Genomic DNA, 72,089 nt, shown 5'->3' with positions numbered 1-72,089 from the left:
TACTCAACATACAGTAGTGCCCTGTAGGACACCCCCGCCAGTCTGAAAACCACAGCCTCCCTGAGCCAATCCGTCTTCCCTCTGCCCCCCCGTTGGCAGATAACTCTTCTTCTCATTTTCAGCTCACAGCACTGAGCACTGCCCTCAGCTGTTACTGATTATTCTCTTCCCCAGCCTGCTCTCCTCGCTAGCCTCTCATTCATATGGTAAATTACATGGTCACAACAGACCAAAGGGACGACCCAGCAAACATGAGTTCTGCAAGTTCTTGATCTGCCTGAAGAATTCACTTTTCATCGCCTGGCACGTATGTGCCTTTAGACATGCATGATTCCTGGACACTTCGATATTTTTAATAAAACAGGAGTAGCTGCCATTAACTGTATTACCGGATCAGCAGAAGTAAATGTTGGCACAACCAAGAACAGAAATCTTTAGAGGCACACACGTCAGGTGATTAAAAGCGAATTCGTTCCTGAAACATTGCCTTCCATTAAAACAAGCAGTCGGGGGCACTATTTGAAGGAAAGAGGTTTAAAATCCTACAGTTTTAAAAAATAATTTTCCTTACCTACATTACTAACAGCACCTTCAAGGATTCAAGCCAAAGGCTTTAAACATTTGCATTTACTTTCCTCTAGTTATGCTGATTGTTTCCTTTTTGCATTTCTAACAGCTGGGCCAGTGAAAATCAGGAAGTAGTTTCATTTATATATATATATAAAATCAGTTTCTAGTCAATTTCACTTCAAGTCCTTAGGCATTAACACAGAGCTGCATCCTCTGGATTGCCAATGCTGTGGGGCAATGTTTATCTGGTAAAAAAGTATTTCCATTGCAAATTAAAAAAAATTATAGATGGAAGCTTTTTTATTAGCCCTCGGTTTAGTAGAAGCTTGTGAATAAAATCTAAAATGTAGGGTCAACTTCTCCTTCATGGTTATAGAAGCATTTAAGCCAGGGGGCTCAGAACATGAACAGTGCCCCACAGATTATCAGAGGGAACCTCTCAGAAGATGAATCGTTTCCATTAATTGTTGCTCTTCATCTTCCGACATTGTTTTCTGAACAATGCACAAGAATGGAGAGATGCCGTTCAGTCGACCATATTACAAATACAGATTATCTGGAAGCTGGCTGATCCACTGCAGGAAGACAACTGAATGCCAGCTCAGAGATGATCAACTGAGCTATTTATATGCTTCCAGTTTGGGACGCACAGAAAACCAGCAGTCCTCGGGCCTGTCCCCTGGCACTAAAGATTCTCCGTTGGATCCATGGACTGGTTTCTCAGGCAGGAGCCATCTGCCGCTTCTGAGGGTAAGAGTAAGTTACCTGCTTACCCCGCTATCGTGATGGGAATGTTTCGTTTGGGCCGGGGTGCTTTAGTGAGGTACTGGAGCTCTTAGAATACCAGCATGGAAGGTACAATCCATTTCTGGAAATAAATCCGTGCCTGAGGCCCCAGATTGCTCAGGGATGAACTATGCCCAGGTCAAAGGGGGCAAATGTCAGAGTGATCCCCATTCATTGTAGAATGGAATCTGAAAAGGCACCTCCCAATTACAGGGCTGTTGCAATGAGCGATAGCGAGCACATGGGAGGGAGGTTACCTGGCCCGCTGAGCACTATGGATAGTGACATGCTGGGGTGAAGGGAGGATGAGCAACAGGAGATAGGGGATCAGGGGTTGATCTTGGGGGAAATAGGATGGGGAAGTAGGGCAATGACTGGGGTCTGGTGACTTCTGGGTGGAGAAAGGATTCGCTCCCTCGCATTGAGTTCAGAGCCGGAAGAAACAGCAACATTTCAAGGGGAGAGCAGTTCTCATCACTTGGCTGTTGCCTGTCCCTGGAGCCGACTGCTGGGGCTGGAAGCTTGGCTTAGACGTAGGCAAGACGGGCAGCTGTTCCAGTTTTCCAGGAGGTGAACCTGGGGAAGAAAAGGCCCTGCAGACACAGCTAAAACCAGCTCTGGACGGTCAGTTTTGGGCCACAAACCAGCCAGCTCACATCCTTTGTCACACGCGCGCTGCGCTATTGTTAATGATGCTCTTCCTTACCATATGCCTTGCAGTATGGCTGGGTTTATTCAGCTGGTCTGAGTGTGGGGGTGGATACTTCTGTGTAGCACATGGTGCTAGACTCAGGGGATTCTTGGCTGGTGGAAGAAGGCAAAAGCTATTGAGGGGAGGGGAAAATGTTAAAGTCTGGAGCAGTGCCTCATTCTTTTGTTTTACTTGAAAGAGCTCATGAGCCAGTGTTTTGTATCTTGTATCCTTTCATTGGCCCAGTGGTTTCAACTGGCTGCAGTTTTCTTTTTGTCCTGTTCTGGACAGTTTCATGGCAGTGCTGTGTGCTTTTAGAAACAGCTTCCATGTTTCAGTCCAGAGGTGGCTGCATTTCAGTGATGGTTTAACTAATCCTTTCACAGGACCAGAGATGCAGACTTTAGATCCAGTGTTTGGAGGCATTCAATGCCACAGTTTTTGTTCAGCTCATTAGAAACTTAAGAGCTATTCGTAAATCTCATATCTGGGTTTAGACTTCAGACAGGCTGACTAGCTCCGAGGGGTTGAGGAGTGCTCGTGGCTTGCCTTGGATTAGTTTAAAAGTTCTGAGCACGTGCAGTTGGAGTAATGGGTATTCTGCATTTTCAGGGGTTTGTAATTGTCTCAAGCAGCATGATGTCGTGACACTTGTAAAAGGCACTTTCTAAATAAACCTCTCTTTAGGCAGCGTATTTCATAGACAAGCAAATTCAAAACTTTTCTTGCCTTTTCTTTGCCCCTAGGTGGACACCACAAACTCTCCATCAGAATCCGCTTTATAAGAGTCTTGGAAGAGCACAGACCAGCTCCAGCTGAGCTTCCAAGAGCTTCAAACCACCAGAACTTGCTCTAGTGGCCAGCTCTGCCCAGAACACCCTGCAGAGATTTTTTTCCCTTGCCAGTGTCTTATATAGCTGTTCTTAGGGGCATTACACAGCCGCAAATGTATCGACAGCCCATGTTCTTATTGTCACTGTGCCAGAGTCCCAGCTGACAGCAGCGGGATGGAAAGGACAAGAAGCTAAGACTCTTCCAAACTAATACAAATGGGGATTTAAATAACTTTTGGGGGTGATTAATATAAACAAAAATCCAAGGCCTATTGAGATGCAAGTGATCCTGCCTGACTCCTAGTTTGACTGAGTCATGTCATGAAAAGAAAAGCAAACAGAGAAATTGAAGGGGCCAGCCACGAGCTTAATACTGCCACACAGGAAAGCACCTGACAAGACCTCTCCAGCTATTCAACATCAAACGCCCTTCGAGGAAGATATTTCTACAAAGTCATCCTAGAATAATGACTGTAGAAACTGTGCCAGGGCAACATCAATGACCTGTACGTGTGCTAGCCACGCTGCCACAAAAAGCAGGCAGCCCAGTAATTATGGGGCATAAAAATCAGTTGTAATAAATCAAAACCATCTGAAATTCCAAAGTGACAGTCTAGTTCCCAGAATATTAATTTCCCGTTCTGGACTGGGCCAGAGACCGTTCATCTGGCCACCACTGAAGCTGCAAACATTGCAAGTTAACGAGAGGGGAATTGTTTCAGAATCCAGCCTTTATAACAAATGTTCAGGTTAGAGAGCTTGTCTCTCGCGCCAACAGAAGTTGGACCAACCAAAGAGATTTCCCCTCCAACCGTCTCTCTCTAAGGTCAGATGTAGCAGGAGACCAGGCTTGGAGACAGACGCGTTCTGGAGCCAGGAACTCCTGAAGTCTAATGCTGGCTCTACCGCCAAACTCCCTCCTTGGCTTTGGGGAAATCGTTTCAGGCGGTTTACACAGGGGAAAAGTCCAGACTAGCTAGTGCGCTTTAGATTGGCACCCCAGCTGTTCCATACCACATTCCTGCGCAGACAAGCCCTTAGGGTAACAGCCCGACACTGTGAGCAGGTGCTCACACTGCTGTTACATCCCCTCGCATCAGGCCACAGCCCTGCAGAGGGCCTTCATCTCTAGCACTCCCCTGTGACCATGTCTTTGGCTTGCAATGGACTGTCTCCGTCTACATCATCCAGGACCGAGCCCTCCAGTCAGGTCACATTCCCAGTTCAGTCCAACGGGAGAGCCAGATAAATCCCCAACCCTCGGATTCTTCTGCCCCCTGGGGCTACCCTGCAGTTCTCTGCTCTTTCACCCCCGCTCCCAGGCCCTGGCGAGTTCTCCTATGCTGCTTCCTGCAGCAGGTTTCCCCACCACCTCCCCTCCCAGGACTCTGGCAGTTCCCCCAGAGACCTCCCTGCTTCTTACAGGCCTGATCTCAGGGCCTCCCGCAGGAGCCTGGCCTGTTCCCTGATGTTCTGTCCAGCCTGCCTTCACCAGGCCTCTTCACCAGGCTCCTCTCCCCGGGTCTTCTCCCCAGACTCAGTTCTCTTCCCTCTCTGCGTAGCTCCCCCCAACCTTGCCACAGCTGGGCTCACTAACGGTAACTGAGTCCATATCAGACCCAGTGCGGGTAGCTAACTGCTAGGTCCCCCCTTAAAGGGCCAGCCAGCCAGCCAGCCTGCGACAGACCCCTTTACTCATGTTGAGTAGCACCTTCCTCAGTGAGTGGTCCCATTGAGTTTGGTGGAACTATCCTTGGGGTAAGGTACTATTCACTAGGCACGAGGGGATCCGAGTCTGGCCTTTCACGGCTCAGCCTCCATTTGCTACCTACAACGATGGGGATAAGTTGCCTACGGTTACCCGCTGCAATGCTGTGTCACAGAGGTTAATGATACAGAGCCAGATGCTCAGTGGGTGTAAACCGATCTCATTGGAGCCACTCTGATGTACTCCAGCTGCAGTGCTGACCCGTAATGTCTCCGTACGTGCTAAGCATTTCCTCCCAGGCCTTCGCAGTCAAATTAGAGTCTACCAGTTTTCATCTGTGTGTTTTACCTCTAGAAAGCCCTGCATTGCTTGGCCCTCGCCCCCCACCCTTGGAGGGCCCATCTACCTTCATCTGATTGCTTGGTAGCCATGCTGAGCCCAGGGACTTGAGCTAGAACTCGTGTTTCAAACAGGGGGTGTCAGGGTTTCCTTGGCGAGGGGCTCTCGAATCACACTGATGCATTCAGATACCACAGTGCTGAGTGTGGCATGAACACCTAAATAATTAGCTAGACTGGGATTCACTTCTCCCCTTGGTCAGCCCATGTGGAGACCTCCAAAGCCAACTAGAAGCCCCTCAGCGTCCTCGGGCATTTCAGGGAGCGGAAGACAGCGAAGGGGTGTTGCCGGCACAGCGACAGATTGCAGCTGTTCTTCCTTAACTATTGCTGTATTGATTGCTGCGGAACCACCTCAGAATCTGGCCCCAAGGTCCAGTTCTCCCACCTTTACTCCCAACGAGTACCTAACGCTGCAAGCACAGCAAGAGATCAACTCAGAGAGTAAAGATACCGTCAGGGCAGCAGAATGACTAGAGAGAGAATTCTCTCATGTCAATATAGAAGTTTCCTTTTGGTCTAGACCTGTGGCCAGGTTTAATAAGGGAAAAGGCATGAGGAAGGAGCAGCAACAGATGCAAAAGCATCTGGGACACGAAAACATTTCAGACCATAAAGTAGGAGCTTAATAGTAGCAGGCTGTTTTGTATCAAAAAAACCCATTATTTTGATCTGTCGCAGCTCTGCCAATGGGTGTGCTATCCCCAGCATTTCAAAGAAATCTCTCTCATCTCTGTGTACCTGCCTCAGAGAAATCAAACCACCGAAAGAACAAAAAGGTTGAATGTTATTTTAATTGAATTTGTTTTCAGGAGTTTTTTCTAGCCATCTGGGGGAAAACCTTTCATACTCACATTGTTTGATTTGTTTTTAACTTTGGTTATTATTAGCCTAATAATGAGCTTTTGCGGCATTTAAAGAACCTTGTTTATCAAAAAGATATCCATGCTGCTCTGCTCGATACAGACAAAAACCATGGAAGGTGGGAAATAAATCAGAGGGGAAGTCAAATCTATAGCAAAAAGAATGTTTGAGGTGATAAGAAATCAGGGTTGTATTCTAGTGTGAACTTCTGACTCTCTCCAAAAAATTCCACCATCTCTCTCTCTCTCTCTCACACACACACACACACACACACACACACACAAGCTAGCGCTCCAGAAGATTTTTTCCCATGGTCCAGCACTTCATGCAGGCAGCATGTGGTCTACTTTTGCAAGGTGCTCAGCACTTCTAGCGCCCACTGCTTTCAACATTCAGCATCGGTACCCATCTGAACAGAAAGACTCCCGAGTGTGATTAATGGACTTGTCTCGGTGTTCATGCTACAGAAGGTCGGTTTTCCAGATAGTTGGCTAATAGTTCTTTTCAAGTCTATAATAAACACAGACTGTGTGCAATTTAAGCATTAGTGAAATGAGGCTGTTGCATGTGGAGGCTGTGCCCCAGGAAGTGGGGGGAAGACAACGATTGGCTTTGTGCTTTCCCTACCAAGCACTCCCACCCATATATCCCAGTGGAGATGGTGTATTTAGATTTTCAGAAAGCCTTTGACAAGGGCCCTCACCAAAGGCTCTTAAACAAAGTAAGCTGTCATGGATAAGAGGGAAGGTCCTCTCATGGATTGGTAACTGGTTAAAAGATAGGGTAGGAATCAATGGTCAGTTTTCAGAATGGAGAGAGGTAAATAGTGGTGTCCCCCAGGGGTCTGTACGGGGCCCAGTCCTATTCAACATATTCATAAATGATCTGGGAAAAGGGGTAAACAGTGAGGGGGCAAAATTTGCAGATGATGCAAAACTACTAAAGATAATTAAGTCCCAAGCAGACTGTGAAGAGCTACAAAAGGATCTTACTGGGCAACAAAATGGCAGATGAAATTCAATATTGATAAATCCAAAGTAATACACAATAGAAAACAATAATCCCAGCTATACATTTACAAGGATGGGGTCTAAATTAGCTGTTACCACTTGAGAGAGATCTTGGCGTCATTATGGATAGTTCTCTGGAAACATCCACTCAGTGTTCAGCGGCAGTCAAAAAAGCAAAGAGCATGTTGGGAATCATGAAGAAAGGGATATTTAATAAGACAGAAAATATCATATTGCCTCTATAGAAATCCATGGTACGCCCACATCTTGAATGCTGCGTGCAGATGTGGTAGCCCCATCTCAAAAAATATATATTGGACTTGGAAAAGTTTCAGAAAAGGGCAACAAAAACGATTACGGGTATGGAACGGCTTCTGTATGAGGAGAGAGTAATAAAACTGGGACCTCTCAGCTTGGAAAAGAGACGGCTAAGTGGGGATATGATAGAGGTCTATAAAATCATGACTGGTGTGGAGAAAGTAAATAAGGAAGTGTTATTTACTCCATCTCATAACACAAGAACTAGGGGTCACCAAACAAAAGTAATAGGCATCAGGTTTAAAACAAACAAAAGGAAGTATTTTTTCACACAACACACAGTCAGCCTCTGGAACTCCTTGCCTGAGGAGGTTGTGAAGGCCAAGACTATAACAGGGTTCAAAACAGAACTAGATAAGTTCATGGAAGATAGGTCCATCAATGGCTATAAGCCAGGATGGGCAGGGATGGTGTCCCTAGCCTCTGTTTGCCAGAAGCTGGGAATGGGTGACAGGGCATGGATCACTTGATGATTCCCTGTTCTGTTCATTCCCTCTGGGGCACCTGGCATTGGCCACTGTCAGAAGACAGGATGCTGGGCTAGATGGACCTTTGCTCTGACTCAGTCTGGCCATGCTTATGTCCACTGACACCAATGGAGTATGGATCAGGTCCTCAGTCACACAAGGGGAGACTCTCCCACCCATGATGGCCCCACGCATTGCTGCAGCAGTGCAAAGGAATGATAGAAACCCCTGATCTTGCCAGTGGAGAGGGCCCCCAGAACAGGAGCTGAGAAATACAGCGGCATGCTGCCCTACAGGGCCCCCTCTGCAAACCCGCACATAGGGCGGGTGCTAGGGGCGGGCGTGGACTGGGAGCAGGAGGATAGGGCATAACACATGCCATTACATGCCCATGGGTAGCTGGGCTCAGGCTGTTATTGCTTAGGCAGCTTCTCATGGCTGGGGTCACTTCAGCCCCAGGAGCAGCCCTGAATTAAGAAAGTGCAAGGTGGCTTTTAGCCACCTTAGCCCCGTGCCCCCCCTCCCCCAGTCCCCTTCCCCAGGGCTGCGATTTGTGTGCTGCACCTCTTAGAATCTCACCCCCCACCTTGCCCATGAGTTCACTGGACTTTGCATCAGGCCACCTACTGCCTAGAGTGTGAGGCTGTTCGGATCCCAGGGGCCACCAGGTCCTAACAAGTGCCTGAGTGCCTTGCAAGGAAAAGCACAAATCCTACTGCTCTCCTCCATCCCTTCCTTCGTGCACTGCCTCTGGCTGCAATGTACTAAATTATACACCGTTTTTTGCCTCTCTTTTAAGATTATATAAAACTTGTGCTCTCAGAAGAGAAAATGAGGGCTTTCTTGTTTCTTAAAGATGTTCCTTTGTACTGAGACAAAAAGGGTTCAGAGTTGATCATCTGCTCTTTTGTGAGCTCTCTTTTCCAAATGATATATGATTTGTGTTTTGAACAGACTTGGTTCTTGGGGGTTTTTTTAACATTTTGAATTGCTTTTTTATTTAAAAAAGCAACTCAGCCCAAACTTCTAATTCTCAGTTTTTAAAAAAGTTTATTTATATCTCACCTTAATAATAGACTTGGTTTGCATTGCTCAGTGTTGTAGCAGCTTAGCCACAAAAGAGCTTTTTTTATTAAGAGGGTAAAATTTCGTTATCTGGCACGGGGGCTGTAAAACGAAGGTTCTATCCATTTTTATAGACCATTAATTTAATGGAAGCTCTTTAGGGCAGGGACAGTCTCTGAAGTGTTTGTCCAGCACCTCGCACAACTCCTGACATTACACCTTAATGTAAGATAATAAACTTGTGGTCATTAAAAACCCCATGGGACTTTTCATGAGGCTAGGTTTGTTAGAACAGGTGTCCTGGGCTAATTTTCTCATGAAGTTTCCCCAGTCACACACTACCCTACTCCTAATGCATTCTGGTCAGCCTATCCTAGTAAACCCATGGAAGTACTTGAGGAGAAAGATATTGCTCACCATAAGCATGGCAAAATCTGGTCCACCGCAAATGCTAGTGTAATAACATGGGTCATCAGCAATGTTTGAACCTGAGACCTTTCATGCATGAACTAAAGGAGTGACTCCATTAGCTGCCAGCAGTAGTAAGCTATTACCCTGTAGCCGACCAGCCACTAGAGAGGGACCCAAAAACACACTGCCAGCGTGTTATGGTAGCATTTGTGCTAACATGAAATGAGAACCATTTCCTGCTCACCTCACAGAAGTGGTTGTGCTTCTGTCCAGGGACAGAAGTGAGTGCTTTGGAGATTTTACTAGAAATCACAAAAATTTCAGTCCATGCTCCCAGCCTTAAGGCGTTTGAGGCACTTCATCAATGCCTTCATTTTAGACACCGCTCCGAACGGAACCCAGGCTCCAAGCCTTTGGTGCTCCGCCCATCCTGAGTACCACTGGCCTGAGCTAAAATGACGTCAGCTGGAGTCCTGCCAGGCATCAGCAGGCTTTGGAAGAGGTGCTGCATTTCCAGTTCATTGGCCATTGTCCTCTCCTCCAGCTGGAGACCCTCTCTCTTATTATTTTTCCATTCAATCATTTTTAGTCGCCGATGATGGAGGCTGGACGCCTGGCTCTGGCATTGCAGGGCGAGTGTTGCTCCGTCACCCTTATCGTTTCTTATTGCTCTGAGAGCTGCTACAGTTGCTTCTCTTCCGGGCTGTACCGCGGCAGGAAGACGCCATGGCTGGCCTGTTTCTCGGCACTGTCCTGCAGGAGCACTGTGTATTGCCTTCTGCACCCGCTCGACATCTTGTGCAGGCACGCTCAGGCCAAGAGGCAGGACACCTGCATTCTAGCCTCCCCATTCCTGGGGCTGGCGCTCATCAGTTATTGCTGATTTAGATGCTCCTGCCACTGTCCTCCCACTTCTGCTTTAATTTCTGTCCCCTGCTGTTCGGTTAGTGAACAATGATGCATCACAATATTCAGGTGCCGAGAGCTTCCAGTTCTTTTCAAGATATAATCAGCAGAAAATAAGGATTTTTTGCATTGAAAGGTGGTGCCCACGCTGCTGCAGTGAGAACCATCCCTGTATAATTAAAAATGAACGTTTCATAAAATGTCATCTCTGGGCCGTATCTCTGAGATAAAAAAACATTTCCAAGATCAAAAGCAGAGAATTATAATTGGGAAAGGGTGGAGGGGAGGAGGAGGGAGCAACAGCCTCAAGTGGTATTAATATTACCACAAGGCAAAGTTTGCTAAAATGCCAACTGCTAACCCACAATAGAAGGAAGCACGAGTTTATTTGTTAATCTGTTTAACAACTAACTTGCATTGTACTGGATTTCTTGAAGCTGGGCTTACTGTGTCAATTGATTTTAAAGTGCTTCCAGAAAAGAAACCTCAATTTTGCTAAAAGATTTTATAAATAACTAAAAGTAAAAAAGAGTCTGCTTACTAACCCTTTGGGGATAGCTATTGCCATGCTTTATGGAATCACAATTCATCTGAAACCGGAGGCATTTATGAAAAGAAAATAGTAATTAATTACAGGCACTAAACACAAACAAGCTTCTACACAGCTTGAGTTCCAGCTTTGTCTCCTTTGTTTACTCTAGTCCATGCCCTATCTGAATTGTTGCAGAACACAGACACCCCTAGAGGCTGAATAATATATTGCAAGTAAGTATCTTGATAGCTATGACCTTGTTTATATTGTTTTCCTGTCGAGAATTTTAACATGTGAAATACAGATTTTTTTAAAAAATGCATTTTGTGCATTAATTTCTGCATCTCAGACTCTGCCTTAACACAGGTGCTCTCCCCTTACACAGCCTGTGTAATAGCTGGATAGAATTCCAGTCTCTTCGGGGGGTGGCGGGGAGCACAGGGCCTGTACCCATTCTCCTTCTCCCCTGTGAGTTCTCCTCCTATGGAACGGTGGTATAATAAAATATGGACAGTCCTCGTAATGGAAGAGCGTTCGTACCAAGCACGTCCACAAGGGACGTACCAAAAAGAGGCTAGGTACTGAGAAGGATGTTCACCATTTTTAGCATGCTCAGAGGAAGAGGGCTCCCCAGGCAGCAAGCCAGAATCTTTAGCCAGGCTCTTTGAATGTTAACTGGATCATGACTAAGTAACGTCCAATGTAGTGTGTTAACGTGTTAGTATAACTTTGCCGTAATAAAATGTTTAACAAAATCATCACTTGATGGGAAGGTATTTGGGCCATTGCGGAGCCACGTTGAGTTTGAGCTGCTGATCTGCCGGGATAGGGCTCTGTAGCTAATGGCCAGTTCCCCAAGCTGCCCATTCCTCTGAGCAGGTACGGTAAGATGCTAAGCCCTAGATAATATGCTGAGCACTTAGACAAATGCACAGAAATCCGTATAGCCTCTCCCTGAAACGGGGGATTACAGTATTAAACATAATTCTGAAATGTCTTTAGAGCTATGAATTCAGATGGCTCTTTATGATTGGTTTGAAGCCCTGGCACACCAATGTCAATTATCCCCAGCTAATGCAGGATGATATTCTTGGGGGTGGCATTTTCATTTTACAATAACAGTAAGTCACTAAGCCGCGAGCCGGGGCCTCCCAATTTGCACCTAAGGCATGCAGTGATCTCTCAGAAATGCACGCTGCCTGTCATGTCCTATTCCTTAAATAATCTACAGTTTAGATGAACACTTTACCCTAACTGGGCGCCTACACTGTTAAAACGATGGTGAATGAGGAAGTTTGCCTTTTTGCTATCGCAGCTGTGAATATTAGCTACCGAGTAGCACTAAATCTTGTTTAAGCTACACTCATTCTATCCAGTGATGAATGTCACTACCTGAATAATTTGGGTAATTTCCTACTGCTCTAGTGTACTAGCAGAGAAATGAATGTTAATTTACTGCTAATTTAGTATACTAACCCTTAATTAGTAATGAGCCAGCTCTGAAACACCAGATTCTGAAAGCTCAGCAAACTTTTACAAACAAACAAACTCCCTTCCCAGCTGAACTCTTCACTCTAGTTGAGATTATTAGCAAAACTGCTCCGGGAAGGCTGCTCATTACCTCTTGGTAGGAGATATGGAGACAGCAATGCCTTTATTGCCATAGTTCTTGTGAAAGCACACTAGAAAAAACCCTGCCTCTGAGCTGTTGTGCAATATTGTAAAGTCTGGTGTATAACAGCCCGGAGTACGTGATGGAGAATGGTACCGATTCTCCATCGCTTTTCCTCTTCCTGCTAACAATAAAAAACAAAATGAACTGGCCTTTCTGTTCAAAATGGAACTCCTTTGCTGGAGCATGACGTAAGCAGGTCAAGGGCTCTGTGATTTTTCACTGGTCTAGGCGACGGATGTCAGGTGCAGTTCCTAGCAGACTGGGGTCCACTTCCCAGATCGCCCCTCTCTTGGCAATTTTGTCTTAAAGGGCAAAGATACAGCTGAAGTGAAAGCACGGAGCCTGCTGTGCTCCCCTTCTGAGGGGTGCTCACTGCAGAAGAGAGTTGTGACTAATTGCTACTGTGGGGAGGGGAAGCTTGCCCTGCTGCTGTCCATCCTGGAACCTGTTGTGCAGAAGGGGGGCTGGTCAGCAGGGCGCTCAGTCCTGCATTGTTCACCTAGCTATTCATTTCTAATGTGTTCACTGCAGGAGTCTTAAGGCACCATAATATTTACTGGAACCTAAAGCTCGTGCATGCTTGGATGTCCCTAGTTATTGTGCACCACTGAGCAGGGAGTGGCCATGGCATGTGAGATGCTAAGACCCAGCAGAGGAACCTGTAGGCATTGTGGACTCTGTCAGCAGACCTGTGAAAGGGCTAAAAGGATGGAGGAGAAAGCAGGGGACATGTATGTCAGAGAAAAGAAGGGGAGCCTTCTGAGAGGTGAGGGAGACAAAGGGTTAATAAAGAGCGAAGTGATTTGTGCCACTCTTGCTTTCTCTTGTACCAGCACTGCGAGAGCAACTAGGATCAGAAACCTTTGCACACTTTAAAAACTACAGCGTCAGGGTGTTGTTATTATTCCGGACAATTAAAAGCACCTTTGCTTTTTAAAATGTATACGCCGAAGCATATGCAAAGAGGCAGCTGAGCAGACAGCACGATCTTAGCACTTCCAAACGCAACGCCATCCAAAAGTGTACCTCTGGATGGGAAAGGCAGTCTGCTCTCAGTGATCTCAGCTGAAAATTCACACGCAGGGCTAGACAGAGAAGCTTCTAACACTAGACGAATCCCGCAGCATTCAGACTCAGAGAATGATCTAACCGCACTGAAGATAAAATTCCACCCCCAGCAGCGTCTGTTCTTACCCAGATGCTCAGGGATTTGTGGATGTAGATTCCATTGGTATAAATCCTCTCTCAGAGCCACGATTCCCTCCCCACTGATAACAGTGGGGTTTCAATCAGTCCCTGCATTGAGACAAGATTCCAAAGTCATGAAAAACAGTCTGGCTTTGTCTTTTACATCCAGAAACAAAACACAGTGCACACTAGTGATGATAATAAAAATCTCAATTAACCAACCTCCCCCACAAACTCTCTGGAGCAGGTTTTCTACAAACACTGCCTTCTGGCCGGACAGCTAGCAAGCTGACTGACGGCCTGGAAATAAAGACAACACGAGAGGCCAATCAGCGAATATAAATCATTTGGAATTTGGTGCCCTTTGTCCTAAAGGATCCAGAAGTGTTAAGCAGCATGAACTACGTGTGTAGACAGACCACAGGAACAGGCCTCTCCCATTTCTGATATTTTGAGGGAAGACACTCATTTTAGTCCCCAAATTCCCAATTCACCATATAAATGTGGTGCCATTTGTTATTAAAAATTGCTTACACTTAAAATAAAGACTCAGGAGAGCTATTTACTAGGGCTGTCAAACGATTTAAAAAATTAATCTCCATTAACTGCAGTTTTAATCTCACTGTTAATAATACAATCCATTTATTTAAATATTTTGGATGTTTTTCTACATTTTCAAATATATTGATTTCAATTACAACACAGAACACAAACTGTCCACTGCTCCCTTTGTATTATTTTTGTTTACAAATATTTGTAAAAAAGATAAACAAAAGAAACAGTATTTTTCAGTTCACCTCATACAAGTACTATAGCGCACTCTCTTTATTGTGAGAATGCCACCTGGAGTTTCCTATCTCACGGAAGAGCAGCCACTGCTGTAACCTTCTGGGGGGGCGTAGCATATTCTCCCATGCACCAGACCCATTCTACAGGCCAGTCTGGAGAAGAGGTTGGCCAGAGCTGTGGTGCAGTTGTGTGTTTTCCCAGGGAAGTATGGACAGAGCAGCAGTGTTGTCTACTCCTGTGATTTTATTGTGAGTATCATATTAGTTGGCTTTTTTCTTAAAGCCCGATCTCCTGGAGTCCTGTGATTATGTGAGAATCTCAGCTTCCATGAAAAAATAATGGTAAGTTTCTAAACTTCATGGTTGCAGAGAAAAGCTTGAAAACACAACACAAGGCTATAGAAACAGAAGGGAAAAAAAAAGTCCAATCATGAGCTTTTTGTAAGATAACCTCATGATATTTTGGGGGCTGGATTCGTATATTTTAATGTCTGGGGTTGGCAATCCTGGGACATCTGGATCGTAATTGTGCTCAATCCTGAATCTTCTCCCCTGTTCTGTCCATTCTCATGAAGGAATTTGTTCCAGATTGCGTGTGTGTGTTTGGGCAGAGGGTGGGCTGGGAATTATGCAGAGAAAGGCCTCTGTGACTCAGGCCGATATCTATGGTGTCTGACCAGTTCTGATCCACATTTGCCAGTCCATACCCTAGCCTTCCTCCAAACAGAGGCTGGTTGCTCCTCAATCAGAGATTAGATCTCATGCATTTTAAGGCAATCACATGCCATAGGTTTTTATTTTCATGTATTTTTTGCCCTTTTACCATTTTTTTAAATGCAAAAAAAAAAAAGGCAAGCTATGCCCTGCCATAGCTAAGAACATACACGGTGACACTGGGAAATCACAGAGGTTTTGTAAAGAATATAGCCCTTTCAAAAGTCACTGCAAATGTTTATTAAACATTTAGCATCTTACTAACAAAAGCTTTATAACTACAGGACTGAATCAAAGCGCAATTTTTTTATGCTTTTTACCAAAATCAAACAGACGTTCTGCAGTCCACCCAGCCCTAGTATCAGTCACTTCAGGATAACCATTTTGGGAAGCCAACAAAATAATTTAATTCACCAGTTTGTTGATGGCAGCCGGTTGGAATGATGGATCCAAAATCTGCAATAATTAAAGACAGGAAAGGACACCGATTATCAAGGGATGAGTGAAATAAAAATGAAGGCCAAAGAGATCTCATAAATGGGGTGCCAAAAAGTCTCATTTTCTAGACATCCCTAATCACTAACACTGATGCACGTACAATCCAAGCATGTGGAAACTGGTCAAGAACTGAAAACAAGTCTTTTATCCATGAATTGTAAAGCACCCATTGCCACAAAGAAACACAGGAACACAGAATGCAAACCACTGGAGCCAAGATGTGGTCTGGAGAATAAGCAGTGCCAGCTGCTTCAAAGCAAGCTGTAACATCCCACAATGGATGATTATGCAATAATATGCCTAAGAAGAAAGTTTCGCTTAGTGTATAGCCTGCAGCATGACAGTTGAAACTCTAGCTAGATGATATTGTTGTTCATATACATCCTGTTAGGCCCTTGGTCTGGGTATGATACCTCGTGGCAACGAGTCCCATAGGCTAATTATCACTTGGGTTAAAATATTTCCTTTACAAAGTGTTGTGGGTTGCCTTTGAATTTCGCTTGGTGCCCCTTTTTCATACGTAAGAAAGAAGAAGTATGAGCAGCCAGCTGACCTTCTTTATGCTGTTCATTATATTGTCTCTCTCTTGCAGACTGCTTCCGATTCGTCTTTCTAAGCTAAATAGACCTCACCTTGGCACTCTCTCCTTACACGCAAGTCTTTCCACTGAAGTCTTTTTCCATGCCTTCGATTAGGTTTGTTGCCCTTCTCCAAACCCCTTCTATTCCTGCTACATCATTTTTGAATTAGGGTAGCCCGAGCTGAACACCGCATTCACGGGGAGATCACGACCCCCATTTCTAAACCCAACCTGTCCTATTTTCACTATTATTCTCTCTCCATATATTAACACCATTTAACACATCTGCTTTCCTGACCATTGCCATGCACTGAGCAGATATTTTCCACTGAGCTCTTCAGTGATGACTAGGACCTTTTATTTAAAAAAAAATAGCTACAATTACTTTGGAATACGGCCCCAGGTCCGACGTGTTGTTCCTTCCAATTTCCAATAACTTCTACTTATCTACATTGAATTTCGTCTCCCATCAAGTTGCCCCGTAATGTGTCTTTGTTAGATCCTAATACATTTCTTCTCAGTCATCTCCACATTTGACCATCTTACCGTTTACTCACCTCTTCCAGATTATTAGTAAATTGCACAGAGTCACCCATGGCTGCATTTCTACGATGCAAAGTCTGGCCCCTTTCTGCACTTTATATAAAATAAAGACCATAAGACCAGAGTTTGTTCCTCGGAAGGAGCTCGGAACTCTAACACTGCTGTTGGCCCCGGAGATTGAAGTCCAGATGACACTGCTTCCCAGCCCCTCTCCTGCAAACACTGATGCACAAGAGCAGTTCCACTGCCTTCAGAGGAACCACTCCCATGTCTAAAGTCAGACGTGTGCTAAATCCGAGCAGGACAGAGGCCGAAAAACCCCCTTTGCTTAGCCCATTGATGAATGACACCATTTTTCGATAGGGGAGACAATGAGCTTTAAGGATTTTAACGAAAACAACTCCAGGAAAGGCAGTTTCCACAGTATGCATCCGATGAAGTGAGCTGTAGCTCACGAAAGCTCATGCTCAAATAAATTGGTTAGTCTCTAAGGTGCCACAAGTCCTCCTTTTCTTTTTGCGAACTCCAGGAAAGGCTTTCTCGCTGAGTGTATTGCAGGTATAGGTTATGTGGCCTACAAATTTACCCTGATTGTGAGCGCACCTGTGGAAGGTCTGTGAAAGCTCATGAATGTCACAACAACCCATAACAGTAAATGCTGATGGGGAAAGTATGAAAAGGAGACGAACAGACAGAGCTAGTCCAAACAAAGAGGCCTGTGATCACACCTGGTAAACAAGAATGGCATGAGACCAAAAATCCATTCACCAAAACTGATATGTCAGCTAGTAAGCCTAATACTAGACAAAAAAATGAGGAGATAAACTATTTCACCCACCACGCCCTTTTGGGATTCTTAAAGAAATACTTGGGGGGTGGAGGGAATTTGTCTACAGAAGTAAGCTTCACCATCATGCCTGCTAGCCCCCACCCCCATTTCCTGGAACCCCAGGACTGTGTCATCCCTATCCTGAGAGAGGTCCTGACCAGACCAGGCCAGGGAGAGGCACCCAGATGGCATAGTCACTTCTACTGGCTCCTGCGGAATCCCAAACACCACCTGGGATGTGAGACTCTCTCTTTCTATTGCTGCCCCCCATGTGTCCTTTTCCTTCCCCACCTTATGTCTTCGCCTTCCTCTCCCCCTCAAATTCACACCTGGAGGTAATTCAGATTAATATTCCTGGATGACCCTCTGCAGACAAACCTTAAATGAGAAACGGGAGAACTGTTCTTCCAAGAAATTGTGGGTCACCTCATTCGACATTTTACCCTTCTGGTTCTACACTGTGGCTTCGGGGCTATTTCCCACGACAGAAGATAATATGAAAACCCCCATACTCTTTATTGTTGATTATTAAAATTTGTATTTGCATTAATTTATTTTGTTTATTCCGAATTAGAATTTTTCCATTTTAGAAACAGCATCAACAGAGTGGCCTGGTGTTATTTGACAAAGCTGCATGTCTGCTGAGGAAAAAGACCCACCACATTTTCAAGACATCAGCTTTCTAAAAAGAACTGGCTACTTTCCTCTTAGGAAAAACAATACCCTCCACCTCAGCTAAAGAACTCCATCTGGTGTAAGATTTCTGAGTCATTGGCTTATTAGCAAAATTGTCTCAGAGACGCATAAATCTGATTTGCTCAGAAACCAAATCCACATTTCGACAAAAATCACAATCTGCTGTTCCCCTCTAAATCATGTTTCTTTAGTTTCCTTCAGTTCATTATCATCAACAATTGTCAGCTTTTGCCAGCCCACTCTTGGATGAACGCTACTTCAAATCATACACGCTTTACTACCCCCAGCCATGAGACTTTCAATCAATGCTGGTCTCGCAAATTTCACAAGAGGATATTGTTTGCCTGATGGGTAGTCCATCTACATGCACTGCAATTTCCACTGGGTGGCATTTATGCTGAGACTCCTTTTTGGCCATGTGTTCAGACAATTCCCATTTGTTTTGTTTTTTCCCTGTTTATCTTCCCAATTTAATTTGCTGTCAGAGCCATTCTTTTGGTTTGTACCTTTTTGCTGCTGTCAGAGAGCTCAGCTGCTCTCCAGGCTTCTCTTTTAATGGCACATTTCTCTTCTACTTTGCACTGAGCCGTTGCTGCTTGGAAGGCCAATGCTGTAGACTCCTTGGGTCAAGTGTGAGATTGTAGGTTTGCTCAGGTTAATTTTTCAGTTGCTTTTTGCTGGTTCCCAGATGAGTCCTGCTGGTAAATCATCAGCCGCATAGAAGGGAACAAGATTTGGGACAATATGCAACTAATTTGAGGAAGCGTAATTCACCAACTCTACATTTATATTCTTTTCTTTTCCCACTTGGCCAGCCTCTGAGCTGGGGCGATGGTATCTTATAACAGCTGCTTGGTAAGAGATGGAATGCATACTCAGAGACGTCAGACACTGAATTGGTCACTACAAGTATTTAAAATATATTATAATAATTATTATTCTGAATTTGTACAGTGATAGTCACAGACCAGGACCCCACTGTGCTAGGTGCGGTACAAACTCTGAACAAAAACACAGTCCCTGGCCCTGGCTCACTAGGGGAAAGTAAGTGGAAGCATGGTCTTGTGGTGAATGCACTGAATATGGCTCCAGGAGGTCTATGTTCATTTCCCAGAGACTGTGTGAGAGAACCTGGGCACATCACTTAAGTTCTCCATCTGCCCAATGGGGATGAAATTGTTCCCTTTCCCCCAGATGTGTCTGTTTTGACTGTGAGCCTCTTAAAACGGGGACCTGTTCCTGACCTGTGTCTGGGCAGCACCTAGCACAATGGTGCCTCTAAGCACAACTGTGCTACCAGAGATAATGATTTGATTCTGATCTCTGGCACACCAGCGTAAAGCCCAAGTAACTCAGTGCATTTCAGTGGAGTTACTCCAGTGTAAATGAAGTCACTGAACTCAGAAACAAGCCCATTCTAGTTTGCGGTTTGTTAATACACACATTGACTTACAAACAGTTCCTATTTTGTAGGGTGATACAGAAGGAGAGCCATGCCTAACACAGTTTGAGTTTTACAACTGTTCCTTTGGCACTTCTTTGGATTTTGTTTAGCTCACTTCTGCAACAACAGCTGGGAGCCGTATTTCTGACAAATTATAGTGAGGTTTAGTGTTATCTTAATGTGATGGAAGTATAGCCTGAATTATGCTTAGCGGGCAGCACAATATGTACTAATGGATAATAAAGTCTATGTACGAGGGCATTAGCTTGTCTAGGATAGCTCATGTTTGAGCCAATTTTCAACGCTATTAATACATTATAATTCCTACTGACTCTGCAATTGATGGTGCCATGTTTCACCAGGATACATTTGGGATGTCCACCATTTTAATATGATGATATGGAGCACTTGGGAAGAGGGCTTTGTATACAGATGTGGGTATGCATTCAAGTTGAACGGGAATGGGATTTTCCATTCTGCTAAAACTTCAGAAACTCGGGGCGGGGGGGGGAATCATCCTGGAGCAAAATGAACAAAACTACTTTGAATTTTTTTCAGAGTGGCTGCCCAGCTCCCCAGGTACCTGGCTGCCCACTCACGCACCCTTTAGGAGATCAGCCCAAGGGGCTGGCCTGCCAGCTGGAAGCCAGCTGCTTGGCTCCCTGAGGAGCTGGGAATCCTTGGGAGTGGTGGGTCCCAGAGAGCGTCAGCTCAGTAGCAGCTCACCAGGCAAGGTGCTGAGGCAGCAGGCCATCTAGAAGCCTGCGAGGTGAGCCTGGGGCCAGGGCTTGCCCAGTGGGCTGCCCTGAAGCTGGGGAACCTATAAGCCCAGGCTGCTGATGAGCCATGGGCTTAGGATCCAGGGCTCCTAGGCCCTTGGCTTTCCATCAGCCCACCAAGCTGACTGCCAAGGAACTGGGAGCCAGCATGCTGAGTTCTTGAAGGCTCTCAGCTCTCCATCAGCCTGGCAGAAGACTGCGGAGGAGCTGGCAGGACAGTAGACAGGTTTCCACCGGAATGTCATTGAAATCGACTCAGCCCCACCAAATGTTTCCATTTCAATGAATCACCATTTTCTGCTAGAAAAACATTTGCTGGAAAATGTCTAAGTTGTTCTCGTTTAGCTCATGTGCATAAACCTGGGATGTGCGTGTTTTTAGTCATCGTCTACGTCAACACAAGAAGCTTGGGCCAGATCCTCAGTTGGTACAACTGGGCGGAACTCCATGGAAGCCCACGGAGATCAGGAGGAGCTGTGATGTTGTCGCCATGTTGGTCCCAGGGTAACAGTGAGAAAAGATGAGTGAGGCTATATCTTTTGTGGGACCAACTTCTGCTGGTGAGAGAGTCAAGTTATTACCTTCTCACCTTGTCTCACCTATGTGGGGAGGCAGATTATCCCACATCTGCTTGCTGGGGTTCTTACACCTTCCTCCAAAGCATCTGATGCTGGCCACGGTCAGGGACAAGTATTGGACTATTTGCCAGAATTGCCATACTGGATCAGATCTCTATTCCTACAGGAAACTAAGTTGTACAGTGATGGACCTGGCTGCAGAGAAGTAAAATCTGAGCCCCCAGTTAGTGTTTAGGTTAGGGTTACTGCATTCGCTTAGCTTTACGCAGTGCGAGAAACCCCAAAGAAGTCATGACTGGTACGCAGCTTGCGGGTTTAGAGTACATCACCTGTATAGCGGATTGCTTTCCCTCCCAAGACATTAGGCTCAAGGTTCTTTAGGACCAGCCAGATCTCTTTATGTTTCACAAAGCATCCTCATTCTACCATCCAGACCAGTGAATGTTTTCTGATTTCTGCTATTGGCAAACATCACTAAAGACAGATGCTGCAGGAGGCATACAGTTGTGCTAGAGAGCGACTACCACCAGGGATTTATGCCAGCCCGTCCAACTCAGTGGGGTTCAGTAGACGTTGACTCAGGCTCTAGGAGCTGTCTATCGTCTGATTAAGCAAAATAAGCAAAGGGCAAGATTATTTTAGAGCAATGGTGGCTTGAATTTACATTGCTTTACCTACTGAGAAACAAGTGAGCCAATTAACGGTGAGTACTCAGTTTGGTTGCTAATGCATGCCCTGGCTGGGAAGAATTCTTTGCTATCTGACTTGCTGTGTTAAGGTGCATCCCATTAAATCATTCTCTATAGTAATTAATGCTCCCAATGATGTTGCTTTTCATATGAGAGTTTTTATTTCACAAACCATGTTGAGACATAAAAGCACTGCCCTTCTAGGCCCCAAAGGGGAATGTAAGGTCACTGAAATGAGGAGACATCAGGGCAACCTTTAATCAGAAAGTACAATTCTTTTTTAACGCTATTTGTAAATATCAATTTTAAAAGAAACCGTCCACACCTGCACCTCCTAGCAACTGAAAATTGAAACATCCACGTGACTGTAAATGGCATGAGAGGAGACCTTTTTCTAAAATGGGGATGCTGTGGGTTCAGTCAATTAAGCACTCTGACGGGACAAATTAACATTGTGTAAGTGGAGCATCTATTGGGTTACACTTTAAAATATGACTCAAAGGAACTTGTAATGCCACATTATGCCAGACAACAATGTACTGAGCTGAGGGAGATGCCCAGCGAGGTACGGCACAGAGAACAGCAAGGCCCAGTCTTAGTAAATATCTTCCTTACGGATCTGGAAAAGAGAGCAAACTGATTATACTAGCCTTGAAGGAGTTTCAAATACCAATGAGGCCAGAGAAATAGAAGAAAAAGGGCCAACAGAGAGATAAGAATAGGCTGACCAGAAAACAAGTGTCAAAAATCAGGACAGGAGGTGTGGGGGCAATAGGTGCCTATGTGAGAAAAAGACCCAAAAATCAGGACCATCCCTATAAAATCAGGGCATCTGAGATAAGAAACACGGTTAGAAAATAACAAAAGGAAATTTACCTGGGGCAGGGGAGGGGGAAGTCACCACATGTTAGTACACCTTGGTGGGGTGGGTGGTAAGTGATCAAAAATACAGATATTCAATGATACAAACACTGGGAAAGCAGCAACTCTGAAAGAGACCTAGGAGTGAGAGTTTAGCAGATCAGACACCAGTTTGCAAGGCAACATTGCAGCACAAAAGGCCAAGATAATTTGGGACGGTATACAGTGTATCTGTCCCAAGTCTGCCCTGCAATACAGAAAGCTGGGTGAACAGGCTACCCAGGGTATCTTTGTGGAAAGGGGACCTCTGGGGGGACGTAAAACTCACCGTGGCTCTGCACCATTCCACATCTTGGTCTCCAGTGCAGAGGACCTGGCCTTTGAACTCTGCTGATACCCAGCTGCTAGAAAGGTACCATGGGACCTCAGGCACAACTCACATCAGCCCTGAGGGAGAAACCTGCTTGGGATATTTAAAACCAGGCCGGGCGAAATACGAGGAAATGATCTGTAGGGAGCAGCCCTGCACTAACGGGACTGGATTGGGTCATTCAGTAGATCACTTTCCATCTCTAACTCCTAAGTTTCTTTTCTGATGAGCCACGTAGGACACTCCCCTATGGATACACACCTGTGTCCGTGATGGGCTTGACAGGTGCGAGTTGATGCTCAGTTCAGCTACAAACACAAGTTCTGCCTGCTTATCTGAGCCTTTCCGAAAAAGGGCCGGACATTCTGCCTGCGTGGGCTGCCCGTCGCTCGAGACTTCTGCCTTTTCCATTTCTGCTTCCAGCTGTGGGCACTCTGATACACAAAATGCCACAGGAAAGACCACAACACTTCCGGTCCTGCTCTCTGCTGGAACCCAGGACTGCAAACATACTGGAAAGGGAAAGGAGATGATTATATGCCGATTTCAGGGGAAAGCGCAGTCCAAAGTTGGTTCTGAAAACTGGCAAAGGGTCAGACTGGAGTCCAGGTTTTCCTCCCCTGGTTGACCATCCGTACTATGAACACACCGTCTGCAGAATATTAATGTTTGTGCTATGGGTATGGATTTGTAATGGGTAGCAAACAGAAATTTACTGTAGTCAACAATACCCTGTCAGCTGTGATCACAAGCAGCACCAATGTGGTTCACTGATGATCTGAATTACTTCAGGGTACCTAAGCAAATCCCTCTAGTGTGTCACATCCACCACGGGAAAATTGAAGATTTTATGCAAACAAGAACATTTAAATATATGCTTCATAGAAAGGGTTCTTAGTGCTGAAAATCCTAAAGGCTAACGGATGTTCCTTTCTTTTTACATCATTTACCTTTTGTAAAACACTATAGAAGCATGCTGCCTTCTGCAGACTCAGTGAAGGGGAAAAAATCCATCTTTGACTCATCTGTTTAGGAAATAGTGACATGTGTCAACCAAATCATTGCTGTACAGAATTCGACAGTTTCAGCTGCTGTCAGCGGGTTTCTTTACTGAAAATAATCAATGGCTTTGACAGATAAAGAGAGCTAATGTTCTGACATATTTTGATACATCTTGACAGCTTTTTTGACAGTAGTTTTCCACTGTCAATCTACCGTATTTGATTTTTAACTGGGACCCATGAGAAATATGCCTGTGGTCTTTAGTACTGGATGCTCGCAAATCAAAAGAGCAGGGGCAGTGCAGTCTAGTTTTTATTCACCATTATCTATCATTTTTCAGTGCTTAATTACTCAATTTTAATACCTTTTCTGATTTTTCTACTCTCGAGAGCGCCTGGTACGGCACATTTCAACTCCCCTTTGCTGCTCCCTTGGCAGGCAGGCACATTTCACAGGGGTAGAGTTGGAACCACAGCTACTGTCTAATGTCATCCTGTTCAGATTGACAGTTTGGTTCCATCAAGAGCTCATCTGCTCTGCTCTTCTGAGACTCCAGGCACTTAAAAGAAGTTATTAATATAGATTATGAAATATTCAAACACTTGTCCATGCAAGAGCTTGCGGGCCAAAGGACCCCTTCATTAAAATTCTTTATACAAAACAGTGATTTAATCCTCCTGCCTTCATAAATCAACAAAGGTTCCTTCTCCAAAGTGATATTATACAACAGGAACGAGTCCTTTGACAGGAACTCAAATTACTGTGCACCAGATCCTCAGCTGGTGTAAATCAGCATAGCTCCATTGGAGTTATGTCATTTTACACCACTGGGATCTGGCTCTTTATGCATATTGTCTGCAATAAAAAGTCATCCCCGCCCCCCCCTTAAGGCGGAGGACAAAACTCCCTGATATTCAGGATTTGGATAAAAGGCTTGTTCAATAATTAAATTTTTGAGCTAAGGGGTCATCTGAGAATCTACTTGCTGTCATTTCATTTGTTACTTTTATAGCTGCAATTTACAGGTGGATTTTCATCTGTGCTGGTTTGAGGTTTGCTCTGAATTTATGAGCTGGTAGAGTTTTGCCTCTAAGTACAGTTTTTGTTTCCAGTCCTAAGTGAATTAAGAAAGTTTACAATGCAAGGTACAAAAATCCCCTGTGCTGTAACAGTTCTTACCGGGAGCTGTTGAGATGAATGTGTGTACAGGAGGATAGTAAATAAAATGGCTCATATTCACAGCTCATTATTTCATATACTATGCAGGGGATAAAAAAATTGCATACTGGCTTTTGATGTATCACTGTTGGATACGTTCATAGTCCAGCTACACTAACACATAGTACTTCAGCTCCTTTGCTTAATAACACCTGATGACTTGCCTGACATCTCATAGAGTTTCTTTGGCATCCCTTCTTCCCTGGGCCTCATGAATAAAAGATTTATCCCGTCAGCGGCTTTAGCAAAGAGGAACAGCCAAGAGCCATCCATCAAAGTCAGCAGCCGAATTACTGAGTGATTTCAGATCCTCTAATAACTCTGTTTCTTTATGAATCTGTTGGTAAACAATGAAATAGTGCTGGCACCTGGCTTTTGATGAACGTTGATTTTTTAGCATTATCAAACCCTGTTAATAGAGCTCTTCCCTATCAAACCCTGTTAATAGAGCTCTTCCCTATTAATGTTAATAGAGCTCTTCCCTATTAAACCCTGTTAATAGAGCTCTTCCCTATTAATGTTGATATTTCAATTTCAAAAATGCCCACAATGCTTTTCACCTTCATGGGAATGCATTGGGGTTTATTTCTGATTTGTTGAAGGTCAACCAAACCTACTCACATTAAACCGGCTGGGATCTTTAAAAAAAATATCAAGGATAAATAGAGTCTTTACTCCACATGCAATGTGTTTCATTTATCACTGGGAATCACAAAGTAGTAATACACTTACCTTTTGGTAAGGTTGTTAATGGAAACCAAGCATTTGGTGGTGAAAACCTATGCTATAAAGCTTCTGTTGCCGGACGAGTCCAATGAAGCTGGGAGAACTAAGTCCTATAAGGAAATGGTCTATAGGGTTTCACATGCAAGTTCTCGGTTCAAGCCTGCAATACTGATGGGAAAAAACAAACCTCATGAATTCACACCCTATTCAGAATGTGCCAAAGCAAAATGAGACCGATTGAATAAATATTAATGATCCCAGCCCTTTCCGAGGACTGAACATTCTCAAAGCACGGAGAAGAGTTTCTCATGCCTTACGTAGGGATACAAGCACCTCTGACAGCTAAGTCTCTAACCTGCCACAAGTGCATGGAAGATTCTGGCGCTCAGCCCCGAAATCCCTGACATGGGTGAGTGCTGCTCATACATGTGAACTGGCCACTGGAGTCAAAAAGGCCACTCGCATCAGTCACATTTTCCAGGGTCCCCCCAATTTATCTGCACATGGTGTATTTGTGCACCTTATGTAAGCGGCAGAAACGTGTAGACACACTGGTTTGGGCTTAACTCGGAAGATCTGGTTCTAACATTTCCATCTTCAAGCCCTGCAAGGTAGGTAAGGAAATATCAACATACCGATTTTGCAGAGGAGAAAACCAAGGCAGAGAGCGGTTGGTGTGAGATTTTCGAAAGTGACTTCGGAGCACAAGTCCCAGTGGCTCTCAACTGGATTTGTGCTCCGAAGCCACTGGCGATTAGACGTCCTCAGGACTCTGTCCAAGGCAACACAGCAAACTCAGTGGCAGAGCCATTATTCAAACACAGCATTTCCTGGCTGGCAACCCCAGTCCACAAACGTCTGATTAAAGCAGCCACCTGACCTTGAACTGCAGGAGTCTTAAGGCTGGGCGAGCTAGCAAGTGTTTGTTATTGCCTGATCCACAGAGAATATGACTCTGCAACAGCTGCCAGCTCAGACTCATTGGCCTTTAGCCCAAGCTCTAAAAGCCGAATGCTTTTAGCTCTGGAGGTCCTGGGTTCAATCCCTGGTGACAACTAAAATGACAGTTGCTGCTCAAGCACTAAACTCCCAGATGGGGAGCTAGACAGTGTTGGTAGGTATTCCAGGTATGGGGAATCTTAAAGACAGTATAGGATTCAGGGCCAAATATAGCACAGATCTGTAGGGTGAATGGGTGCAGCTCCATTAAAGGGCCAGAGGCCAGCCTGGGACCCAGCCAGCCCTGTACCCTAATCAGACCAGCCAAGCAGGGGAAAGGCATTCCTTATAAAGAGCGACAGGAAAAGATGTGTTGGGGGGCGGAGAGGAGAGGAGCTATGGGAAGGGACAGTCTTTGAAGCAGGGAAGAGACTCCACAAAGGAAGGCCCAGAGTAGCAGCCCTGTATCCACCATCTTGGACACAGGGCAGGGAGCTGGGAAAAAACAGGGAGGGACACCGGACTTAATAATCCCCAGTGGGCGGTCATTGTTCTGGTTACTGCGCTGTTTGAAGGAAGACTGGGCACTGAAGAAGAGTTGGGAGTGACAGAGCCCGAGGTGTTCCGAGTTACACTGTGGGCCTTTAGTTGATACCTTGGAGACATGTAATAATAAATTACCCCGACATGGGATTTGTTCGAGGAATGTTTGGAGTGACCCCGAGAAAGGAGGACAGGGGAGACCAGCAAAGGGCCTGACTCACAACAGGGAGACTGGCCTTTTCATGGTGGCGGGATGCCGCCCCAGTCACCTAGCTTCCCTCTCCCCACCCAAAACAATAACTTTTCTCCTTGGAGAATGGCTAGAGACGCATTCTGATGGCAAACACTGGTCTTTCAAATCCCATTCCCTATGGAGGCTGGGTCTTCAGCACGTGTCAAGGAGAGTCACTGAGGTGAATTCAGTGACATTACATGGATTTACACCAGTGGGGGACCTGGCCTGACAGTTTCATTCACCATTATTCACTCCACATGAAAATAAAATTTCCTGCTAGATTTTGCTGTAAAATTACTCTTTAGTAAGTCACAGTTACTCCACAACCTCCACTAGCTTCACCAGACAGACAGACAGACAGGGTCAGGAAAGTGGCTACGGTTTGAACTGCTCTCTTCTGTACAATTTCTCAGCTGCATCTTAAAAGAAAAACTATCCTGTTTTATCTAATCTGGACTGGATCGGAGTGTCCTCTTTGGTGAAATAATGACAGCTATTGTTCCGGAGAAGCATATTATCTCTCTTCCTTCAATTGCAGAGGAAAGTGATAGTGAAGAAAAGAAGTAACTGTTGAAGTGCTGGCATGACAGGGTGGAATTCCACTGAGGGTATGCAGCTCATAAGTCTAACAACGACTTTATGTGCTGACAGTGGGCAGATCACCGGTGAGCTGAGATCACAGTCTGTCATGACGACCAGTATTGTCTCACTGTTTCTTTGCACTTCCCCAGCTGTGTTGTCTCGTCTTCCGCTTAGATTGTAAGCTCTCTGGGGCATGGACTGCTTTCTTTGTACAGCGCCTGACACAACAGGGTCCTGGTCCATGCCTGGGGATCCTAGGAGCTACCACAATATAGGGAAATAATGATCACGGTGTTATCCCCTGCTCAGTGGTAAGTTTCATTCCCAGAGAAGAGAGACCGCATCAAAACGGACCAACCTGACTGAAGTTGTCCCTGCGCATCTCAGGAAAAGCTGAGCACCAGCCCAGCTCATGAAGGAAAGAAGTATTTTATTCTCCATAGCAGTTTATGCCTGAGCATAACTTGAACGTTTCCCCCACTCCTGCTAAAGGAATAACAACAACAGTCTTTGCCATTGTTCCCAGGGTCTGTTTTTCACATGTGCTGCGGCCTTGTAGAATTACACACGCCTTTCACAGTTATTTGCAAGATTTGTACATACTTCTGCGTGATGGGGGAGTGCCCCACTGAGTTCATGGCAACGTGATTTAGACTAGCAAATAAGCCGATATAAATGTAGGTCTACATTTTATCAACAGCTGCAGGTGTAAATTGGTGTCGTTCAATTGACTTCAACCAACTGGCACCAATTTACACCTCCTGAGGACCTGGCCCCATAGATTTAATGTTTGCTATGAAATATTCCAGCTACACATGGCTTTACACATGTTATAACAGAACCAGCCAGGTTGGGGTGCCAGGGCTTTGGGCACTGTACAAACCAATGGAAATTGACAGTCCCCAACCCAAGGAGTCAAACAAGCATGGGGAGAGACAAGGATCTCCCACAGGGTGTACCCGCGGTGGGATCACAAGGCCCCCTCCCATCAAGGAGGCATTATGGGGCAGCAAGTACAGACACCTTCCCAGGCTGGTGTATGGGGTGGCAGGAAGGGTCTGGTGAAGCCCTTCCAGCAAGAAGGGAAAAGAGCAGAAGACATTATCTGACTGCTGGTGGCACAACGAAAGCAGACATCGGTAATCCTTTGGCAGTTTTTGGAGGGCCAACCAAAGCAGCAGTGGCAGGAGGTGCCCCAGTGCCAGCCAGGGAGAAATGCTCTGATCAGCTTTCGGTGCAGAAAGGCAGAACCACAGGGAGCAGGCAGGCTCCTGCACAAAGCCCTAAGCCAGGGTCTGCAGGAAGCCAGGTGATCCAGGGAACCAGCCATGGGATGCTGTTCCAGGAAGGACTGCTAAGTAGAGATGGGGTCCACCTATCGAGGAAGGAGAAGAGCATATTTGGATACAGACTGGCTAACCTCATGAGGGGGGCTTTAAACTAGGTTTGCAGGGGGCAGGTGACCAAAGCCCACAGATAAGTCAAGAACATAGAGACCTGGGAGAAGGTTTGGAATCTGGGGGGAGCATGGGCTGTTATAGAAGGGAAAAAGGAGAGACAAGACAACTCTCAGAAGCTACTAGATCTCACACCCTGATTCTCATGGGAGACTTCAATCACCCTGATATCTGCTGGGAGAGCAATACAGCGGTGCACAGACAATCCAGGAAGTCTTTGGAAAGTGTAGGGGACAATTTCCTGGTGCAAGTGCTGGAGGAACCAACTAGGGGCAGAGCTCTTCTTGACCTGCTGCTCACAAACCGGGAAGAATTAGTAGGGGAAGCAAAAGTGGATGGGAACCTGGGAGGCAGTGACCACGAGATGGTCGAGTTCAGGATCCTGACACAAGGAGGAAAGGAAAGCAGCAGAATACGGACCCTGGACTTCAGAAAAGCAGACTTTGACTCCCTCAGGGAACTGACGGGCAAGATCCCCTGGGAGACTAACATGAGGGGGAAAGGAGTCCAGGAGAGCTGGCTTTATTTTAAAGAATCCTTACTGAGGTTACAGGGACAAACCATCCCGATGTGTAGAAAGAATAGTAAATATGGCAGGCGACCAGCTTGGCTTAACGGTGAAATCCTTGCTGATCTTAAACACAAAAAAGAAGCTTACAAGAAGTGGAAGATTGGACAAATGACCAGGGATGAGTATAAAAATATTGCTCGGGCATGCAGGAGTGAAATCAGGAAGGCCAAATCACAGCTGGAGTTGTAGCTAGCAAGAGGCGTTAAGAGTAACAAGAAGGGTTTCTTCAGGTATGTTAGCAACAAGAAGAAAGCCAAGGAAAGTGTGGGCCCCTTACTGAATGAGGGAGGCAAGCTAGTGACAGAGGATGTGGAAAAAGCTAATGTACTCAATGCTTTTTTTGCCTCTGTCTTCATGAACAAGCTCAGCTCCCAGACTACTGCACTGGGCAGCACAGCATGGGGAGGAGGTGACCAGCCCTCTGTGGAGAAAGAAGTGGTTCGGGACTATTTAGAAAAGTTGGACGTGCACAAGTCCATGGGGCCAGATGCGTTGCATCCGAGAGTGCTAAAGGAGTTGGCGGATGTGATTGCAGAGCCATTGGCCATTATCTTTGAAAACTCATGGCGATCGGGGGAAGTCCCGGATGACTGGAAAAAGGCTAATGTAGTGCCAATCTTTAAAAAAGGGAAGAAGGAGGATCCTGGGAACTACAGGCCAGTCAGCCTCACCTCAGTCCCCGGAAAAATCATGGAGCAGGTCCTCAAGGAATCAATTCTGAAGCACTTAGAGGAGAGGAAAGTGATCAGCAACAGTCAGCATGGATTCACCAAGGGCAAGTCATGCCTGACTAATCTAATTGCTTTCTATGACGAGATAACTGGTTCTGTGAATGAAGGGAAAGCAGTGGACGTGTTGTTCCTTGACTTTAGCAAAGCTTTTGACACGGTCTCCCACAGTATTCTTGTCAGCAAGTTAAAGAAGTATGGGCTGGATGAATGCACTATAAGGTCGGTAGAAAGTTGGCTAGATTGTCGAGCTCAACGGGCAGTGATCAATGGCTCCATGTCTAGTTGGCAGCCAGTATCAAGAGGAGTGCCCCAAGGGTCGGTCCTGGGGCCGGTTTTGTTCAATATCTTCATAAATGATCTGGAGGATGGGGTGTATTGCACCCTCAGCAAGTTTGCAGATGACACTAAACTGGGAGGAGTGGTAGATATGCTGGAGGGTAGAGATAGGATACAGAGGGACCTAGACAAATTGGAGGATTGGGCCAAAACAAATCTGTTGAGGTTCAACAAGGATAAGTGCAAAGTCCTGCACTTAGGATGGAAGAATCCCATGCACCACTACAGACTAGGGACCGAATGGCTAGGCAGCAGTTCTGCAGAAAAGGACCTAGGGGTGACAATGGACGAGAAGCTGGATATGAGTCAACAGTGTGCCCTTGTTGCCAAGAAGGCCAATGGCATTTTGGGATGTATAAGTAGGGGCATAGCCAGCAGATCGAGGGACGTGATCGTTCCCCTCTATTCGACATTGATGAGGCCTCATCTGGAGTTCTGTGTCCAATTTTGGACCCCACACTACAAGAAGGATGTGGAAAACTTGGAAAACATCCAGGGGAGGGCAACAAAAATGATTAGGGGACTGGAACACATGACTTATGAGGAGAGGCTGAGGGAACTGGGATTGTTTAGTCTACAGAAGAGAAGAATGAGGGAGGTTTGATAGCTGCTTTCAACTACCTGAAAGGGGGTTCCAAAGAGGATGGATCTAGACTATTCTCAGTGGTAGTGGATGACAGGACAAGGAGTAATGGTCTCAAGTTGCAGTGGGGGAGATTTAGGTTGGATATTAGGAAAAACTTTTTCACTAGGAGTGTGGTGAAACACTGGAATGCGTTAGCTAGGGAGGTGGTGGAATCTCCTTCCTTAGAAGTTTTTAAGGTCAGGCTTGACAAAGCCCTGTCTGGGATGATTTAATTGGGGATCGGTCCTGCTTTGAGCACGGGGTTGGACTAGATGACCTCCTGAGCTCCCTTCCAACCCTGATATTCTATGATTCTATGTTTCTATAAGACAGAACGGGGGTTGGGGGGAAACAAATCAGCATCTTAGATATCAGTATACTAATGCGAGAAGTATGGGGAATAAGCAGGAAGAACTCAAAATGCTAGTAAATAAACACAACCATGACATAGTTGGCATCACAGAGACCTGGTGGGATAACACGTATGACTGGAATATTGGTATAGAAGGATACAGCTTGCTCAGGAAGGTCAGGCTGGGGAAAAAGGGAGGAGGTGTTGCCTTATATATTAAAAATGTACACACTTGGACTGAGGTTGAGATGAAAATAGGAGACAGACTTGTTGAAAGTCTCTGGTTAAGGATAAAAGGGGTAAAAACCAAGGGTGATGTCGTGGTAGGTGTCTACTACAGATCACCTAACCAGGAACAAGGGGTGGATGAGGTTTTTTGTAAAACGACTAACAAAATCATGCAAAGCACAGGACTTGGTGGTGATGGGGGGCTTCAACTACTCAGACATCTGTTGGGAAAATAACAAAGCAGGGCACAGATTATCCAGCAAGTTCTGGGAACGTAGTGGAGACAATATTTTATTTCAGAAGGTGGAGAAAGCTACCAGGGGAGAGGCTGTTCTAGATTTGATTTTGACAAATAGGGAAGAACTGGTTGAGAATTTGAAAGTGGAAGGCAACCAGGGTGAAAGTGATCATGAAATGGTAGAGTTCATGATTCTAAGGAATGGTAGGAGGGAGAACAGCAAAATAAAGAGAATGGATTTCAAGAAGGCAGACTTTAGCAAACTCAGGGAATTGATAGGTAAAATCCCATGGGAAGCAAGTCTAAGGGGAAAAACAATTGAAGACAGTTGGCAGTTTTTCAAAGAGTCATTATTAAGGGCACAAGAGCAAACTATCCCACTGTGTAGGAAAGAGAGGAAGTATGTCAAGAGACCACACTGGATTAACCAGGAGATCTTCAATGATCTAAAAACCCAAAAGTCCTACAAAAAGTGGAAACTAGGGCAAATTACAAAGGAACAAATAACACAAGTATGTAAGGTGAGAATTAGAAAGGCCAAGGCATAAAACGAGATCAAACTAGCTAGAGACATAAAGGGTAACAAGAAAACATTCTACAAATACATTAGAAGCAAGAGAAAGACCAAGGACAGGGTAGGCCCTTTACTCAATGTGGGGAAAACAATAACAGAAAATGTGGAAATGGCAGAGGTGCTTAATGACTTTTTTGCTTCAGTTTTCACCAAGAAGGTTGGTGATGATGGGACATCTAATATAGTGAATACCAGTGAAAATGAGGTAGGATCAGAAGAGGCTAAAATAGGGAAAGAACAAGTTAAAAATTACTTGGACAAATTAGATGTCTTCAAGTCACCAGGGCCTGGTGAAATCCATCCTAGAATACTCAAGGCTGACTGAGGAGATATCTGGGCCATTAGCGATTACCTTTGAAAAGTCATGGAAGATGGGAGAGATTCCAGAAGACTGCAAAAAGGCAAATATACATCTCTACCCTGATATAATGCGGTCCAATATAACGCGAATTCGCATATAACGCAGTAAAGCAACGCTCCGGGGAGCGGGGCTGCTTTACCTCGTTATATCTGAATTTGTGTTACTGCAAGCGGTTCCTTTGCGCCCCCCCACCTACTTGCTGCAGCCCCCCGCCCCAGCTCACCTCCACTCCGCCTCCTCCCACGAGGGCGCCGCAGCTCCACTTCTCCCCCCTCCCAGGCTTGTTGCACCAGCTGATTGGCACGGCAAGCCTGGGAGGGGGGAGAAGCAGAGCTGCAGCACACTCATGGGAGGAGGCGGAGCAGAGGTGAGCTGGGGCGGGGAGCGGTTCCTCTCCCTACCCCGATATAACATGGTCTCACCTATAAGACGGTAAGATTTTTTTGGCTCCCGAGGACCGCGTTATATCGGGGTACAGGTGTAGTTCCCATCTATAAAAAGGGAAATAAGGACAACCCAGGGAATTACAGACCAGTCAGCTTAACTTCTATACCTGGAAAGATAATGGAGCAAATAATTAAGCAATCAATTTGCAAACATCTAGAAGATAGTAAGGTGATAAGTAACAGTCAGCATGGATTTGCCAAACACAAACCATGTCAAACGAACCTGATAGCTTTCTTTGACAGGGTAACAATTCTTGTGGACAGAGGGGAAGCAGTAGACCTGGTATATCTTGACTTTAGTAAAGCTTTTGATACTGTCTCGCATGACCTTCTCAAACACAAACTAGGAAAATGCAACCTAGATGGAGCTACTATAAAGTGGGTCCAAACTGGTTGGAAAACCACTCCCATAGAGTAGTTATCAGTGGTTCACAGTCATGCTGGAAGGACATAATGAGGGGGGTTCCTCAGGGATCAGTTCTGGGTCCTGTTCTGTTAATATCTTCATTAATGATTTAGATAATGGCATAGAGAGTACATTTATAAGGTTTGTGGATGATACCAAGCTGGGAGGCGTTGCAAGTGCTTTGGAGAATAGGATTAAAATTCAAAATGATCTTGACTAACTAGAGAAATGCTCTGAAGTAAATAGGATGAAATTCAATAAGGACAAATGCAAAGTACTCCACTTAGGAAGGAACAATCAGTTGCATACATCAAAATGGGAAATGACTGCCTAGGAAGGAGTACTGCAGAACGGGATCTGGGGGGGTCATAGTGGACCACAAGCTAAATATGAGTCAACAGTGCAACGCTGTTGCAAAAAAAGCGAACATCATTCAGAGATGTATTAGCAGGAGTATTGTAAGCAAGACACGAGAAGTAATTCTTCCACTTTAATCCATTCTGATTAGGCCTCAACTGGAGTATTGTGTCCAGTTCTGGACACCACATTTCAGGAAGGATGGAGACAAATTGGAGAAAGTCCAGAGAAGAGCAACAAAAAATGATTAAAGGTCTAGAAAACATGACCTACGAGGGAAGATTGAAAAAATTGGGTTTGTTTAGTCTGGAAAAGAGAAGACTGAGAGGGGACATGACAACCATTTTTCAAATATGTAAAAGGTTGTTACTAGGAGGAGAGAGAAAAATTGTTTTTCTTAACCTCCGAGGATAGGACAAGGAGCAATGGGCTTAAATTGCAGCAAGGGACTGTGACAGGTTGGGTCACAGAGACCCCCTTGGGACTGCCACCTGATGTCCTGAGACTACCTCTGAGCCCGTTTTCCCTGGCAGCTTGGGACTTCAGTACCCTGTCTTGCTGAGCCAGACATGCTAGCCTCCTGCAAACACAGACGCAGATCTGAATCATGTTCCCCAAAAGCTGCAGGCTTAACTGAAAACAGCTTAAGAAGTGTTCCTGTCTCTAGCACCAAGATACCCAGTTCCCAATGGGATCCGAACCCCAAATATATCCGTTTTACTCTGTATAAAGCTTATACAGGGTAAACTCATAAATTGTTCTTCTTCTATAATACTGATAGAGAGATATGCACAGCTGTCCCCAGGAATTAATTACTTACTCTGGGTTAATTAATAAGTAAAAAGTGATTTTATTAAATATAAAAAGTAGGATTTAAGTGGTTCCAAGTAATAACAGACAGAACAAAGAAAATTACCAAGTAAAATAAAACAAAAACATGCAAGTCTAAGCCTAATACAGTAGGAAATTAAATGCAGGTAAATCTCACCCTCAGAGATGTTCCAATAAGCTTCTTTGACAGACTAGACTCCTTCCTAGTTTGAGTCCAGCAGTCACTCACACCCCCTGTAGTTACTGTCCTTTGTTCCAGTTTCTTTCAGGCATCTCTTTGGGGTGGAGAGGCTATCTTCTGAGCAAGCTGAAGACAAAATGGAGGGATTTCCAGGGCATTTTATATTCTCTCTTGTGAGCGGAAACCCCTTTGTTCTCCTGTGCAAAATCACAGTAACAAGATGGAGTGTCTAGCCACCTGGGCAAGTCACATGTCTGAATGATTCAGCTTTTTGCAGGTCGATGCTACTGTTTACATGTGAGTTTGAACGTTCCCAGGAAAGCTCAGATGTGGATTGGTGTCTCCCAAAGTCCATTGTTAGCTAAGCACTCCCAATTACTTGAATAACCCCTCACACTATGTTGACCAAGTCTGCCTTATGTGCTTCCTATAGCAAACACTTTAAATACAAGCATAGAGCCAACACTCATAACTTCAGATATAAAAATGATACATGCATACAAATAGGATGAATATATTCAGTAGATCATAACCTTTGCAAAGATATATTGCATGGCATATCTAGCATAAAACATATTCCAGTTATGTCATATTTACACTCATAAGCATATTTCTATAAAGCATTATGGGGTGCAACATCACAGGGAGATTTAGGTTGGACATTAGGAAAAACTTCCTAACTGTCAAGGTGGTTAAGCACTGGAATAAATTGCCTAGGGAGGTGGTGGAATCTCCATCATATGAGATTTTTAAGAGCAGGTTAGACAAACACCTGTCAGGGATGGTCTAGATCAGGGGTCGGCAACCTTTCAGAAGCGGTGTGCCAAGTCTTCATTTATTCACTCTAATTTAAGGTTTTGCATGCCAGTAATACATTTTAACATTTTTAGAAGGTCTCTTTCTATAAGTCTTTAATATATAACTAAACTATTGTTGTATGTAAAGTAAATAAGGGTTTAAAAATGTTTAAGAAGCTTCATTTAAAATTAAATTAAAATGCAGAGCCCCCCGGACTGGTGGCCAGGACCCAAGCAGTGTGAGTGCCACTGAAAATTAGCTTGCGTGCTGCCTTTGGAGGCCACAGGTTGCCTACCCCTGGTGTAGATAATACTTAGTCCTGCCATGAGTGCAGGGGACTGGACTAGATGACCTCTCAAGGTCCCTTCCAATTCTATGATTCTCTCAGCTACCTTTGTCATTTCAGTTCCTTGCTTTTCTTCCACTCTCTGGAAGTTTGTAAATGTTACATTTGTAAACGGTTTCAGAGTAGCAGCCGTGTTAGTCTGTATTCGCAAAAAGAAAAGGAGTTCTTGTGGCACCTTAGAGACTAACCAATTTATTTGAGCATAAGCTTTCGTGAGCTACAGCTCACTTCATCGGATGCATTCATCGGATGTAAATGTAAACTACGTTTTGCTCATTTTAAATCTGGAGTCTCTTCATCATAAATCAATTTCCTTGGGAGTTAGGTACCATTTTTTTTAAAATAAAAAACATAGTGAATCACATAACAAGGTACTTGGGACTGTTTTTATATTTAGTTAAAAAAGAAAGCCAACTTCTATATATTGACAGCAGCTGCAGTTGGAGTTCCCAAGGCCAGAAATGCTTTGTTTGGAATTTTTTAAAAAAAGTCTGTTTTCCCCCATATCCGAACTGAAACATGTTGTATGCTTATCAACTGGAAACATACCTTGCAGCCATTTACATTATATGCTTTGTTATTATAAGTTATAGTAAGAGACAAAAGGAACAAGGTTCTGTGACTAGAGGGCAAACTTTGCAACGGCTAATTTGTTAGGGGTGACATTTCTGATAATGCTGCTATATTAGAGCTACTATTCCTTGATGTAATTTCACCATAATATGATATCACAGGGCTTAATAAGAGAGAGAGAGAGAGAGAGAGACACCGAGACATCAACAGATCTATTATAAAAACAAAGAAAGGCATTAGGAAATTTCTTTGGCTGAGTTGTATATTGACTTCTGGTCAGCTTTTCAAAAGAGTTTCATTAAATTTGTGTCAGCAAAAATATAACATATGGACTTTCAGAACAGGAACTCATATCAGCAAGAGTAACACAATTGTTTCCCCCCATTTTATGATTTATCATCCATTCCATTATATGCCACACGGGCTGTCATTTTTCTTTAAGTGGGTTTGATAAAAGATCTCTTGCTCTACTCGGTCAGGTATAATTATTCACCACCATTACGTATGAACTAGTACAGAAGCCAGCTGCACCTAGAGAACTGGCTTGGAGAAGCAGAGCTTTTCTCCTGGTACAGGCTTTCCACCTGCACTATGCCACTGCCAAGAAAAGGGGCTAATTAAAGTTTAAGCAAACCTTCTCCCTCACCCGGGATTAGATACGTGGACACGCATGTGGCATAATTGAAGAGTTTGCCCATTGCAGCAGCAGTGCCCCCAGCCATTAATTCAAAGCAGGGCAGCACAGAAGAGAAGTGACCTTGCCATTCCACAGATCAGCATCATCCTTGCTTCTCTCTCCGAGGTTTTGGTGAATTCCCAGTTTTCCATGACTTCTCCGCTATAATTGTCAGTGGTTCTTTGCCAGTTCTCTGATTTCACTAAGGGGTGTCACCTGGCCACAGCAAAGTCCCCATTGACTTCTATGGGACCAGGAATTGTACCCACTGACCTGGCTAATATATATGGCCCCAAACCTAGGAAATGACCCCAGCAAAGGCACAAGGATCTGTTTGTACTATCGGTGCCTTTTTGTTCACAGTTTCTAAGCATTCCCTTATCTGCTCTTAATTACCAGTGGCTATTTTTACACCATTTTCCCCACTTCCTAATTGCCCAAACTTCTTTTCTTGATGATTTTTTGCTGAAGGTGGATTTCAGAACTTCAGTATCTCAGCCAATTTCGAGCCCTCATTAACACCACCCCTCATTAACAAACGCCCTACTTTCTTGCCAGTACTTCTATTCCCCTGGATATGTTTGTAAAAGTCTTTATTACCCCCCTAGCTCTTTGATGAGTATTAACTCACTCGGCTTTCCTGCTGCCCTTCTCTTTTCCCTGCAAGCACTAAATGCCTGTACGCTCTGGTTTGGCCGCCTGCTCCCTTTTCATGTTTCTGCGCTGGGTATTTTTAACCTCAGGCCTTGGAGCACAAGGCCACCACACTGCCTGCTTCTGGTTATTTGCTTCCTTCTGTTCAAAGGAACCATAACCCATTGTCACGCCATCCTGGTGCCGTTTAGGGGTCCCAGCATTCTCCTCTGGTCAATTTAAGGATTCCTCTCTTTGCACATACCAAGCCCCCTCTCCCTGTATGTTATCATCTGTATGAACGGTGGCATCTGAGATGCCCCATCATGCTGGCCCCTTTACAGACACATAATAAGAGGCAGTCGCTGACCCAAAGAGCTCACAGTCTAAACAGGCAAGACAAAGGAAGGATTATTAGCCCTGTCTTAAAGGCAGGAAACTGAGCCATGGAGTGGTAAAGTTATTTTTCCAAGGTCCCACTGGGAGACTCTGGAGTCCAGTCCAGCACCTTAGCCACAAGACCCTCCTTTCTCTCTAATCAAACTAAAACGCCTCAGAACTTCATCAGGGTTTTTTGCTTGGATAAGGGGAGCCGCGTCTGAACAGAGCCATCAAAGTTTTCTTTGCCGCAATCTAATCTCCACACACTGCTGGGTCCTGTGAACCCATCGCTTACTAGGCTAAAGGGAAGTCACCTGCACGCTCGTTTAGAAAGCTAATACAGCAAGAGTTCATACAAAACGCTAAATGTAATGGCCTCTGACTTGAACAATATCTGATTACCTCTGCCGAGGTAAACAATCAGAACCGGGCCATTAATATTATCTTTGATACAAACTTTGTAGGATGCACTGTTGCCAAAAAGTCCGCAGAGATTTCTTGTGTTGTACTGGGTGGCACTTCATCTTCCTCAATCTATGACCCAGCAGAAATTACTGTCAACTAGCTGACCAATCGAGGGGTATTGATTCACCTGTTACTATGGCAACCCATTAGTTCTTAGATCTTTGTCTCTCATGCACTGCCTAGTCTGCCTGGGCTAGGTCTAGCGTTTTGACACTTTCTCATTCTAATCCTTAATTAGTTTATTTGATGTGGCCTGCACATTGTATTTTTATACAAAGTAGATATTGAAAATACAGTCATGGTGAGCAGGGAACCGAGGATCAAAATCAATATGTTGTCAGCTAAACTGGTTATTACAATGAAGGAAAGAAACAAACGCCCTGTAGAAAACACAATAGGCTCCTAAAGTGGTGTAAAAAGTATAAAATCACGGTATGGCCATCTGTCACCCAACACTGTGCCTCTGATATATAACCTGTTTTGTACCTATTCTGTCCACGTGATTCCATCAAAATCATACCCAGCTTGACCTAGAGGCACTGAGCAATTCTATTTGATATTTAGCTTCTTGAAGATTTACTCTGCTTGAAGACAGAAACTGTCCTTCAATACCAAAGTAAACAGAGCCCATTCTCTGAGACTTATCATCCTTCTGATAGGACGGCTGCTTAAATTTGAAAGAACGAGTTGGGATGAGGTGAGGTGAGATGAGGCGGATCGAGGTCCCAGCCAAAACGGAGTGCACAGATCTAGAGTGTGGAGACGGTTCCCATCTTTACAGTGGGCTGAACCCAAACCCTAGATCAAAAAGTTCATTCTGCTCATTTGTCATTTTCTTATTCCCAACTCTGTGCCTTTTCCTATGCAGCCCATGAGAGCATAGGTGTCAGGGAGCTGGCACTTGGAGAGCTGCAGGAGACAGGGAGATGGGGGAAGATGTTAGACTAACAGTATTCAAGTATCAGGTTTCAGAGTAACAGCCGTTTTAGTCTGTATTCGTAAAAAGAAAAGGAGTACTTGTGGCACCTTAGAGACTAACCAGTTTATTTGAGCATGAGCTTTCGTGAGCTACAGCTCACTTCATCGGATGCATAGCATATCGTGGAAACTGCAGAAGACATTATATACACACAGAGACCATGAAACAAAACTTCCTCCCACCCCACTCCCCCGCTGGCAACAGCTTATCTAAAGTGATCATCAAGTAAATTCTACCCTGACATCATTCAGTGTCACAGCCCGGCATCTGTTAGCACTCTGCTTGTTTCCTGCTTTGATCTTCCCATGGCTGCAGAGTACTGCTTTCCAACAGCAAGTTGGGAAAACAAAAACCCTCACCCCAAAGAAAAGTATCTAATCCTTGAAATTACAGCAGCAGCTTTTTGGTTTACTGTAAAAACCGGATAGATGCATAACACCATAGTAAGGTCTGTTTCGATGTAACGGGCCAGATTCTACACTAACGTTATACTTGTGCAAATCCCAACTGATATACACAACCACTCCGTGAAGTATAAAACTCCAGCTTTACATTAGTGTACTGGAGCTGAGAGCACAATACAGCCCTATCTACTCTGTGTCAAAAGTGGTGATTAGGTGTAAAAAGAGTGCAAAGATAAAGAGATCATAGTTCAAATGAAACAGCATAGTAAAATTACTGACAGAACTAGACTTTTAATATAATCAGGATCATTTCACCCTAAAGTCCTGGAGACTTCCCCTATATATTGACAAGGAGAGTTAGGAAAAGATAATATTTCAGAGGTTTTTAATGTTTTCATACCTTGGAGCTGAAAACTGTAATGCTGAAATTTTGGCTAACGGTTCATAAATTCCAGATGAAAGGCTTCCAGAGGTCACACAAAGTACAACCACCTCCTCCAAAAAATTGAGTCAAAACAGCTTCCACAAGTTCTGCTGAGCACACGGGGTAGGCGCCGGCAAACATGGAACAACAATAGACACCAGTTATCTGTCATTCTATTTCCACCATGCAGGCAATCTGATCCTAAAAATCTGATCACATTAGATAACATTAATTTGCCCCACTGCTTTCACCACAGGTGGCTTCTGCTGATTACACTGATGCCCATTAGTAACTGATAAATGCGATCAGCAACGTTTGTCCACTAAGAAATTAAACCTGAAGCTTATTTCATGTTGATTATTAACTCTTCTGCACTCATGAATTGAATTTCCCAAAGCTGGAAGTTAAGACAACATGATATAATTCAGAGACAATCATTCTTATCCACAAACTAGACAAAGCCCTTAAAGGCCCGAATACAAATGAAAATTATTATTGAATTATTTAATTTATGTATCATATTTCTTCTTTATTCCATCCCACTTCATATTGCCTCCAGTCCTCTTAAGTTATTACTAAATGGAAATAAAAAATCCATATGGATTCCATGCCTGTTTTCTCACTTCAACATTTAAAATATGCAAGCAACTTCATTATGAAGGAACTGAATACAATTATACCTTCCAGCTATATCGGAAGGACAGTTGTTATGGGTTTGCCAGGGGGAAATTCCATCTCATCAAGAATTTGCATTCTGGTAAGTGTCGTATTTAATAACTTTGCCGGAGACCGTGTTTCGTGAGGTGCTATAAAACTAGAGAATGAGGAGTTAATGCACTGAAGCACTGTTGTTCCACTGATTACAGGTTAAATTACTAACAAGGGGATGATGGAATGAGTTTTACTAGATGCACTAGGAACCAACTCAGACAACATGTTTCTTAAACCGAATTTTTAGCCAAAGATTACCAGGTCTCCACTTTTCATGCACCCAAACTAGTGTAGGTATAGGCCGCTTGCGTACCTTAACATTTGTAACATCTTGCATATGCCATGTCAGAATGTGTGTCTGCAAAAACCATGTGTCCCCATGGGTTTTGAGTGTGCAAATTCTAAGCACTTGGGTGTGCATAAGTCTTCAAGGGTGTACACTGCAAATGCACTTTGCATGTGCAAACTCCAAAATGTACAAGCTCACAAGTTTAGGGCAGGGATTGAAAACTTTTCCCTGAGAGAAATTAATTAAGTTGGTTTCATTTGTTAACAAGCTCTGGATCAGTTTTGTGGATTTCCCCTCAAATCTACTTTGTTAAATAGGGAGGGGAAAACATTCGGGAGGGTGGGGAGTAGAATTTTACAGTTTTTCTGCTTATTGAAAATAATAGCAAAACCTTTAATGTATGACGACATACTGCTAAGGATTTGCCCCTGCCCAGGTAAATAAAGCATGGCTGTTTGAAAGGTGGCAAAAAGAAACACAAAGGCAAGTCTCATAAGGGGTGGTGCAATTTCTGACTTCATTTTTGCACCAACGGGTGCACCTTCAAAAGCACCCAAGTCCCAATTTCAAAGTGACTTACACACCTTTGTCACAGTCCGATTGACTTAGAGACAGAGTGCTGGGAGCCAGCACGCCCATCACTGCAACTCCAGTGCGCTGCCCTGGAGCACACCTGACTACAGGAACTGCGCCTGGAGAGAGTTAAAGGCTAGTGAACTCATTCACCTGGATAATACAGAAAGCACAGGAAGGAAGCATGGAGACAGGAAGACAGGCTGGTTGAGTCAGAGCCACAAGAGAGCTCTCTCCCCTCTGACTCAGGCATTGAGGGCACCATGGTATTGTTGGAATGAGGTTGCACAGCCGGTAAAGATGGTGGGAAAGAACGTCACAAGGTGCTTCACCAGAAAAAGGTCTCAGAGCCGTTTGTGAGCCAGAAAGTAGGCAAGAGCGAGTCTGCCCTGCCATGCAGATTAGTATCCTTAGCACTTAAGTCACTTTTGAAAATAGGATTTAGGTGCTTTAGAAAATGTTACCCCAATTGCAGATCAGAGGGCTCTGACCACCTGATTCACATCCACGTGTGCTGAAACAGCTGTAGGGTCTCGGTTCCGATGTGACAGGCAAGCGCAGAAGGAAGCCACACTTTTAGAAAATGAGCTCCACCTTCTCTCCCTCCGCCCCCAGTGGCATATAGTATTGAAATGCCATCAGCCAGGGCCAATGTCCATAAAGTACATCTGAGCAGAAAGGTTTCCCACGCTTCAGCACCGTAAGCAGGTTGGGCAGTGAGGAGAGTTGTGAGTACAACACACAGCTCCATCTCTCCTTTACTCTCTTTTTTTCCTTCCCAGTTGATTTAATTTACCAAACTCTGGAACGGGAACACAGACCCTCCTTACCAATTCTAGGTCATCCCCGGCCTATAGCACATGCCCCAGTGCTTTGTTCAAGTTTAAATGTCTCAAGCGGTAGAGATGAAATGTAGGTAGACAAACAGAACAGAATTTGGAATTACTTTTATATGTGAATCTAAATAAATATCTATTCACTGTGTTGTGAACAAGTTTCTGAAGCACATCCGCCTGATTTATTAGAGAATTGACCTAAGATCTTTAAGTGAGTGCTATGGACTGGCTCAAGTATCTCTCTTGTGATGTCATCCATCTTGCACAATTCCATGGGTGTAACTAAATCGAAGCAAGGACCAACTCTTTAATCACAACACTGCTCTCCAAATAAATCTCATCCCTCCTCCCAGCCTGTAATTTCAAGGATGGCTGAGCACTCCACCAGTAGGTATCTGAGTCTGGTATATTAATTCAATTAAAATCCACAGTTGCACTAGAGTTGATATTAAACCAGGGGATATTTGATGGCATAAAAGATATATCTCACTGTAGGCAGAAAATCCTAATCAAACATTCAAGGCATTTTCTAAGTATTCCCAGCACAAAGGCAATAAAAACTTCAGGTCAAGCAAGTTCGACTGCATCAGAAAAAACCCTCACTTAAAAAAATTATAGCCACGTGAGTTTACAGCCCTATCAGAATCCGATGGAGGATTCCAATCAAAGTCAGTCAGGCTATTTTCTTGATATAAGGGGTGAAGTTCATGTCCAGCTTTCTCTCTGGGCTTGTCTTCACTACTGAGGTAAGTTGACCTAAGTTACGCTACTCCAGCAACATGAATAACGTAGCTGGAGTCGACGTAGCTTTGGTTGACTTATTGCAGTGTCTACACAGCACTGGGTCAATAGGAGAAACTCTCCCATCGACCTACCTTATGCTTCTCGTTCCGGAGTGGAGTACCAGAGTTGGCGGGGGAGCGATCTGCGGTCAATTTAGCAGGTCTTCCACTAGATCCTCTAGATCACCCCCCATCCCCGGTGGATCAATCACCACAGCGTCGATCCACGTTAAGTGTAGATATGCCCATTTGGGACCTGAGGGAACTCTATTTCGCAGGATCTCCTGTTCAGCCTACCATATCCAGGCTAACACAGACAAGTTACAGTGATGCACGTGAGCCATCCCATTCACATCCATTTATATTTGATTACTCACACTAAAAGTTGTTACCCCAAAAAGAGCTTGGGGAAAACCCCAAATGACAGGAGCAGGTCTCCCAGAACCTTGAATAGAGACACTCGTACAGAGAGCACTTCCTTATTCGTTGGGGCTCGCAAAAAACGAGAAAGCAGAAGAGCCACTGTCGGTTAGTACCAGACTCCTGACTCTTTATACACCATTACACACTCAGTTACCCACCAATAAAGCATATTCCGCACTCATCTTCACATCATTTTTTACTCTGATATATGAATAATATGATATGCCTGCAAGCAGAGGATGGCTACAAGATTATTAAGAGATAGTAGAGATATGGTGATAATGAAGCAGAATTCTTAGGCCATAGAGAAGCCAGCTGTGTGTAATTCATTATATCATGGAATTGTCATATTGCTCAACAGAAAAAACTTGACTTTTGGCATGCTTTAGATCAGGCCTGGTCTGCACTGAGGATCATGCTACATCTCTGGCAGAATAATGAAGTATACTTTAGAGCAGTGTTTCCCAAACTTGGGACGCCACTTGTTCAAGGAAAGCCCCTGGCGGGCTGGGCCGGTTTGTTTACCTACTGCGTTTGCAGGTTCGGCCGATCACGGCTCCCACTGGCCGCGGTTCGCCACTGCAGGCCAATGGGGGCTGCGAGAAGCGGTGGCCGGTATGTCCCTCAGCCCGCACCGCTTCCCGCAGCCCCCATTGGCCTGGGTTGGCGAACCACGGCCAGTGCGAGCCGTGATTGACCAAACCTGCAGATGTGGCAGGTAAACAAACTGGCCTGGCCCACGAGGGGCTTTCCCTGAACAAGAGGCAGCCCTAGTTTGAGAACCCCTGCTTTAGAGTATCACAAATTTGTCTTTTAAATGTAACTGAACTTCAGAGACATCTGAGGAGTAAAGTGACCCAAAAGACATGGAAACAAGTAGAAAAAAAATCGCAAGAAAGGGGAGGCTGGGTGGACACTGCCGTTATTAGAAGAGAAGGCTGTGGGCCAGATCCTCAGCTGGTGCAAATCAGTGCGGCTCCAGGCTGCTACCAGCTGAGCATGTGGCCCCACAGTCTCGTCCGCAATAAAATACAATGATGCATTGCAAACCATTGCCAGGTGTCAGGTGGAAGGGAAAGCAGAAGGGATGAGTTTGTCGATTTCCCACATACAATCCAAGCAGGTAAGCTGTTTTTCACTGTTTTACATCACTCTATGTCAAGTGACTGGCCCCAAGACATTTTCTTCATGCAGAAATACAATAGATACTATACAAGAGTATGTAGGTCTTCTAATGGCAACTGGCACTGATTCCTTAGGGCCACAGGTTATCTGTTCATTTTACTGTGTTATATGACGATCAATATGCCTATAGCCATCATAAATACTGAACTGTATCGTGCTAATGAGCAACCATCAGGATACCGTAAGCAGTGAAGCAGAAGACAATTACAAATGTACTCACTGCAAATCTCTTTGTCAGCACCACCTCCTCCCACCCAGAAGAAGAATATGCAGTGAGGAAGCTGGACCATGTGGCCCTGGAAATAAACCAAGTCTTTGTGGTCTAATAGCCTCTATAAATACAGCAAAGTATGGTAAATACATCTGTGATTATGTTAGATATTCCAGCACCTTAGGAAGATTGGCCTAGTATGGAAATCTGAAAATGATCTCACTAACGGAGCTAGAATGGCACTTGCTAAATAGCTTCTGTTTGCATTTTTAGAATATAGAATTCTAGAGCAGTGTTTCACTGGAGAATCCGCTCTCCAGAACTGTCTAGGCTCAACCTCTGCTAGCAGAATATCGGATGATTTACTCTACATCACAAGTTCGGTTACAAGGACAAGTTCTTTGCGTTGCTGCACAAATCAGGACATTTGAAAACCAAGACGTTTTTCCCATCCTTATGTCCAATAAAGAAATCTACAATGCCAGTTCCGCTGTCTTTACCAGTGTCACTGAGCCGGAAGCTGAATGCTTCTGCATTGCCAGGAATCCCAAAATGTAGGATACTGTGTAACATTACAGATCACGCCTGTGTGCTATCATAGCACGGCCTCTTATATCCTGCTGGGATTCATTTAGTTACCGTTCTTATTTAGCTACGCAGCTCCATAGCTCTGCATAGCACTTTAGAGACAACAGAAAGAAGGCCGAAGAGATGATGCTATAAATTAAACCTGGGGAGGAAATGCAATGAACAACGTGTACAGTGAGGCAGTATGTTAGGCTTACATGCTGTTTGATGACTGTCTGGTGCCGCAGTCAGGTTTAAATGACAACTCAGTGATGCTTTCCTTCCAAACTTCATAGAATCATAGAATCATAGAACATCAGGGTTGGAAGGGACCTCAGAAGGTCATCTAGTCCAACCCCCTGCTCGAAGCAGGACCAAGTCCCAGTTAAATCATCCCAGCCAGGGCTTTGTCAAGCCTGACCTTAAAAACCTCTAAGGAAGGAGATTCTACCACCTCCCTAGGTAACGCATTCCAGTGTTTCACCACCCTCTTAGTGAAAAAGTTTTTCCTAATATCCAATCTAAACCTCCCCCACTGCAACTTGAGACCATTACTCCTCGTTCTGTCATCTGCTACCATTGAGAACAGTCTAGAGCCATCCTCTTTGGAACCCCCTTTCAGGTAGTTGAAAGCAGCTATCAAATCCCCCCTCATTCTTCTCTTCCACAGACTAAACAATCCCAGCTCCCTCAGCCTCTCCTCATAAGTCATGTGTTCTAGACCCCTAATCATTTTTGTTGCCCTTTGCTGGACTCTCTCCAATTTATCCACATCCTTCTTGTAGTGTGGGGCCCAAAACTGGACACAGTACTCCAGATGAGGCCTCACCAATGTCGAATAGAGGGGAACGATCACGTCCCTCGATCTGCTCGCTATGCCCCTACTTATACATCCCAAAATGCCATTGGCCTTTTTGGCAACAAGGGCACACTGCTGACTCATATCCAGCTTGTCGTCCACTGTCACCCCTAGGTCCTTTTCTGCAGAACTGCTGCCGAACCATTCGGTCCCTAGTCTGTAGCGGTGCATTGGATTCTTCCGTCCTAAGTGCAGGACCCTGCACTTATGCTTATTGAACCTCATCAGATTTCTTTTGGCCCAATCCTCCAATTTGTCTAGGTCCTTCTGTATCCTATCCCTCCCCTCCAGCGTATCTACCACTCCTCCCAGTTTAGTATCATCCGCAAATTTGCTGAGAGTGCAATCCACACCATCCTCCAGATCATTTATGAAGATATTGAACAAAACCGGCCCCAGGACCGACCCCTGGGGCACTCCACTTGACACCGGCTGCCAACTAGACATGGAGCCATTGATCACTACCCGTTGAGCCCGACAATCTAGCCAACTTTCTACCCACCTTATAGTGCATTCATCCAGCCCATACTTCCTTAACTTGCTGACAAGAATACTGTGGGAGACCGTGTCAAAAGCTTTGCTAAAGTCAAGAAACAATACATCCACTGCTTTCCCTTCATCCACAGAACCAGTAATCTCATCATAAAAGGCGATTAGATTAGTCAGGCATGACCTTCCCTTGGTGAATCCATGCTGGCTGTTCCTGATCACTTTCCTCTCCTCTAAGTGCTTCAGGATTGATTCTTTGAGGACCTGCTCCATGATTTTTCCAGGGACTGAGGTGAGGCTGACTGGCCTGTAGTTCCCAGGATCCTCCTTCTTCCCTTTTTTAAAGATTGGCACTACATTAGTCTTTTTCCAGTCATCTGGGACTTCCCCCGTTCGCCACGAGTTTTCAAAGATAATGGCCAATGGCTCTGCAATCACAGCCGCCAATTCCTTCAGCACTCTCGGATGCAACTCGTCCGGCCCCATGGACTTGTGCACGTCCAGCTTTTCTAAATAGTCCCTAACCACCTCTATCTCCACAGAGGGCTGGCCATCTCTTCCATCTCATCAACTTCACTTCTCATGGGAAACAAACATTAAAACAAAAACCATCAAAAGGCTCTGTAGCATGAGGAGGACCGTGTCTGTGCGTGTGTAGAGATGGGGTCAGAGAAGCACAGACAGATTTCTTTAGCCTGGGTCTATTCTGCATACCATCTCCTCTTCCAGTAGACTTTGGGGCAGATGTTTCAGGAGTGTAAAAGTTCTCAAATTTTCACCAAAGAACAAAGCTGCATTCTGTACTGAGCCCAGTGAAAGTCAGTGTCACTCCACAAACCCTTCAGTTCCTGCCAAAAAAATCAATAAGTCCCATTTTAGTTTGAGCTGTAACGTCTGCTTCTTTTCACCTTTGAAGTGGCTGCTGCTGAGTTCGAGCTAAAGAAGCTCGTATGTCAAAGAACTTGTGTGTTTAAGAATAGAAGGTCCTAATTTAAAAAAAAATCCCTATTGAATTTTTTGAGTTCAGAGTGGCTTAAACCAAAGACATGGTCATTTCACAGACAGAGCCCTGAGCCCTAAGCCCAAGTGTATCAGAACTAACAGGTTTTTAAAGTCATTGAGAATATCTAGGTTAAAAATGGAAACTGCACTTACTCTCTAAGGATGCAAACCAGTGCTCCCCGGGAGTTTTCCCATTAACACCACTGGGGGGTGGCCATCAATCTCTCAAATCCCACAAACACACACACAAGTATTTTAAATCCCCGTTAAGAGAGGAATGCTCATTCCAGGTCAGGCAGTGGCTGGAGAGAACCACATTTCCCCGCTGTGGGAGGCACTCGATCTTTGCCTGGTGTCGGACAATGCACCCATGAGGGCTCTGTTCTCTCCCACCAGCCATGCTGCCTTTAGTGCATTAGACCTCCTGCTCTCACCCCCTGCCCTGACATGCCCAGCGAAGGGATTACAACGAGCAATAACCAGAGCCATTTCTTAAAGATCCCGCTGCTAAATTCATAAGACACCCAGGTACTGTGTGTTATTTTTATTGTAAATAAATAAGAGAGCCCATTATGTTACTTTGGTTCTTTTTGTTTCTGTCATGAGAGCCTAAATAATAAGCCCACGGTTAGAAACAAGCCACTGGGGACCAACAGAGTGCATTCATTGTAATTACAGGAGCCTCTTAATTAATTTCTGACAGGAATTTAAAAAACCCACTCAGGCTAGCCCTGCTCTCCCCACCCCCAGCTCCCTGTCTTAGCCTTATTTAAAGAGCCCATTGTCTGCAACACAAGCTTTCAACTCCCTTCTTTCCGGCTCTCTTCACTGACAGGGACTACAATATTCTTGTGAGCAGCACCGGGTGGCACACCGCCAGCCTAGCCTCTGGTGAGCAAGCCCCTCCAAGTCCATCGCTGTTCATTAGTCTGATCTGCAGGAAGGATAAGGCTGTGACAATAAGCTGCTAAATCAATATATTTGCAAGTATAATCTGCTGCAGGCAGGGGCAGCTCTACCAATTTTGCCTCCCCAAGCAGTCGCTGCCGAATTGCCATCGCCACAACATTGGCGGAGCTACCGCCGACTTGCCACGGCGGGACACGGCCTGCCGCCCCATGCTGACTGCCGCCCCGAGCACCTGCTGGGCAAGCTGGTGCCTGGAGCCGGCCCTGCCTGCAGGGGAAGGAAAGTAAGTGGAGCTGGTGACACGAACAGGTGATGCCGAGAAAAGGGTCCTGGCCTCCAAAGTTTAGCGAGGTGAGGCCCTAAAGGTCAGCGGCGGAGTCAGCTTAGAGCAGCGTTCAAATGTTCAGTGGCTTATCAAAGGCTTATCCCTGACTCAGCTGTTCAGGCCAGAAGGGAGCATTGTGATCAGAGCCTGGGTAACGCAAGAGCTCAGGCTATCGAATGGCCCCCCGTGACCCCTGCATAGAGCTCAGTCACTGAACCAGAGCAGATCTTTCGGATACATGTCCAGGCTTGACTGAAAGACTCCCAGTTCTGGGAGGATTGACCACGTCCCAGGGAACCTATTCCAAGGTTGACTAACTTCACGGTTAAATAACTAAACTCCTCTCTCTCGTGAAAGCCCATGACACACACTCACCCGGCCCCCGGTTGTCATCCCTTTGTGACTGAAACTCTGCTCAGCCTTGCTGTGCCCTGCTTAACAGCTGGTCTGTTCCACCCCAGATGTAGGTGCATGGCAACGTTGGGTGCAGTGACCACTATGGCCAAGGGGCATCCTCTTTCCTCCAGTATTAGGGTGTCATTTTCAGGAGTCAAGTAGGCAGCCCACACCCCACTCTGTGTCTTCTGGGGACAGTTGGTGGCCCTGCTGCTACTCCTCACTTCTCCTGTCTTTGGGGGTGGGGCATCTTCCCTTTTCCACCCTATTTCTGATGCTCTCAGGACTGTTCCTCTTTTTCCACTTCTGGGGCCCCCCCAGAAGGTGGCCTGCATTCCAAACGTGAACAGTACTGTCACTCACTTAATATTCCAACCTTTGGCACTGCTGGTTACATGGCAATGGCCCCAGTCTCTGCAGCTGGTGGCCACCCCAGCTTTATCCATTTTCTACTTCCAGTTCCACCAGTGGGACATCTCACAGGTTTGAACCTCACGGTTCTGGGCTCTGATCTCTTGCTGTCCATCATCTCAAACACAGCAGTAGGTGTTAAAAAAAAAGACAACAGATTCTCCCCCCTTCTCCTGTTGATTAACCAAAAGTAATTTTTTAAGCCTCATGTAATTTATATATTAAAAAAACAGAGTCGGTAGATATTCCATTTATCACTATTATAGAGGACACTAAACACTGCAATGAAAAGAAAGAAACTAATTACAAGTTAGAGGCTGCAATAACTCTCTCTGTAATTGTGACAAAAAATTTAAATTAACATTTCTGTCACCAAGAGAACTTTGATTAATTTTACAATGGGAGATGCTATCGCCTAGTATTGGAGGGTAAGGACACTTTACTACGGTATCTGCAATTTAGACATGGATCATTTCTTTAAGACTCAAAATGTGCCTTCAAGGCACCTTCACACTTTATTAACAGCTCAATCAGTGCCACGGTGCAAATAGTTAGCCAAAAAGCCATGTAGTAAATAGATCTGGACTAGCAAACCATGTGAAAAAAATACATGATGGGGCTCTCTGACTCCCTAATAGAAACAGACTGTATTTTCACTCGTACACAGTAACCTGGTAGCCCACTGTTGGCTGGGCTGTTTAGTCCCCAGGGAAACAAAAACAAGTATCCGATGCTGCAGTGTCATTTATGTTGTTTTCTGTTTTGAAGCCCTCGCTTTGCTAGAAAAGTGGAGCGCGAAGGTGATGGATGGAGAGGTTGAATCGCTATTACAGGAGTGCTTTTTAGCTAGAAGCCCCAACAGAGTTTGGGGCCCCATTGTGCTAGGCGCTGTACAAAACATATAGCCAGAGACAGAGATATTAACATCTAAATAGGCAAGACAAAGGCTGGCAGAGAGGAAATATTGTCCTCATTTAACAGATGGGAAACTGAGGCACAAAGATTAAGGACACTCATGTGCTTAAGTGACTTGCCCAAAGCGTCTCTGCTATTGAACCCATGTCTGAGTCATCAGAGGCCAGGCCTTTAAACCCAAGACCATTCTTCCCCTGGACCAGCCCAGGAGAGGGGGAATTGGGCTCCGTCCTACTTTGACTCCTTGAGAGACTTGTGTTCAAATCCCACTGGCTGTACACCACAGGTGTAATGGGTTTGTGGTCTCAGCTGAGTCTGCTAGAATTTCTCTCTGCTAAGAGCAACACAGATTAGCAGCCCATCTTCACCACAGGTCAGAATGCACCTGTAAGGCTTTGTACCGCATTCTGGGCAGCACAGACTGGCCCTACCTCACGCAACCCTAGGAGGGATGATGGTTCTTAATAAGCATTATCTCCCCCCAATTTCCCTAGGGCATCTGGGGGGCAGCATGGTGCACCAGCCGTTAGGATGCAGCTGGATGCGTCTCTCTGAGGCTGGCCTGCTCTGGTGCAGAGCGTGGGTGGGCTAAGGCACAAGCCTCCTGACCACCCTCTTTGGGACACTACGCCATTGCAGGCAAACAGTACCAGAGCTCCCCTGGATGGAGAGACTGTGATGGTCTCTGGTGCATGTTCATTGCGTTTTACCCTCCACCATAGCCCTCCCTAGCCACACAAGAACTCAGGGACAGACTGGCTCCACAAGGCATGGGGATGGAACAGCAGGGGCTTGCCCATTAAAAACAGGTGGCCCAACCCTGTAATCCTTCCTCAAGTAAGAAGTCTGATGACAGTCAAAGGGACCACTCATGTTATTAAGGATTCCTCCTGTAAGTAAGTTTTGCGACATCAGGTGCAAAGCCAAGGAAGCGCGGCCAGTTTCTTGTTGCATTACTTAGTGAAGGCTATTCGTTTCTTCCCTTCAAAAACACTGTGAATGATGAAAATCTGAAAAAGCCCCTAATGAATCTATTGGATTTGCAGCAATCAATACCATCAGCTTATGGAGGAAAGGAAAGAGAGAGTTCCCTGTCTGTACTCCACTCTCTACAGCCAACAAGGTTGGATCCAGCATGGATCAATGAGCCATTCATTAGGGGAAGTGACCCTGCAAGACTAGCATGCATTTTTCTCCACCATGATCTAATAGAACTGCTTGGTAAATTGCACAACAAGATTACACTTGAAATCTTTCTTGAGAGAAGGCTTGAGATCTTGAAGGTAGTTTTCACACAACAGCACCAAGTCAATCCATGCAGTGGCAGCCCACAGACTGTAGGGAGCCCTGGAGAGTCTGTCTACACTGCACTACGCCCAGGACAGTGGAATCTGGGCTTGTCAGCTCTGTTTCCAGACCTGTGCTTCAATGTCCACACTGGATTGTAAGCCTGGGTTTCACAGCTGTGGTAACATGTCCATACTGGGCTATGCAGACCTTCCTACTTGGGTCTGCAGCTTGTCCTGCATCCACACTGCAAGATGACAGTGCTTGGACCAGAGTGACAATGAGGCTAGGCTCCCCCCAGCAGGAACTCTCTGCTAGTACTCTAGTCCCCCCAGCTAGAACTCTCTGCAGCTGCACACCACCGCGACATCAGAACATGAGAACAGCCATACGGGGTCAGAGCAAAGGTCCATCTAGCCCGGTATCCTGTCTTCTGACAGTGGCCAATGCCAGGTGCCCCAGAGGAATGAACAGAACAGGGAATCATCCAGTGATCCATCCCCTGTTGCCCATTCCCAGCTTCTGGCAAACAGAGGCTAGAGACAGAATCCCTGCTGCCCATCCTGGCTAATAGTCATTGATGGATCTATCCTCCATGAATGTATCTAGTTCTTTTTGAACCCTGTTATAGTTTGGCCTTCACAACATCCTCTGGCAAGGAGTTCCACAGGTTGACTGTGCATTGTGTGAAAAAATACTTCCTTTTGTTTGTTTTAAACGTGCTGCCTATTAATTTCATTTGGTGGCCCCTAGTTCTTGTGTTGTAAGGAGTAAAGAGCACTTCCTAATTTATTTTCTCCACACCAGTCATGATTTTATAGACCTCTATCATATCCCCCTTAGTCTTTTCCAACCTGAAAAGTCCCACTCTTGTTAATCTCTCCTCATACATAAGCTGTTCCATATCCCTAATAATTTTTGTTGCCTTTTTCTGAAACTTTTCCAGTTCCAGTTTCAATTGAGATGTGGTGACCACATCAGCATGCAGTATTCAAGATGTGGGTGTACCATGGATTTATCTCGAGGCAATATGATATTTTCGGTTTTATTATCTATCCCTTTCTTAATGATGCCCAACATTCTGTTCTCTTTTTTGACTGCTGCTGCACAATGAGTGGATGTTTTCAGAGAACTATCCACAATGATTCCAAGATCTCTTTCTTGAGTGGTAGCAGCTAATTTAGACCCCATCATTTTATATGTATAGTTGGAATTATGTTTTCCAATGTGCATTACTTTGCATTTATCAACACTGATTTTCATCTGCCATTTTGTTGTCCAGTCACCCAGTTTTGAGAGATCTTTTTGTAGCTCTTTGCAGTCTGCCTGGGACTTAACTATCTTGAGTAGTTTTGCATCTGCAAATTTTGCCACCTCATTGTTTACCCCTTTTTCAAGATCATTTATGAATATGCTGAATAGGACTGGGCCCAGTACAGACCCCTGGGGGACACCACTATTTACCTCTCTCCATTCTGACCACTGACCATTTATTCCTACCGTTTGTTTCCTATCTTTTAACCAGTTACCACTCCATGAGAGAACCTTCCCTCTTATCCTATGACAGCTTACTTTGCTTAGGAGCCTTTGGTGAGGGACCTTGAAAATCTAAACATACTATATCCACTGGATCCCCCTTGTCCATGTTTGTTGACCCCCTCAAAGTGTTCTAGTAGATTGGTGAGGCGTGATTTCCCTTCACAAAAACCATGTTGACTATTCCCCAAAAAATTATGTTCATCTATGTGTCTGACAGTTCTGTTCTTTATTATAGTTTCAACCAGTTTGCCCGGTACTGATGTCAGGCTTACCACCCTGTAATTGCCAGGGTCACCTCTGGAGCCCTTTTTAAAAATTGGTGTCATATTAGCTATCCTCCAGTCATTTGATACAGATCTGATTTAAATGATAGGTTACAGACTATAGTTAGTAGTTCTGCAATTTCACATCTGAGTTCCTTCAGAACTCTTGGGTGATACCATATGGTCCTGCTGACTTATTACTGTTTAATTTAGCAATTTGTCCTCTATTGACACCTCAATCTGGGACAGTTCCTCAGATTTGTCACCTAAAAAGAATGGCTAAGGTTTGGGAATCTCCCTCACATCCTCAGCCGTGAAGACCGATGCAAAGAATTCATTTAGTTTCTCCACAATGGCCTTATTGTCCTTGAGTGCTCCTTTCGCATCTCGATCGTCCAGTGGCCCCACTGGTTGTTTAGCACCTTCCTGCTTCTGATGTGCTTTACAAATATTTTGCTACTACTTTTTGAGTCTTTGGCTAGCTGTTCTTCAGATTCTTTTTTGGACTTCCTAATTATATTTTTACACTTCATTTGCCAGAGTTTATGCTCCTTTCTGTTTTCCTCAATAGGATTTAAAGGATGCCTTTTTGCCTCTCACTGCTTCTTCTACCTTGTTGTTTAGCCACGGTGGCTCTTTTTTGGTTCTCTTACTATGTTTTTAATTTGGAGTATACATTTAAGTTGAGCCTCTATTATAGTGTCTTAAAAAAGTTTCCATGCGACTTGCAGGGCTTTCACTTTCGGCACTGTGTCTTTTAATGTCTGTTTCACTAACCTCCTCAATTTTGTGTGGTTCCCCTTTCTGAAGTTCAATGCTACAGTGTTGGGCTGCTGTGGAGTTTTCCCCGCCACAGGAATGTTAAATTTAATTATATTATGGTCACTATTTCCAAGCGGTCCAGCTATAGTCACCTCTTAGACCTGATCCTGTGCTCCACTTAGGACTAAATCAAGAATGGCCTCTCCTCTGGTGGGTTCCAGGACCAGCTGCTCCAACAAGCAGTCATTTAAGGTGGCAAGAAACTTCATCTCTGCATCCCGTCTTGAGGTGACATGTACTCAGTCAATATGGGGAGAGCTGAAATCCTCCATTATTATTGAGTTTTTTATTTTAATAGCCTTTAATCTTTCTGAGCATTTCACAGTCGCTATCACCATCCTGGTCAGGAGATCTGTAATACATCCCTACTGTTATATTCTTATTATTCAAGCATGGAATCTCTATCCATAGAGATTCTATGGTACAGTTTGGCTCATTTAAGATTTTTACTTCATTTGATTCTACGCTTTCTTTCACATCTAGCACCCCTCCCCCACCAGCATGACCCGTTCTGTCCTTCCCATCTATTTTGTACCCTGGTATTACTGCATGGGCTGGAGTACATGCTAGAAGATCCAGCTTTGAAGCTACGAATTGCAGGGCACAGCTACACGTTCTGGGGCTCCTACAAAACCCAAGAATTGAGCTGCATGTTCCTGAGCTCTCTATACTGGCACCTTATCTGCCCACTAAAGATTTGCATATACACAGGTATGGGCCACTCCTGTAACAGTCAGATCCTGTGACTGTGCAAATGCACCACGCGAATTGTACCAGCTCTGGTATTGTAGCTGGAGCCAGCGGACTGGTCTCGTGAGCCGACTGAAGGGCTGCACCACCTCTCCTAGTCTACTGCAGCCAAAAAGGGACGTGTTTTCAGTCCCCGACTTTGTGTTTGGCTGGATAGGCTACAAGGAAATGTCCACTTCACAGCACTAGTCCAAGAGTAGGGGGAGATAGCCCAAGGAGCTAGGTCCTTAGATGAGGAGATACGTACCAGGTAGGGCTCAGCTTCAGTTAATTCTGCTACTCCTGTGTTTTCATGGAAGTGTTCGCTCTTCATATTTTTATTCTTTGTTTTTCAAGCCTGTTTCTGTTTACCAGTTTCTACTTTTACAGCCTTTTAAACAGCCCAGCAATAGTACGAGACACTCACATTAAATCTGATTTTTTTTCTGTTCAAACCTACTTTCAAAGCTATAAGGACATAAAGAAAGGAAGAGGCAGTGTTGTGTGACCAGCTGGGAAGCCCACTACTCACTATAGAAAGAGGGACCTGGGAGATGACTTTTTTACCCTGAAATTTTTTTTAATCCTTAAAAAGGGTGGGGGAGGTTAGCTTGGTAGCAGTGAAATAATATTTTCTCATCTCATAAAAAGGTCCACCAACCTGGAAGGGGATCAGGGCTGTTACAGTCTTTGTTTATGCATATTTGTTGCCAGCAGTTCTTCAGCTATTAAGAGTGCTCATCCAGGAAAAACAAGGGCGACAGCTAGCTAATGCAGTAGCATTTGGATGCATCATTGTAACACTTGACAACTGGTACCTAAAGGACACTTGTCTAACACTGGCATTGATTTTGTTGCCGCAGCGGGTGTAATTTAATGTGATGTTACTAAGTGACAAGGGTAATGTGAGACCCACATTACACACTGGTTTAAACAATGAGAAAGCTCAAGCTGCCACTTTTCGGCTTCACTAGGCTTTGGATCAGGCCCTAAATCTGCACTGTATGAAGCTTGAAATACAGGCGCTTATGAAAAAAGAAAAGGAGGACTTGTGGCACCTTAGAAGACTAACAAATTTATTTGAGCATAAGCTTTCGTGAGCTACAGCTCACTTCATCGGATGCATACTGTGGAAAATACAGTGGGGAGATTTATATACACAGAGAACATGAAACAATGGGTGTCACCATACACACTGTAATGAGAGTGATCAGGTAAGGTGTGCATTGTGGGGGACTGTTGAACTGGTAGAGAATTGTGTTCCTGAAACTTCAGGATGGATTCACGCCTCTTTGTGGGTATTATTATAAGTGTTGAGAAAGGCTTAGCTGCCTTCTGAAAGCCTGCTGGAAAAGAAAGATATGGAAAGTAAGACACATACATGTAAGAGGACAATACAGTCATGTGAGTATCTACTGTAGTTTGAGTTGTGGTTGACAACAAAACAGGACCATCCCACAGAGAACAGCACTGTGCATAATTGTGGATGAAGTAGAACACAGTATCTGCTGACTTGAGCTATTGAAAGTACTCTGTGTCACCAGGGAAGCTGCTGTTGTGAGCCAACTAAGAATATCTTCTCCCTGAAATTACTACTTGAGCTTTGTATTTACTGCTGTCTCTTTGGGACAGGCACCAGGTGGCAGTCTTCAGTGAGAACTAACTTCCTATTAGGTGGCGATAAACCTGCTTCTAAGACATTCCACCATTGCCTTTATTATGTACTTGGACAGCACAAAATTTCCAGTCATCTGCAGCAAACCAAAGCAGAGAGTCCTGGTAACCCATTACATCCATCACAGAATCCCATTCCAACGATACACCTCACAGGAGTAGTGTAGGTTGCAATAAAGCAAGGACTCCGAGATGATTAAGAGTTGAATAGTGTCTTTCTTCAGCATAATCACAGAATCAGAGAAATGTAATGACACAGAGACTCTATCCATATATATAACAGACATAGAGAAGCAAAACTTGGTTGTGTATTTGTCAGATTAAACATTGCCTTGAGCTGCAGTTCTTCAGTAGAGTTAACAAAAAACAAAAAACCGAACCCAACTTCCACTAGAAAAAACAGACATTTGCAATTAGTGATTGTCTGCAAAGCGACTGCTTGTCTACCGATGTTCTTTTTGGAGTGCCTCAGAAAGTGTCACTTGTTAAGCCCAATGATATCTGTCTCGTCTCCTCTGCTGATATTCAAAAGTGAGAGCTGACACACAACAGCCCAGGTGTCCCATATGGACAAACTTCACATAGAACAAGAAAGACTCCTGACAGATGCCAAGCATAGAAGGTTCAGGTCACTCAGGATGCATTAAGATTGTGTTTCAATATTCTTGATTTCAGTACAACTGTATGATTTTTATTATGCCTCACAGGCCCAACAGAATGATCCTGAGTCATGGGAACACAGGAAAGAAGAGAGAGCAGATGCAACTCTCCAGCATATGAAGACTAAAGAGGAAAGTACATCGGATTTTTTGGGACAATTCTAGAAACATTCAGGAATTTGGTGAATCACTATCCATGTAACCCAGCAGCGCACAACACCCAAAACACTGATGCTTCCTGCCAAGGGAGCTAGCCTTTTCAGATGGCTATTACCTAGTTCTAAGGATAAACGAACATCAGACACACACAATATCTGGCTCCGCTATTAAATGTTTCCTTCTTCCAGCATCCTGTCACAGGGCAAGTGGCCCTTTTAAGAGGGAGTGAGGTCAACTGCACCTTGGCTGATTAGCTGCTGCCTAACTGGGCTTCAGGGAAGGAACCTGGGCCTTACAGAAGGCCTGAAGACAGGATGAAAGTTCTGGCAGGGACCTGAGTCCAAAAGGGAAGACACCTACAAGGAAAGCCTGTGGAGACGGCCATGCTCCAGGTAAGAGGTGCTGGGAGGATGGGAAGACAGACCTTTGCGGAGGAGGATCTTGGCCCAGAAGAAAATGGAATAAGGACTTTCAAAGTAGAACTCAAACTTACAAAGAGTTTGTGCGGGACTTAGTAAACTGGATGTCAGAAAGAGAATGTTTTGAACATCTGGACTGTGTGGACTTTAAGGGGCCCTGGGTGAAGGGGAAACTGAGGCAGGCCCTGGTGGCCAGCAGAGGGTACTATAGGGCAGTCATGTGCTTTGACACTCCCAAGAAGAGACAGATGGTTTGACTTGGAGGAAATAGGGGAGAATCCACTGAATCTACTGATGGAGCAGCTACTTCCAGAAAAAGAACCAACTCCTGATCAGAGAACTATGAAGTAGAACTTAAAGCTCTGTAAAACTTCAGGCCTTGGAGTGATGAGGCTCTTAAGAGGAGAAGAACAACAGCAGCAGCAGCAGCTAAAAGAGTGTGAGGGGGAAAATCACTGCCTGCATCACACATGAACCCCGTTTTATCTCCTAACATCACTTTGCTTTTCTTTCAGTGGGAGATTTTCCTGTTAAGCTGCAGAGCTCTTGGCTCCTCCCCAGCCAACACATAAGAAAGTGCAAATAACTTCATAGGAAAGCACAGCAAAGAAATCTGTTCCCCAGAAATACAATGTTTTGCATTAAAATGCATCGGCTAATTTACACTCCCTGTTGCGGACAGGCAAAGATCTAATCTGGCATCCAGCATCAGACAGCAGACTGCAAACGGCTGCAGGGTTTTTATGCCGGTGCACGTGAGTCTAGCCGCACTGTTTGTCAAACTAACGGGCTCAAGCTGCCTCATTTCCTGTTCTCTCTATGAGCTTTGTTGAGAGAATGAATAAGCACAAAGGGGCCCCTTTATGAAAAAGTAATCGTGATAGTGTGGAAGAAATGATGCGGTGTTAGCCTATCACATGGCAAGGTACTTCACAGCCCAGGGATGTTGGGACCTGGAGACACCGGCTGAAGGAGATGCTCAGACTGCAGTGGAAATAGCCAGCTAAGACTTTACCTCATGATCTAGGGTGCACTCTCCTCTCATTTCTACAGGCTGGGCTCAAGTCACGCAGTTGATGAGGGGTTAGTTTGATCCCCCATCCGTTGCTAGCTGCTGCACCCCAAGGGGGATTCCCCCTGTGCAAAAGCAGCCAGTGTTAGCACCATCATCTCCCCTTCTGGGTTCTGCAAGGAGATGGCGGGGACACTGGCTGAGGCTGCATCTGAGAGGAATCAAATCAAAATGCATCTCCTAAGCCCCCGACCCAAACACCTTTCCCTGCCAATACCTCACAGAACGGGTGTGTCACTGGCTGACTGTACCCGCCCCCCCAGGAGAATAGAGTTTGTGCACCTTGTGCCATGCAAGCCTCCTTCAAAATGGACTTTCCATTGGAGGCACTGCTCCCTGGCGTACAGCAGCGGAGGCCCCGAGGAAATTCAGAGCCCCGTGTAGTGTGTGATATCTAACGGCCTTGTAAACAAAGGGTTGGTAATAATTTCAGATACCAGAGGTCCAGGTCCTCAACAAGCATAAATGGGTAGAACCCAATAGAGTCACACCACTGTATACCAGCTGAGGATCTGGCCCATAGAATTTAACTCCAGGTTCGCCTATCTCAGCTGTACAAATTCTAATAAAAGCACCAGGCATAGCTCCTTTCACACAGAGCACCCCAGAGGGCTTTATATATATATTGAGACAAATTCAGCCTAATTTACACCCCACTGACTTCCTTTGGCGATCTCTCTCTCCTAGATCATGGGGATAGTTCAGTCCCAGAAGTTAGATCTGCCTGGGTTAAGAAACCAGGAAACAGGCATGAGCAATTCACTCAAATTAGATATTCATTTACTCCTCACTTACCTGTTCTTATCTCACATTTACAGCATACATGATTGCATGATAAATAAATTAGTCCCACATCATTAGATTTTCTACCCTATTTTTCCTGTCCTAGTCCCACATGTGGACTCTGGATCTGACTGAAATATGGGAATACAACTAAAATATTATATTCATTTTGAATTGAATTAGCCAACAAAGACCACGTCCACAAATCTTTGTAACAATAAACATTTTCTACAATCTAAAACCCAGTTGCTTTAGCCTCCTACACTGCCCCTTGTCATTTCAGAGACAGATTGTGTTGTTTCAGATGATATTCCTGGCAGAACACACGCATAACTTTGTTTAATGTTTTGTTTTCCTTTACACTGGAATTTCCCGAGGACTGATCTGAAGACCTGTTACTACCTGAAGAAGATTGGGGAAATCAGTCTTTCATGATGTACAATAATTCCTGTGCTTTTGGTTCACTATTCCTCAATCACATTTCCCAGAGTCTTTTCTAACAAGAAAACCTGAGAATTTGCATGTCCAGGGCATGTGCTCTGTGTATAGTGTACAGCCTGTGTGTGAGAGAGAATTTGGAAGTGTCTGTAGCAAAGACAAGGAATATTATTTTGTAATATGTTTGACATTTTTGAAAGGGCAGTTGTGTTGTCAAGACCTCATAGTTGTTAAAGTTCAGTCAAATAGGCAGCAGAACCTTACAAGTTAAAACAGTAAATAATTGGAGATCAAGATAAATAGCAGGAATCATTTGAGTCAGTCTTAAGAATGAGTGAGCATCCATCTCCAATCACTCAAGATTGATAATACCAAAGGACATCATCTTGATAATCAGTTTTATCATGATGGATGGGGGGATAGTTTAATGAGTGAACATCAGGATTAGAATTTCATTAGAGAGTTTATTAGAGTTAAAAAAACCTGCAAATGCATGTGGCAAATCTTCTGCCAGGTTGGGTGCCTTAGAAAACACAGGCGTGAATAAGTTTCTGTCCACATGATAAATGCTGAAATATCACACACATTTGCATCAGGAGGAGTTTGAATGGAATCTACTGCAGCAAAACGTGTCTTCTGGAAAGATATTATGCTTACTACTATGTAATTTAGCAGTCATGAGAGCTGAGCTAACATAATGTAATTGTATTTTAATGTCTTCTGTGAGATTGAGAATCATTAGTCATCATCTAAGGAGACAACACAGACTGAAGTCACGTGATTATGGCAAGTTTCTGGGCTTATTGTGTTCACCACCACCATCCTTTCAGTCAAATGCCACAGGATATTTCCATATTATTTCATCCTCGGGGCTTCACAACTGACTTTCCCGCTTGAGGGAAGTGTTTCAAGGCAAAATTCTCAATGTCTAAAACAAAACCAGATCCTTTTACATGGTGAGTGTCAGCTTGGCCGCCTAAAATAAGGTCACTATGTTTCTTGGGTCAGTTCCTCTGCTGGTATAATTCAGAGGCACTCCACTGAATTCAATAGAGCGGTGCCAATTAACAGCTGCTGAGGATCTGGCCCCTTTGACTGTAAAACCCTGGCATGCGTTTCATAACAAAAAAACTTAACTATGGTTTTTAAAGAGAACTTTATTTGCTTTCCATACCATTTAACACACTGGCTCTGCTCCGCCTCCTGAGGTTATTGGAGATTTGTTCAATCATTTAGTTAATTTATTTTATCATTTTACCCATTACCTTGAGCCAAGACTATGCTCTGTATGAGCAAAGAATGCTAATGAAAATTGTGACGATCCTGCTCAATAGACGGTTAGAAGCAACAGAAGGGTCCTGATTTTATTATTTTTTAAATAAACCTTAAGCAGTAATTTTTACTCAGCGGAAAGGTCGTTTGTTTTCTATTGGTAACCGAAATGCTACAGGCAACACAAGTGCTAATAACAGACACACACTGAGTGTAAACTCTCTGGTGCTAGAATAAGTGTGTGCGGCATGTGAGTGGTTCTCTGGAATGCGAATGAATTTAAATCATTTTTGCTGAAGATCTTTTTTCCCCTCCTTTCCATGTGTTAAAAACAACCCTACCTGGTCACACAAATGTGACAGTCAAACAAGAACAAGCCTTTTATCATTTCTGACCCCTAAGAATATAACAGGGTGGAAATGTAATTAGATAGCTACTGCCTGGGAATATTTATAGAAATAAATAAAACAGACAGGATTTGTAATGGAAAATTTGTATTCAGTTTTTTCAAAAATTATAAGAACGTGTATCCTTGCCAAATTGTGAGTAGTTGTAGGAGCTGAGACCATGACTTGAGCGCATGCTTAACTTTAAGCACTGAAGAGAACGGGAGTCGGTACTACTCACATGCTTGAAATCAGGCATGCGCTTAAGTACTTGACTCAGTAGAAGCCCATGATCCCAAGTCTTGTGGTCTTTAATCTGAGCAAAACTGCTATTTATGAAACCAGACAGGGACTCTTCCCAGTTGCCACCAGCTCCATCTTCCATTGACTACACACAAGATACTACAGCCCCTGGCCCAATTTCTCAGGAGGGCGGGGGGCAAGACGGGGACATTATGACCCCCGCTAATTCCTGCCACCCATACCAAACTCCTCCCCCAGGCCACCCAGCCTCCCTTCCCCCACTCCACCAAGAGCAGACCCAGTGTCACAGGGCCTGGCCGCCTCCCCTGGGAGTAGTACCAGTGTAGCAGCTGCCCCCCCCCCCCCCCCGGTTGGAAAGGGGAAGTTTGTACTCACACTGTTCTTGGGGTCACAATCTGGCCCGTTGTGTGGTAGATCAGCAAGTGCTAGCACCCCCCATAGCAGGAGGGGAAACTGACACACAAGGATTAATTAATTCCGTGCCCAAGGTCACATAGCAGCTCTGCAAGAGAGGATGTAACAGAACTCAGATCTCTGGGCTCTCAGGCCAGCCCAGAGCCATTCTTCCTCTCTTTCTCTCCCCACCATTCAGGCTAATGCCGTAGGCATGGAAGCAATGCTCATCCAGAGGAGAATATCACTCGTTGGGGATATTCTCCCAGCTGGGTTAGTAGGAGACTGCTTGAAGAAGAGACATTCACAGCTAGAATAATCTAATAGCTAGAGATGTGCTGAGTGGTGTTCCCAAAAACAAAACAAAACAAAATCCATGGGCCTTACGCTCCAGAAGCACTTAGAGGCCCACAGAGATTTTACTAACAGCTGTGCCTTTTGTTAACTGCATAAACTGCCACTGTGGTTTTTACATCTTTCCTAGAGCTACAATTCCTGAAAGCAGTGCTTACTTCGGGGACAGAAGTGCCCAGGGCATCAGTGGCCAGTGGATATGGTGATGGCAGCCTCTCTGCTAATAAGGTAAAGCTCATTCTGAATGAACGTAGCTGACTGCAGGCACCCAGGGGCTGTATTAGGGCAGGGGAGATTTTTTTTCAGCTAGCTTCAGACACAATACATTCAACCAACCCACCTCTAATGGCCTGCATTATTAAAAACATTATTTCACTTTTTTGCATGACAAAGAACATGAGTAATCATTTTGATAACAGTTCTATTCATGATTAACAATAGAAATGCAGTATGCAAATCTGTTCAGACAATCTTTTGGGCACTAGAGCTTAGAAGTGTTACAGTAAATAGGGCTCCTAAAGGTAGGGGACAGAGAGCCTGCAAAAAATTCCCAGGTTTTAATTAGTTGGCAAACCTATTCAAATAGTTTATTAAATATTTAATATTGCCACAACTTTTTGTTGAATATTTTTTCCAGGTCACATAAAAGGAAATTGATGATGATGGATGATGTTTTGTCATCATCATTTATTACGTGGATTGCGGTAGAATCTAGAAGCCTCAATTATGGACCAGGACCCCATGGTGGTAGGTGCTGTACAAAACACAAAACAGTCCTTGCCAACAATTCTGTGTATTTCATAAAGACCCTTGAACCTGATATTTTCCCCTCAACCGCCCTTCCACAACCCACTTCTCTCCATAATGAAGACTATACAGCGATTTCACAGCTCACTCCAGTTAATTTGGTGGTAGGCCTGGACAGACGCCAGATTCTGCAATGATGGTGACCTCTTCCTGTCAGTGCATGACAATCAGGCCCTGGCCGTGCTCTTTGTCCTCTTCCAGGCAGCGTTCCACAGTACTGTCCAGGAATTGTTGTTGATAAGACCAAAGATCCTAGGAAGGGGTGGATGGAGAGGAAACATAGCCCAGTGGTTAGGGAACTAGCTTGGAACTCAGGAAACCCAGGTTCACAGATAGATTCCTAGGCCAAAAGGGACCACTGTGATCACCCAGTCTGATCCCTGTAAAACCCAGGCCAGAAGACTGCCCTACAACAATTCTAAGAGCCAATCTTGATTTAAAAATGGTAAGGGATAAGAAACCCACCACGCCCATTGGTCAATTGTTTCAATGGTTAATTACTCTCACCCTTAAAAAGTTACACCGTATTTCCAGCCTGAATTTGTCTAGCTTCAACTTCCAGCCTTTGGATCGTGTTAGACCTCTCTCTGCTAGACTGAAGAGAGTATTAAATGTATGTTCCCTGTGTGAATACGTATAGATTGTAATCAAGTCACCCCTTCTCTTTGGTAAGCGAAATAGATTGAGCTTCTTGAGTCTACCATTATAAGGCAAGTTGTCCACTCCTTTTATCATTCTTGTGGCTCTTCTCCGAACCATCTCCAATTTTTCAATATCCTTTCTGAATGGTGGGCACCAGAACTGGACACAGCATTCCAGCAGAACTCATCTCAGTGCTGAGTACAGAGGTCAAATAACCGTTGTACTCCTCCTCCTTCGGTTTCCACCTGTTTACACATCCAAGGATCACGTTCACCCTTTTCTCCACAAAAGACTCAGCTCCGTGCTCTGTCACAGATTTCCAGTGTGACCTGGGGCTAGTCAGTCTCTCTGTGCCTTAATTCCCTACTGCTAAAATAGGGAAAACAGTACAATCCTACCTCACAAGAACATTGTGAGGTAATAAGATTCTACAGTATTGGCAATAAATACTGTATATACAGAGCTGCTTTGAGTGACTTCCTTTTTGAGAGAATCCACACTGTTCATCAGCCCAAGGGCTTGCTCAGCAGGGTACCTCACCATGAGCATGTGATCCCAATGCGCCATGTTCTGCCCTGGCTGCCTGTTCCTTTCCAGGTGGAACGTAAAGGCTTTAATCTGTCAGTATAAAACCTGAAATGGCTGGAGACTTCTGTGCCACAGCTGTGGTCAGCAGAGGTATTCAGGCTGGAGGGACCACGTTAGCAGTAACAGGACTGTGTGCGGGAAGAGTGGAATATTTATCCATTTTTGGCAGGCCTATTTTGGCTATGGCAGTGAGGGCTGCTGGATGTGTTTAGATGATGTATTACAGGGGAGGGCAAACTTTTTGGCCTGAGGGCTGGTTAGGGGAGGCTGTCTCTCTCCAAACATCCAGGCATGGCATGGCCCGGCCACCGCCTCCTATCCGCCCCCCCTCCCGCTTCTCGCCTCCTGTAGCCCCTGTGATTTCCCAGGCACCTAAAAGTTAGATGTTGCAAAGCCCAGAAACACAACAACTACGTCCCTTTGTGAATCCAGGCCTGTGGGGCTTTCCCAGGCTCATACAAGATGTTTGTGATCGTGCAGGATTTGACCCAGCCCTCAGCCGTTGGCCCATCCTTCCTGTAACAAACACAGCATTACACTGTAGGACTGGGTTTGCACAAGCTCAGCAAGCAATGAACTGAGTAATTTTGAAAATCTGACCTTAGCGGTCAATGGGAACAACTGGCGGATGAGAATTCTTGAAAAATCTAGCCTTTGGTCCAGTGCCTCAGAGGAAGTTGAGCTTTTTTTGAGACTCTGGCACTAACTGGTTACTTTCATCCACTGTATTATGTTATGCTTTCGTTTTAACTTTCATCTCCATAATATACCATCGACAGGAAACTAACCTCCTCGCCAGCTATTTACGATTCTCCATGGTTGCAAGAACTGTACAGGATGACACAGGTTGAAGTGAGAGTGACTTGGAACACTGGCAAATTGTGACAACATGGCGACTTTTTAACTGACTATAAAACCAATAGGTTTAACATTAGCTTGGCGTGAATTCCTCAGTGTAGGAACATAACAAGAAGTTGTGGGCTTCATAAGTGGATAATGGATTACAAGACTGAGCCAATGATAAAACAGTGAAACAGAGTGCACTGGGATTTAAGAATTTCAAATAAGACTGTCAAAAATATGTAATAATATTGTCAGATCAATTTGCTGTCGAGTACAGGTGCGATGTGAAAAAATTTCAGAGTGTTTAGCAGATTACGTTCGAGAAACAGTAATTTAGGAGTAACAAATTACAATAAATCAAACTTTAAAATCTGAAAGCATGCAATCTAATAGATATAGAGTGTGACTGAAGAGAATGAGCAAATTTAAGCAATATTATTGGGTTGAGAAAAAGCAAGTTTAACTGCTTTTGAAAGATGATGATCAAAGTCTAGTTAAGTACTGAATCAATAAGACTACCAAGGTTACAGGGAAAAGAGGACTTTGAGTATTGTGCCCGCCACGCTTCTACTAAGTGTTTCAGGAGTGGCAATAATCTAAGGTGACAGCATGGTATGTAGGGATGGATGCAGACAAAAATGTCCTCCAAATGAGAGAGAGGCATAAGTAGACCTGGTCCGGATTTTTTCACCCAAACAGGTTTCCATCAGTAAACGCCATTTCAAGGGGAACCAAAATTCATGAAATCATATTAAGAAGAAAATGAAAAAATGTCAGAACAGCCTATTTTGACATTTTCAAAACAAACATTTTTGATTTTTCATTTCAAAATGACTTTCAAAATTTTTTTTTTTTATTAAAAGGGTCAAATGAAACATTTCAAATTCATCAAAGCGATGTGTTTCAATTGAACCTAATGAATTATTTTTATTTTATTTGCCAAAATATTCAAAACTTTGGTTTTTCACCCCAACTTGAGACTAGCTTTTCCTTGAAATCTCAGCTTTTTCAAAGGGTGTAAAACCCATTTTCTGACCAGCCTTAGGCATAACCATCTATGATCTCAGGTTTCGCTTGGTAAACGTGTTTTCTCTAGGGTGCCAGGTATTATGGGCCAGATTCTCTGGGGTGCAAGTTAACCTTGGCGCCAGTGAGTCAGGCTTTGGTAAGGTTTGTAGCATTCTGGAAGAGATCATGGCATTTTTAGCTGAGAATGGGTCAACTTGGTATGTGTGTAGGATGCATATGGCTTTAGGATCTTCCTTTTCTGTTCAGAGACGTGACAACATACTTTGACTTTTATAAAAAGAAAAGGAGTACTTGTGGCACCTTAGAGACTAACCAATTTATTTGAGCATGAGCTTTTGTGAGCTACAGCTCACTTCATCGGATGCATACTGTGGAAATTGCAGAATATCATTATTATATACACAGACACCATGAAACAATACCTCCTCCCACCCCACTCTCCTGCTGGTAATAGCTTATCTAAAGTGATCATCAAGATGGGCCATTTCCAGCACAAATCCAGGTTTTCTCACCCTCCGCCCCCCCCCCACAGACAAACTCACTCTCTTGCTCGTAATAGCCCATCCAAAGTGACCACTCTCTTCACAATGTGTATGATAATCAAGGTGGGCCATTTCCTGCACAAATCCAGTTTCTCGCTGGAGTCTGGATTTGAAGTTTTTTTGTTGTAAGATAGCAACCTTCATGTCTGTAATTGCGTGACCAGAGAGATTGAAGTGTTCTCTGACTGGTTTATGAATGTTATAATTCTTGACATCTGATTTGTGTCCATTTATTCTTTTACGTAGAGACTGTCCAGTTTGACCAATGTACATGGCAGAGGGGCATTGCTGGCACATGATGGCATATATCACATTGGTGAATGTGCAGGTGAACGAGCCTCTGATAGTGGGGCTGATGTTATTAGGCCCTGTGATGGTGTCCCCTGAATAGATATGTGGGCACAGTTGGCAACGGGCTTTAATCATAGAATCATAGAATCATAGAATATCAGGGTTGGAAGGGACCCCAGAAGGTCATCTAGTCCAACCCCCTGCTCAAAGCAGGACCAAGTCCCAGTTAAATCATCCCAGCCAGGGCTTTGTCAAGCCTGACCTTAAAAACCTCTAAGGAAAGAGATTCTACCACCTCCCTAGGTAACGCATTCCAGTGTTTCACCACCCTCTTAGTGAAAAAGTTTTTCCTAATATCCAATCTAAACCTCCCCCATTGCAACTTGAGACCATTACTCCTCGTTCTGTCATCTGCTACCATTGAGAACAGTCTAGAGCCATCCTCTTTGGAACCCCCTTTCAGGTAGTTGAAAGCAGCTATCAAATCCCCCCTCATTCTTCTCTTCTGCAGACTAAACAATCCTAGCTCCCTCAGCCTCTCCTCATAAGTCATGTGCTCTAGACCCCTAATCATTTTTGTTGCCCTTCGCTGGACTCTTTCCAATTTATCCACATCCTTCTTGTAGTGTGGGGCCCAAAACTGGACACAGTACTCCAGATGAGGCCTCACCAGTGTCGAATAGAGGGGAACGATCACGTCCCTCGATCTGCTCGCTATGCCCCTACTTATACATCCCAAAATGCCATTGGCCTTCTTGGCAACAAGGGCACACTGCTGACTCATATCCAGCTTCTCGTCCACTGTCACCCCTAGGTCCTTTTCCGCAGAACTGCTGCCTAGCCATTCGGTCCCTAGTCTGTAGCGGTGCATTGGATTCTTCCATCCTAAGTGCAGGACCCTGCACTTATCCTTATTGAACCTCATCAGATTTCTTTTGGCCCAATCCTCCAATTTGTCTAGGTCCTTCTGTATCCTATCCCTCCCCTCCAGCGTATCTACCACTCCTCCCAGTTTAGTATCATCCGCTTTGTTGCAAGGATAGGTTCCTGGGTTAGTGGTTCTATTGTGTGGTATGTGGTTGTTGGTGAGTATTCGCTCCAGGTTGGGGGGCTGTCTGTAGGCAGAGTCCAGCGAGAAACTGCTGAATTGGAATTCATTTGCAAATTGGATACTATTAATTTAGGCTTAAATAGAGACTGGGAGTGGCTAAGTCATTATGCAAGGTAGCCTATTTCCCCTTGTTTTTTCCTACCCCCCCCCCCCCCCCCCCCGGCCTTCTGGTTAAACTTGGATTTATGCTGGAAGTGGCCCACCTTGATTGTCATGCACATTGTGGGGAGAGTGGTCAGTTTGGATGAGCTATTGCCAGCAGGAGAGTGAGTTTGTGTGTTTGGGGGGGGGGGGTGAGAAAACCTGTATTTGTGCTGGAAATGGCCCACCTTGATTTTCATGCACGTTGTAAGGAGAGTGGTCACTTTGGATAGGCTATTACCAGCAGGAGAGTGAGTTTGTGTGTGTGGTTTTTGGAGGGGGGTGAGGGGGTGAGAGAACCTGGATTTGTGCAGGAAATGGCCCACCTTGATTATCATACACATTGTGAAGAGAGTGGTCACTTTGGATGGGCTATTACCAGCAAGAGAGTGAGTTTGTCTGTGGGGGGGCGGAGGGTGAGAAAACCTGGATTTGTGCTGGAAATGGCCCAACTTGATGATCACTTTAGATAAGCTATTACCAGCAGGAGAGTGGGGTGGGAGGAGGTATTGTTTCATGGTGTCTGTGTATATAATAATGATATTCTGCAATTTCCACAGTATGCATCCGATGAAGTGAGCTGTAGCTCACGAAAGCTCATGCTCAAATAAATTGGTTAGTCTCTAAGGTGCCACAAGTCCTCCTTTTCTTTTTGCGAATACAGACTAACACGGCTGCTACTCTGAAATTTGACTTTTACCTCCCTCTTCAGAATAAGAATCAACTGATTTGTTATCTTGCTACCAGGCAATAGCCTTCCAAATAAAAACCAAACATCTCCGAGGATAGCTTCAGCTCCTTTTTCCGATTTGCCAACAGACGTGGGGAAAAAGTCTGATGGTGATGGCTGATCCTACGCTGAACAGCGCGGGAAGCTCAAGTGCTCTCTTGGTCAGTGTCTCTGAAATTCTCAAGATTTTTCAAAAGTGACCAATGATTTTGGGTGCCTCGGTTACCCGGGGTTCTTTCCACCCACAGCTCTTGGTAACTTTGACTCTATGCGAGGTGGTGTCAGGAAATAAACCAGGGGAGACTTTTCCAAACCGGCTGCCCAGGCGGGATGTTCTTGGTCTGAAATCAGAGAGTTTTCCTTCTGCTAGGCAGCCTGCCTGCCACAGCTGATGAGCCGCACCTGCCTGACAGAGGCACAGAAAGGGGAAGTGACTTGCTCAAGATAACCCACCAGTCCGTCTTACAGCCACGAGCAGAACCCACATCTCCTGAGTCTCCCTCCTGCGCCACCTCCACTGAACATGCCGCTTCCCTCTACTAGCCCCAAGGTTCGTGTTC

This window comes from Chelonia mydas, chromosome 7, assembly GCF_015237465.2.
Source record: "Chelonia mydas isolate rCheMyd1 chromosome 7, rCheMyd1.pri.v2, whole genome shotgun sequence".
In the NCBI taxonomy this organism is placed as follows: domain Eukaryota; kingdom Metazoa; phylum Chordata; order Testudines; family Cheloniidae; genus Chelonia; species Chelonia mydas.
Note: the sequence above shows the minus strand (reverse complement) of the source record.